The 68,905-nt window shown below is 53.4% G+C and overlaps 1 protein-coding gene and 3 long non-coding RNA genes across 5 annotated transcripts; all 4 read left to right on the plus strand.

Moving 5' to 3' along the window:
- The first annotated feature begins 13,393 nt into the window (after nt 1-13,393).
- On the plus strand, nt 13,394-22,565 carry LOC137452914 (uncharacterized). The gene is made up of 5 exons (XM_068161728.1): nt 13,394-13,426; nt 16,144-16,232; nt 17,564-18,891; nt 19,249-19,344; nt 20,101-22,565. The coding sequence occupies exons 1-5, from the start codon at nt 13,394-13,396 to the stop codon at nt 20,166-20,168; spliced, it is 1,614 nt and encodes a 537-aa protein (XP_068017829.1). The 3' UTR covers nt 20,169-22,565.
- Nucleotides 22,566-37,257: 14,692 nt separating this feature from the next.
- On the plus strand, nt 37,258-38,054 carry LOC137453042 (uncharacterized). Its single transcript, XR_010990229.1, has 2 exons — nt 37,258-37,355; nt 37,764-38,054. It is a non-coding gene; the product is annotated as an uncharacterized lncRNA (long non-coding RNA).
- A 306-nt stretch (nt 38,055-38,360) lies between these two features.
- On the plus strand, nt 38,361-41,122 carry LOC137453044 (uncharacterized). Of its 2 annotated transcripts, XR_010990232.1 has the most exons (4): nt 38,361-38,481; nt 39,041-39,298; nt 39,402-39,526; nt 39,803-41,122. It is a non-coding gene; the product is annotated as an uncharacterized lncRNA (long non-coding RNA). The 2 variants fall into 2 exon arrangements; XR_010990231.1 differs by having other exon boundaries at nt 39,402-41,122.
- Nucleotides 41,123-56,523: 15,401 nt separating this feature from the next.
- LOC137452906 (uncharacterized) lies at nt 56,524-58,496 on the plus strand. The gene is made up of 3 exons (XR_010990199.1): nt 56,524-56,702; nt 56,827-56,983; nt 58,347-58,496. It is a non-coding gene; the product is annotated as an uncharacterized lncRNA (long non-coding RNA).
- The last annotated feature ends 10,409 nt before the right edge of the window (nt 58,497-68,905 follow it).

Consider the following 68,905-nt stretch of genomic DNA (forward strand, 5'->3'; position numbering starts at 1 on the left):
GGGTTTGGAGCACAGGCCTGTGAGGAGAGGCTGAGGGAGCTGGGGTTGCTTAGCCTGGAGAAGAGGAGGCTCAGGGGAGACCTTCTTGCTTTCTACGACTCCCTGAAGGGAGGTTGTAGCCAGGTGGGGGTTGGTCTCTTCTTCCAGGCAAGCAGCACCAGAACAAGAGGACACAGTCTCAAGCTGTGCCAGGGGAGGTTTAGGCTAGAGGTTAGGAAGAGGTTCTGCACAGAGAGAGTGATTGCCCATTGGAATGGGCTGCCCAGGGAGGTGGTGGAGTCACCATCTTTGGAGGTGTTCAGGAGGAGACTGGATAGGGTGCTTGGTTGCATGGTTTAGTTGATTAGGTGGTGTTGGATGATAGCTTGGACACGATGATCTTGAAGGTCTCTTCCAACCTGGTCCATTCCATCCCATTCCAATCAACTAAACCATGGCACTGAGTGCCTCATCCAGTCTCTTTCTAAACACTCCCAGTGATGGTGACTCCACCACCTCCCTGGGCAGCACATTCCAAAGGCCAATCTCTCTTTCAACCTGCTCTATTCTATTCTATGAAGACCTTCTTCCTAACATCCTGGTTTCATTGGTGAGAGCAACAGACTTGGTTGCTGCCACCCGCTGCTAAGGGGTCTGAGTGGCCCCCAAATGGGGTTTGGAGGCAGGTAAAGGTTTCTTTTGGCGTGTGAAGGGGTTTTGTGGGCATCTAGAAGGGGTGTGGAGCCCCCTGAAAGGGTCTGGGATAGTGTCAGGGGGTTCTGGGCTGGTCTACCAGCGGGTCTGGGGACATTAGAAGCGTCTGGGGGTACCTAAAATGGAGCTGGGCGTATGAGATGGGGGGTTTGGGTGCCTCCAAAGGGGTTTTGTGGGCATCTAAGTTGGGGAATCTGTGGGGGTCCTGAAGGAGTTGGGGGGTTCTCGTCAAGCTATGAGCAGACACACAGAGAGATGTTAACGGACTTTCTTTGATCATTCCAGGTCTGGTGTGCTGGGACTGGCAGGATCTTCCTGAGCTGTCCACGTACAGTTTCTGTCGACACTCTTCAGCTCGTACATCCGGTTTGCTGACAGAGGGTGTGGGGTTTGTGGGGCCCGGCAGCGAGAGCTTTCCAAAGAGGAGCTCTTCAGGGCAGCTCCAAGGTTAGGTTTGGATTCTCCTGGAGTCGCACACAGAACGACTCTCACGATTCCAGTGGTCTAATTTCATAGCTGCATTTTCATCTCTCTGCCTAGGTGACAGGACGACCTCACTAATGAAGAGAGATAGCCTGAGCTCTGCAGGAACCTTGAAGCCAAGCAGCCAGTGCCTTCTGTGAGTACAAGCTGTCCTTGCTCAACGTGGAAGTAGTTGAGAGCTGAAGCCAGACCACACCATAATTCCCTCAGCTTCCTCTTCTGCAGATTAAACAGTCCCAGTTCCCTCAGCCACTCCTCATAAGACTTGTTATCCAGACCCCTCACCAGCTTTGTGGCCCTTCTCTGGACTCACTCTCTCACAAGGGGTGTCCTGGGGAACACCACTTGTGCCCGGCCGGCCACCGGCTGGGTTTAACTCTGTTCCCCACCGCTCTTGGGGCCTGGCCATCCATCCTGTTCTGCTGTCCAGCAGTCCCTTTGAAAAAAAATCCAACTGAAAAAAGAAGTAGCAGAGAAGGAAAGCTGAAGCTGCAAAGACTGCAGTCCCCTCAGTTCTGGTTGTAGCCAGGTGGGGGTTGGTCTCTTCTCCCAGGCAAGCAGCACCAGAGCAAGAGGACACAGTCTCAAGCTGTGCCAGGGGAGGTTTAGGCTGGATGTTAGGAAGAAGGTCTTCATAGAATAGAATAGAGCAGGTTGAAAGAGAGATTGGCCTTTGGAATGTGCTGCTCAGTGAGGTGGTGCCCAGGGAGTCACCATCACTGGAAGTGTTTAGAAAGAGACTGGATGAGGCACTCAGTGCCATGGTTTAGTTGATTAGATGGTGTTGGAATGGAATGGTATGGAATGGAACGGAATAGAAAAGAATAGACCAGACCGAGTTGGAAGAGACCTTCAAGATCATCGTGTCCAACCTATCATCCAACACCACCTAATCAACTAAACCATGCAACCAAGCACCCTATCCAGTCTCCTCCTGAACACCTCCAAAGATGGTGACTCCACCACCTCCCTGGGCAGCCCATTCCAATGGGCCATCACTCTCTCTGTGCAGAACCTCTTCCTAACCTCTAGCCTAAACCTCCCCTGGTGCAGCCTGAGACTGTGTCCTCTTGCTGGGCCCGGTGATGATCAAAGTTCTTTTCCAACCTGCTTACTCCTGTTTGGGTTTATTCTCCTGTATGAATTGTCAGTTCAAAGCACTCGAGAGAAATGATGTGATGGCTGTGCTGCAAAGCATCAGACTGGGGACCGAAAGACAACCTCCTGTGGATCGATGTACCGGGATATTCCAGGAACCTCTGTGCTGCCATAGACCTGGACTTAAACTCATTCCAGATGCCGCGGTGTGTTCCACATGACAATCGCACTCGGCACGTGAAGAGTGGCCAAGAGACTTCCCTTGTTTCCTTTGTGGAAGGCTTTTGTTTGTCCCCCGGCCCCGGGGGCCGTGTTCCTCTCGGGCAGGCTGCGGACGAGGCTGCCCTCGGCAGCAGGCGTGCCGCAAGCGGAGCGGCGAAGCTGTGTTCCTGGCAGTTCTCTCTCCGCCTGGATCAGGACAAAGGTACCGGCTGACAAGGACTTGCACTGACACAGGGTCAGAGAGCTGAGAGCACCAAAGGGTTTAATTGGTGAGAGCAACAGACTTGGTTGCTGCCACCCGCTGCTAAGGGGTCTGAGTGGGCCCCAAATGGGGTTTGGAGGCAGGTAAAGGTTTCTTTTGGCGTGTGAAGGGGTTTTGTGGGCATCTAGAAGGGGTGTGGAGCCCCCTGAAAGGGTCTGGGATAGTGTCAGGGGGTTCTGGGCTGGTCCACCAGTGGGTCTGGGGACATTAGAAGCGTCTGGGGGTACCTAAAACGGAGCTGGGCGTATCAGATGGGGGGTTTGGGTGCCTCCAAAGGGGTTTTGTGGGCATCTAAGTTGGGGAATCTGTGGGGGTCCTGAAGGAGTTGGGGGGTTCTCAGTGAGGTTTTGGAGTCTCTATGGAGTGCCTGCAGTCTCCTGGAGTGCCTGTGCTTGAAACCCCCCAGAGGCCGCGCAGAGTGGTGCTCACAGTAGCTCTGCAAGCCTGCCATGGGCTCAGGAGGCTGTGCAGCGGTTAAACCTTTTCTTTTGCTCAAGCACAATCTTTCTGAATTCTTTTCTTGGATTTTTTTTTTCCCAGGGTGATGTGAAACTGTCTGATTTTGGGCTAAGCACAGCTGTTCAGAAGTCTCAGAGACCTGAGCTCTACAGGAACCTTGAACCCAAGCAGCCAGTGCCTTCTGTGAGTACAAGCTGTCCTTGTTCAACGTGGAACTAGTTGAGAGCTGAAGCCAGACCACACCATAATTCCCTTAGCTTCCTCTTCTGCAGATTAAACAGTCCCAGTTCCTTCAGCCACTCCTCATAAGACTTGTTATCCAGACCCCTCACCAGCTTTGTGGCCCTTCTCTGGACTCACTCTCTCACAAGGGGTGTCCTGGGGAACACCACTTGTGCCCGGCCGGCCACCGGCTGGGTTTAACTCTGTTCCCCACCGCTCTTGGGGCCCGGCCATCCATCCTGTTCTGCTGTCCAGCAGTCCCTTTGAAAAAAAATCCATCTGAAAAAAGAAGTAGCAGAGAAGGAAAGCTGAAGCTGCAAAGACTGCAGTCCCCTCAGTTCTTGTGGTACCCTCTGTGAGATCCTAAGCCACCTGAACTGAGCCGGTCAGGCAGCCAAGCTAGTGCAGCAGTGTCTTCTGGAGAGTTGATAGGAGCCAGTTCTATGGGGTTTGTTGAAGTGAGTGGCCAGTCGTTCTACATGAACAATTGTCTTAGTGCTAGCAAGTAGGAGGCTCTGAAGTGTGGTACTTTGAAAGCTCCATTCATACTTGCCCTTCAGGAGGAGCCAGCTCTTTCATTGAAGGATCTTCCTGAGGTGTCCAAGTACAATTTCTGTTGACACTTTTCAGCTCTTACATCCAGGTTGCTGACAGAGGATGTTGGGTTTGTGGGCCCTGGCAGCGACAGTTTTCCAAAGAGGAGCTCTAAGGCCAGCTGCAAGGTTAGGTTTGGATTCTCCAGGGGTGCCTGTGCTTGAAAGCCCCCCAGAGGCCGTGCAGAGTGGTGCTCGCAGTAGCTCTGTGCAAGTCTGCCATGGGCTCAGGAGGCCAGTATCTAGAGAGAGGGAGAGGGAAGGACAGAGACACTTCTAAGACAGTTTTAAAGAAATAATTATGAGAAGAGGCAAATTAATTCTGGGGACTCATGTGATATATCTGTTTAAGAGAAAAAAAAATGAAGGAGGTTTCTGACCATAACCAGGCTGACAAAGCACAGTAATGTGGTTTCCTATGGGATTCAACTCCTCCTGCATTGCACAGGACACTTCAACAGCTGTCCTGACAAGCTCTAAGTAATGAACTTAATCCACCCTGTGCAAGCAATGGGGCAAAAGATTACAAAATCCATGTATGCAATTGAGATGTGTTACGTTGGGACGCCCAGGATACACCTCATCAAGCTCTCCTAGTGTTTAGACGCAAGATGGAAGAAGGAAGGGGGAAGACAGAGCAGAAGGTCTATTTAAATATGAAACTCCTAGGCTGAAAGAAAAGAAAAACATTTTAAAGACCACTCAGTGAGACTCTGTCACCAGCATAGCTAATCACAGAATCACTGAGTGTTAGGGGTTGGAAGGGACCCCAAAATAGCATCCGGTCCAACCCCTGTGCCAGTGCAGGATCACCTGGGGCAGGTTTTGAATGTCTCCAGAGACTCCACTAACTCTCTGGGCAGCCTGCTCATGGGCTCTGGCACACACAGTGAAAAGGTTTTCCCTTCTGTTCCTGTGGAACTTCCTCCTTTTATTCGTCGGACACAGCGAAGCCGCTGGGTCGTGTTGCTGCGGCAAGGTGACCCACCCTGTAGTTCAGGGCCTGGGTCTGTGCCTTCATGGCAGCCTGTTCCCTTGGCACCCTGTCAGCTTAACAGCCCTGTACTCGGGGTCTGTGTGACGAGTTGTGGAGCCCTCCATTCCCCCTTCTGTCCCCAGCAGCAGCCCAAGGTCCCTGTAAGCAGGGCTGGGGAGGCTGCTTTAGGCAGCTAACAGGAACCAACCTTGCCTGGCCCTTAGGGGGCTGAGGTCAGTCCCTGGGCTCCTGAAGAGGTGGTGTTGCGCTGCTGCCAGGAGGGCCGGCCCGTAGGTGGGGCACGGGCCAGAGCCTGTGGCTCTCTGTGGGGCTTTTTGGGAGTGCTGCTGAGGCCTCACTCTGTCCTGTTGGCATCCTTTGTCAGGGTAGCCAGATCCTAGGCCTGATGTCTATCGTTAGCTCAATCGCAGAATTTCCTCGTCTGCTGTTCCTGTCCGTAAATTTTTGCCAGTGCTTCTGTAATAAAAAGGTTTTTATTTCTCCTGTAACTTGCAAGCTGGTGACCTCCTTAGGAGCACCACTGTGTTGTTCACAAAGTTCTTTGCTGTTGCAAAGCTGGGAGAAGTGTGAGGTTCAGCTGATGAAGTTTCTCTCTTTTAGAAGTGTCTGCTCAGCTGTCCTCTTCCTGGATCTCGGAGCTTTGTCTCTCCCTGTTTGCGGTGCCCCGACAAGGACTTGTGCCGACACATCCTCGGGAAGCTGAAACCACCAAAGGGTTTAATGGGTTTGAGACAAAATTCACCCAACTCATTCTGCGGTGGTGTACGGGAAAGAGTCGGTAGGGGAAGCCGCAGGACAGCCTGCAGCAAAGCTCAGGACTTGTTCCCTCGCCTCTTCCTTCTGCGCGTGTCCTCGTCGGCCGCCTGTAAGCGAGACGCTTCGCCAGCTGGCTTGTTTGAATTCAGTAAAGTTATGGCATGGAAGTTATCTGGTAGGAGTCGTTGCTAAACAGATGTAGTTGAAGCTTTGTATCTTCCGTTCTCTCTACTAGTTATTCTAATCTTGCCCTGTTGGTTTAGCCCATCAGTTTTCATGTTCTCTTCATCTATTAGTAGCAGAAGAAAGGGCCCCTTGATTCCAGTATTTCTTGCTGTAGTTCAGAGGTAGAGTTGGCTTTCCCTCTGACCTTTTATACTTTTACTTTGTGTTAAGTGGAACCCAAAACTGAATAGGATACTTTGTGTAAAGCTTGAGCAGCCCTTAACTTTCGAATTATTATACTGCATGCACTACTGCTTTGCAACATTCACAGGACTGTGGTGGTGTCAGATAGTTCACTTGCATTTAGCTCCTCAGGGGCCAGGCCTTCCTTTGGGCTGATAGTCTTGGCCAAAGCTGCAATGTTCAGTCCTTGCTGTGAAAGGCAGGAGGTGCTGGCTGGGCAGTTTGCTTTATTTTGTGCCTTTTTGGGGGCGAATCAAAGGGAGTGGGGGGATTGTGGGTGGGCTGGTTCTGCCACGTGGGGCAGGGGGCTGCTGCAGCAGAGGAGCAGGTGAGCGAGGGCTGGGGGCCCCCCCCCTAAAGTGCTGAAAATTCTCCGAGGGGACCACACTATCTTTAAAAGTGTAAGTACTGGGGTGAGGCGAGGCGGAGGCAAACCTCTGGTTTGCAGCTGGAGAGGGAGGGCTTGGAGTGACTGGTGCGTAAGAAAGCTTTGGAAACGACCCCTGTCTGCCCTCTCTGCTTCTAAAAGGCTTTTAGCATTGGAAAATAAAACCCACGTCGGGGCCCGGCTGCTGCCCACGCCCAGGGAGGTGCTCAGTGCTGCCACCCGGTGTGTAACGGCCGGCAGTGCAGCCGTGCCGTGGCGTGTGTCGCCCCGGGGGAGCTCAATGCTGCCACCCGGTGTGTACTGGCCGGCAGTGCAGCCGTGCCGCGGCGTGTGCCGCCCCGGGGGAGCTAATTTCTGCAGCCTAACTGCGCTGAGTGCTCGAAAATTCTTAGGGGGAGAGCGGAGAGCTTGACTCGAGCGTCGCTATGGATCCGGCGCCTGCGCCCTAGCCCGGATCTGCTTCCCAGTCGCTTCCAGTTCTCTGCCAGTCCTTTGGTGGGGGGAAACTGTTGGGACCGGGAGGGCACCGGGAGGAGGCCATTACTGTGTAGTTTGGTAATACCGACGGCTGCAGCTGGTGCTGAGCTAAACAGAATGATCACAGAAGGCTTTTGCTCTGAAGCCAGAGCTGCCTGCTGGCGGAACGAACGTGTTTCTGACAGCTCTTGGAGGAACATTTCTGTACAGGTGTTCCCCAGGGCTCCTCAGCTGCTCAGAACTCAACGTGTTGTCTTGGAGGGGAATAAAACCCAATGGAAAGCTGAGAGTGAGGTGACAACGCAGGCACCGCCCCCCCCGGCGTGGCACCGCCCCCCTCCAGCGTGTCACCGCCTCCCCCAGCGTGGCACCGCCCCCCCCAGCGTGTCACCGCCCCTCCCAGTGTGTCACCGCCCCCCTCCAGCGTGTCACCGCCCCCCTCCAGCGTGTCACCGCCCCCCCTCCAGCGTGTCACCGCCCCCCCAGCGTGTCACCGCCCCCCTCCAGCGTGTCACCGCCCCACTCCAGCGTGTCACCACCCCCCCTCCAGCGTGTCACCGCCCCCCTCCAGCGTGTCACCGCCCCCCTCCAGCGTGTCACCGCCCCCCTCCAGCGTGGCACCGCCCCCCCAGCGTGGCACCGCCCCCCCAGCGTGGCACCGCCCCCGCCCAGCGTGTCACCGCCCCCCCTCCAGCGTGTCACAGCCCCCCAGCCTGAACCCCACCCCCCAGCATGGCACCGCCCTCAACAACATGGCGCCAGATGCTTTCAGGGTTGTGGCTGGTAGAGGTTGCAGTTCTTCTGCTGTGTCCCAGGTCAGTGCCAGTCTCTGCTGCTTTGTGGGACTTCTCTATAGCAGCCGCTGGAGGTGCGCGGGGCTTGGGGGGGTGGCCACCGGCGGGGCAGCGCGGGGCTTTTGGGGGGGGGGGGGGGGGGGGGGGGTGTCCGGGCTTGACCGGTGGGGCTCTGCGGGGGTGGCGGCTGCTGCCTCAACCGTACCCAGAGGCCCCGTGGGAGCTCAATGCTGCCACCCTGTGTGTAATGGCCGGCAGTGCAGCCGTGCCGCGGCGTATAGCGCCCCGTGGGAGCTCAGTGCTCAACCCTGTGTGTAATGGCCGCAGTGCAGCCGTGCCGCGGCGTGTGCCGCCCCGTGGGAGCTAATTTCTGCAGCCTAACTGCGCCGAATGCTCGAAAATTCTTAAGGGAAGAGCGGAGAGCGGAGAGCTTGACTCGAGTGTCGCTATGGATCCGGCGCCTGCGCCCTAGCCCGGCTCTGCTCGCGCCAGGGGGGCAGCGTCCCGGTGGTCGCTATGGATCCGGCGCCTGCGCCCTAGCCCGGCTCTGCTGGCGCCAGAGGGGCAGCGTCCCGGTGGTCGCTATGGATCCGGCGCCTGCGCCCTAGCCCGGCTCTGCTCGCGCCAGGGGGGCAGCGTCCCGGTGGTCGCTATGGATACGGCGCCTGCGCCGCAGCGGGTCCGGTCCCGCGCACGCGCCCTCCTCGCGGGCTGCCCCCCGCTTTTCTGGCCGGGGGGGCGGGCGCCGCGCTGAGCAGCTTTGGAGCCGGAGCGGTCGCGGAGAGCCCTGATTCGGCGCCTGATGCCGTTCTGTGCCCCAGGGTGCCTGCGAACCGCCGTCCTTTGGCGGGGCAAGGGGTCCTGGCGCATTCGGGGAGCTCGCAGTGCGGTTTCCGGTGTCGCTGCCGGCCCGGGACTCCCAGGTGTGTTCCTTCCGGCGTCTGAAGGTGGTCTGGGGCCATCGGCAGGGCTTTTGGGGGTGACGGAGGAGGTCTGGGGACACCTAAAATGGTCTGGGGATATGTAAAGTTTAGTGGGGCCATCTGAAAGGGTCAAGGGTCGTGGAGAGGCAGCTGGGCACCTCCGTCGGACCCTTTGGGAGGTCTCTGCAGGCTCCCGTGGGAGCTGGGGGTGTCTCGGGGTGGGTTTTGGTTTGGGTTTGTGCTGCAAACAGCGTTGATAATGACTTAGAGAAAGACACACAAGAGACTCAGTAAGTCTCTTGTATCGTGCTTCTATTCTGGCGCCTGACACAGGTAGGATCATTTCAAAAGAGCTGTGTGTCTTCAGAGAGGTTTGGGCAAACTTTTATACAAAAAGTTATCTGTCTATAATGACAGAGGTCCAGATGCTTCCTATCTATACAAAGCTTATCTATCTAAAAGAGCAGAAGCACACATATCATGCAGGTGTCCTTTATCGTATACAAAAGAGCATCTTGTCCAAGACTAACAGAAGTGAATCACTGACAAATCCTGTTATTCCTTCTCTATCCAAAGGCTGTCTGCCAACCCCTCTCCCCCTCCCTGCGTTCCAGCATTTCAGCTAACAAGCAGAAAATTCTTATCAACTCTGTGGTTCTGTTAATGAGACTTTTCTGTTCGTCAATTCCCCCCTTTCTCACAGCCGACAGTATATTCCTATACTATATCTTCTTAAGTCAAACTTTGGACCCAGGCTTTCTGAGCTATCTTTCCCATGCTGACACTTGTGGAAATTACTCTCAGATGTAGTCACCCAGTCTGATGGCCCCCAAGTCCAATTCAATGAGGCTTCCCCAAATAAAGGGGTCCTCATTTGGCCTCGAGGAAGTTCAGTGCATATCCAACAGTTAGAGAGATTAGTTTGCAAAGCCAATTCTTGCCTAACGTGTAAGTACATATTGCCTTCCCATCCCTCAATTTCCTTGCTGTGCTGCAAAGATTTTGAGAGGAATTTCTAGGTATTAACTACAGCCAGGGCAATCCTTCAAGTGCCCTAGGAATGCAGTGAAAACCTTTTGGGAATTGTTCCTGCTCTGTTACTCCTCAAGCTATGAGGAGCTCTTCAGGGCAGCTCCAAGGTTAGGTTTGGATTCTCCTGGAGTCGCACACAGAACGAGTCTCACGATTCCAGTGGTCTAATTTCATAGCTGCATTTTCTTCTCTCTGCCTAGGTGACAGGACGACCTCACTAATGAAGAGAGATGGCCTGAGCTCTGCAGGAACCTTGAACCCAAGCAGCCAGTGCCTTCTGTGAGTACAAGCTGTCCTTGTTCAACGTGGAACTAGTTGAGAGCTGAAGCCAGACCATACCTTAATTCCCTCAGCTTCCTCTTCTGCAGATTAAACAGTCCCAGTTCCTTCAGCCACTCCTCGTAAGGCTTGTTATCCAGACCCCTCACCAGCTTTGTGGCCCTTCTCTGGACTCACTCTCTCACAAGGGGTGTCCTGGGGAACACAACTTGTGCCCGGCCGGCCACCGGCTGGGTTTAACTCTGTTCCCCACCGCTCTTGGGGCCTGGCCATCCATCCTGTTCTGCTGTCCAGCAGTCCCTTTGAAAAAAAATCCATCTGAAAAAAGAAGTAGCAGAGAAGGAAAGCTGAAGCTGCAAAGATTGCAATCCCCTCAGTTCTGGTTGTAGCCGGGTGGGGGTTGGTCTCTTCTCCCAGGCAAGCAGCACCAGAGCAAGAGGGCACAGTCTCAAGCTGTGCCAGGGGAGGTTTAGGCTGAATGTTAGGAAGAGGTTTACAGCTTGGCCAAAGACTCTTCTGATCCCTGTCTTCTGGTCGTGACCAGCAGCGTGCACGGGTGGCCAAGAAGGCCACTGGCAACCTGGCCAATATCAGGATCAGAGTGGCCAGCAGGAGCAGGGAGGTCATTCTGCCCCTGCACTTGGCACTGGTTAGGGCACACCTTGAGTCCCGTGTCCAGTTCTGGGCCCCTCCGCTTAAGCAAGACGTTGAGTTGCTGGAAGGTGTCCGGAGAAGGGCAACAAAGCTGGGGAGGGGTTTGGAGCACAGGCCTGTGAGGAGAGGCTGAGGGAGCTGGGGTTGCTTAGCCTGGAGAAGAGGAGGCTCAGGGGAGACCTTCTTGCTTTCTACGACTCCCTGAAGGGAGGTTGTAGCCAGGTGGGGGTTGGTCTCTTCTTCCAGGCAAGCAGCACCAGAACAAGAGGACACAGTCTCAAGCTGTGCCAGGGGAGGTTTAGGCTAGAGGTTAGGAAGAGGTTCTGCACAGAGAGAGTGATTGCCCATTGGAATGGGCTGCCCAGGGAGGTGGTGGAGTCACCATCTTTGGAGGTGTTCAGGAGGAGACTGGATAGGGTGCTTGGTTGCATGGTTTAGTTGATTAGGTGGTGTTGGATGATAGCTTGGACACGATGATCTTGAAGGTCTCTTCCAACCTGGTCCGGTCCATTCCATTCCAATCAACTAAACCACGGCATTGAGTGCCTCATCCAGTCTCTTTCTAAACACTCCCAGTGATGGCGACTCCACCACCTCCCTGGGCAGCACATTCCAAAGGCCAATCTCTCTTTCAACCTGCTCTATTCTATTCTATGAAGACCTTCTTCCTAACATCCAGGTTTAATTGGTGAGAGCAACAGACTTGGTTGCTGCCACCCGCTGCTAAGGGGTCTGAGTGGCCCCCAAATGGGGTTTGGAGGCAGGTAGAGGTTTCTTTTGGCAGGTGAAGGGGTTTTGTGGGCATCTAGAAGGGGTGTGGAGCCCCCTGAAAGGGTCTGGGATAGTGTCAGGGGGTTCTGGGCTGGTCCACCAGCGGGTCTGGGGACATTAGAAGCGTCTGGGGGTACCTAAAACGGAGCTGGGCGTATCAGATGGGGGGTTTGGGTGCCTCCAAAGGGGTTTTGTGGGCATCTAAGTTGGGGAATCTGGGGGGGTCCTGAAGGAGTTGGGGGGTTCTCCTCAAACTATGAGCCGACACACAGACAGTTGTTAACGGACTTTATTTGATCATTCCAGGTCTGGTGTGCTGGGACTGGCAGGATCTTCCTGAGCTGTCCACGTACAGTTTCTGTCGACACTCTTCAGCTCATACATCCGGTTTGCTGACAGAGGGTGTGGGGTTTGTGGGGCCCGGCAGCGAGAGCTTTCCAAAGAGGAGCTCTTCAGGGCAGCTCCAAGGTTAGGTTTGGATTCTCCTGGAGTCGCACACAGAACGACTCTCACGATTCCAGTGGTCTAATTTCATAGCTGCATTTTCATCTCTCTGCCTAGGTGACAGGACGACCTCACTAATGAAGAGAGATAGCCTGAGCTCTGCAGGAACCTTGAAGCCAAGCAGCCAGTGCCTTCTGTGAGTACAAGCTGTCCTTGCTCAACGTGGAAGTAGTTGAGAGCTGAAGCCAGACCACACCATAATTCCCTCAGCTTCCTCTTCTGCAGATTAAACAGTCCCAGTTCCCTCAGCCACTCCTCATAAGACTTGTTATCCAGACCCCTCACCAGCTTTGTGGCCCTTCTCTGGACTCACTCTCTCACAAGGGGTGTCCTGGGGAACACCACTTGTGCCCGGCCGGCCACCGGCTGGGTTTAACTCTGTTCCCCACCGCTCTTGGGGCCCGGCCATCCATCCTGTTCTGCTGTCCAGCAGTCCCTTTGAAAAAAATCCATCTGAAAAAGAAAGTAGCAGAGAAGGAAAGTTGAAGCTGCAAAGATTGCAGTCCCCTCAGTTCTTGTGGTACCCGCTGTGAGATCCTAAGCCACCTGAACTGAGCCGGTCAGTCAGCCAAGCTAGTGCAGCAGTGTCTTCTGGAGAGTTGATAGGAGCCAGTTCTGTGGGGTTTGTTGAAGTGAGTGGCCAGTCGTTCTACATGAACAATTGTCTTAGTGCTAGCAAGTAGGAGGCTCTGAAGTGTGGTACTTTGAAAGCTCCATTCATACTTGCCCTTCAGGAGGAGCCAGCTCTTTCATTGAAGGATCTTCCTGAGGTGTCCAAGTACAATTTCTGTTGACACTTTTCAGCTCTTACATCCAGGTTGCTGACAGAGGATGTTGGGTTTGTGGGCCCTGGCAGCGACAGTTTTCCAAAGAGGAGCTCTAAGGCCAGCTGCAAGGTTAGGTTTGGATTCTCCAGGGGTGCCTGTGCTTGAAAGCCCCCCAGAGGCCGTGCAGAGTGGTGCTCGCAGTAGCTCTGTGCAAGTCTGCCATGGGCTCAGGAGGCCAGTATCTAGAGAGAGGGAGAGGGAAGGACAGAGACACTTCTAAGACAGTTTTAAAGAAATAATTATGAGAAGAGGCAAATTAATTCTGGGGACTCATGTGATATGTCTGTTTAAGAGAAAAAAAAATGAAGGAGGTTTCTGACCATAACCAGGCTGACAAAGCACAGTAATGTGGTTTCCTATGGGATTCAACTCCTCCTGCATTGCATAGGGCACTTCAACAGCTGTCCTGACAAGCTCTAAGTAATGAACTTAATCCACCCTGTGCAAGCAATGGGGCAAAAGGTTACAAAATCCATGTATGCAATTGAGACGTGTTACATTGGGATGCCCAGGATACACCTCATCAAGCTCTCCTAGTGTTTAGACGCAAGATGGAAGAAGGAAGGGGGAAGACAGAGCAGAAGGTCTATTTAAATATGAAACTCCTAGGCTGAAAGAAAAGAAAAACATTTTAAAGACCACTCAGTGAGACTCTGTCACCAGCATAGCTAATCACAGAATCACTGAGTGTTAGGGGTTGGAAGGGACCCCAAAATAGCATCCGGTCCAACCCCTGTGCCAGTGCAGGATCACCTGGGGCAGGTTTTGAATGTCTCCAGAGACTCCACTAACTCTCTGGGCAGCCTGCTCATGGGCTCTGGCACACACAGTGAAAAGGTTTTCCCTTCTGTTCCTGTGGAACTTCCTCCTTTTATTCGTCGGACACAGCGAAGCCGCTGGGTCGTGTTGCTGCGGCAAGGTGACCCACCCTGTAGTTCAGGGCCTGGGTCTGTGCCTTCATGGCAGCCTGTTCCCTTGGCACCCTGTCAGCTTAACAGCCCTGTACTCGGGGTCTGTGTGACGAGTTGTGGAGCCCTCCATCCCCCTTCTGTCCCCAGCAGCAGCCCAAGGTCCCTGTAAGCAGGGCTGGGGAGGCTGCTTTAGGCAGCTAACAGGAACCAACCTTGCCTGGCCCTTAGGGGGCTGAGGTCAGTCCCTGGGCTCCTGAAGAGGTGGTGTTGCGCTGCTGCCAGGAGGGCCGGCCCGTAGGTGGGGCACGGGCCAGAGCCTGTGGCTCTCTGTGGGGCTTTTTGGGAGTGCTGCTGAGGCCTCACTCTGTCCTGTTGGCATCCTTTGTCAGGGTAGCCAGATCCTAGGCCTGATGTCTATCATTAGCTCAATTGCAGAATTTCCTCGTCTGCTGTTCCTGTCCGTAAATTTTTGCCAGTGCTTCTGTAATAAAAAGGTTTTTATTTCTCCTGTAACTTGCAAGCTGGTGACCTCCTTAGGAGCACCACTGTGTTGTTCACAAAGTTCTTTGCTGTTGCAAAGCTGGGAGAAGTGTGAGGTTCAGCTGATGAAGTTTCTCTCTTTAGAAGTGTCTGCTCAGCCATCCTCTTCCTGGATCTCGGAGCTTTGTCTCTCCCTGTTTGCGGTGCCCCGACAAGGACTTGTGCCGACACATCCTCGGGAAGCTGAAACCACCAAAGGGTTTAATGGGTGAGAGCAAAGCTCAGCTGTGTGCTGAAGCTGCAAACCTTGCCCAGAAGGCTGTCCCTGGCTCGGGGTGATAAAAAGAACAGGAGCGTAGCCGCTCGGCTGTCTTTCCTTCTGTGATGCCACAGGGGGGTGGGCGAGGATACAGCAGAGGAGCAGTGAGGGAGGGGTGAGGGCAGCCTCCCACAAAGGCTGCTTGCAGACCTGAAATGCCAAATGTTTGAAATGCCAGGACGTTCTTGGAGGGGAGGGAAAGCCCCGGGAAAGTGTAAGAGTGAGTGTGAGGTGTTCCAGCCGAGGAACAGCGGTGCTGCTTATTGAGAGATTGCAGAAGGGCAGTGATTTGTGTGCAGAAAGGCCTTGACGTGACCCCCCTCTGTTCTGTAGAAAGGCTTCTAGAGGAGAAAAGCACATCCTGAGCAGAGCCACGGGGGGGTGTGGGGTGTGGTTTGAAACAGAAATAGCAACTGTCTCTCAATTAAAACAGTGGATTGTCTTTCATGTGTGTGTGTGGTGTGCTGTTTTTTCATTGAATGGAAAAAGCTCTGCAGGGAGACCAGCTGATCTGCTCCCGAGGCACAGCAGCACCGGACCTGCTGAGCGTTGGGGGCCTGTTAAGGAGGGTCTGCTGTCATCTGAAGTGGGCTTGGGGGTATGAAAGGGGAATTTGGGGGCATGTGAAGGGTTCTGGGAGCATCTAGAGGTGTCTGGGGACCTCTGGAGGGGCTCCTGGGTCATGTCTGGAGGGTCACGGAGGAGTGGGGGGGTCTGTGCCTCAGTGTGGTTTCGGGGTCTCTGTGTCAGGTCCCCACAGCGTGTGGGTTGCTGTGTGGCATTGCTGGAGTCTCGGTGTCCCTAGCGCCCCTGACTCTTCTGCTCACTGCTCCCACCTTGTGGGCACGGCCAGGTACTGCTTGCTGTCGCCTGCTGCCAAGGGTGTGAGTGGCCTCTGAAGGGAGGCGCAGAGAGGTATTCTGGGGCGTCTAGAGGGGCTTTGTGGGCATCGAGAGGTGTCTGGCGGCCTCTGGAGGGTCTCCGGGGGGGTCTCTGGAGGGTCCTGAAGCAGCTGAGGGGGCGGGGAGTGGTGGTGTTGTGTTAGAGGTCTCTGGGGGGTTCCAGGGTTTGGGGTCCCGCAGGATTGGGGTGGTCTCACTCCGGTATTGGGTGTCCTGCAGTCCCAGGACCCCCCAGCCACATCTCCCCCGGCATCTCAAGGCGAGCTGCGAGCACCTCAAGGGCCTTAGAGGGTGAGAAAGGAGGTCTGGGGGCATGTAGACGGAAGTGAGGGCATCAAGACGGCACCGCTCTCCCCGTGACAGCGCCTGCCCTTCCCAAGATGGCGTCGCCCTCTCCGTGACAGCGCCTGCCCTTCCCAAGATGGCGCCGCCCTCGCCTTCTCGGCTCCGACCTAGCCAGCGTAACTATCGTCCCCTCTGCTTTCTCCGCTCCGCATCAGCTCAGTGTAGACTCTGCTGCTCTCTGGAGTTGTTTTGTCCCTGCTGCAGGACTCTGCCACGGGTCTGGGGGTGGGCAGCAGCGAGGGGGGGGGCAAGAAAGACCAGCAGCGAGGGGGGGTGGGTGTCGATTTGCCGCGGTCGGGAGCAGTCTGCTCCCAGTTCACGAGCTGTTCTCCTGTCTCTCCCAGCTCTTGCAGGCTGACCCCAATGCCCCCAGACTCGCCCAGCGATCCCAGGGTGAACCCCGCAGCACCCAGATTCGCCCAGCGATCGTCACGTGATTAGGGGCCACGCAAAGGAGGGGCGGGGAGCAGAGAAAGCGGCGGCGGCGCTGTGAGGGGATAGGAAAGGGAAAGGGTGGGAAGGGAGCTAGAGGGGAGGGGGAGCGGGGAAGACCGCGCAGGTTACGTCACTGGAGGCGGGGCTTGAGGAAGGCAATAGGATGGCTATGGGGGGCGGGGCTGGAGGACTGGAGGCGGGGCTAGAGGGCGGCAATAGAATGGCTAAGGGAGGGGGCGGGAACGAGAGGGCATCTGCGTCACAAGGGGGCGGGGTTTGAGTGAAATAGGATGGCTATGGAGGGGGCGGGGAAAGGGCTGAGGGAGGTTGCAGGAGGTGGGACTGGAGGACTGGAGGCGGGGCTGGAGGGCGACAATTGGATGGCTATAGGAGGGGGCGGGGCTGGAGGAGGGCAGCAGGATGGCTATGGGGGGGGCGGGGAATAGCGCAGACTATGTCACGGGGGGCGTGGCCTGAGCAGCTGGGGCAGAGAGGCGATGGCTGCTGATTACGTCAGAGCAAGGGGGCGGAGCGCCCAGGTGGGAGGGGGGAGGAGGGCACCAGGGCTGCCCCGCCCGGTGACGTCAGAGAGTGGAGTGGGGCCGGCTGCGCCACGTGGGCCACGGGGAGCGCAGGAAAGGGATAACGGGAGGGGAGAGGAGGAGGAGGGGAGGGAGGGAGAGGCTGGGGGGGGTCATTAGTGGCCACCGTAGCTCATTAGTGGCCACCCAAGCTCGATACTGGTCCAGACTCGTCCAGACTGGTCCAAACCGGTCCAGACCGGTCCAAGCCAGTCCAGACCGGTCCAAACCGGTCCAAGCCAGTCCAGACCGGTCCAGACCAGTCCAGACCGGTCCAAGCCGGTCCAGACCAGTCCAAACCGGTCCAAAGCGGTCCAAGCCGGTCCAGACCGGTCCAAGCCGGTCCAAGCCGGTCCAGACCGGTCCAGACCGGTCCAAACCGGTCCAAGCCGGTCCAGACTGGTCCAGACCGGTCCAAACCGGTCCAAACCGGTCCAGACCGGTCCAAGCTGGTCCAGACCGGTCCAAGCCGGTCCAGACCGGTCCAAACCGGTCCAAGCCGGTCCAGACCGGTCCAAACCGGTCCAGACTGGTCCAGACCGGTCCAAACCGGTCCAAACCGGTCCAGACCGGTCCAAACCGGTCCAAGCCGGTCCAGACCGGTCCAAGCCGGTCCAAGCCGGTCCAAACCGGTCCAAGCCGGTCCAAGCCAGTCCAGACCGGTCCAGACCGGTCCAAGCCGGTCCAGACCGGTCCAAACCGGTCCAAGCCGGTCCGGACCGGTCAAAACCGCTTGAAACTGGTCCAGACTGGTCCAAACCGGTCCAAAACACTCCAGACTGGTCCAAACCGGTCCAAACCAGTCTACACTGGTCCAAACTGATCCATACTGTTCCAAACTGGTCCAAAACGGTCCAGACCGGTGCAGACTGGTCCAAACTGGTCCAGACTGGTCCAAACTGGTCCAAACCAGTCCAGACTGGTCCAAACCGGTCCAGACTGGTCTAGCCCTGGCTCCATACTGGTACATACTGGTCCCCCCTCTCTTCCTCTCCCCTCCCTTCCCCTTCCTTATTCCTTTCCCGCCCTCCCCTCCCCTTTTGCCGCCCACCCCTAACCCCTTTCCCGCCTTTGCGCTTTCCCCTCCCTCCTATTGGCCGCACCGCGCCAGAAGCTCCCTCCCCCTTTTAGCTTGGTGGGGGGAGGGGGCATGGCCAGCCACCCGCCTCCACTTCACTCCCTCCCTCCCTTATTTGGGGGGGGGCGTGGCCAGCCCCCCACCTCGCTTCTTCACTGCCCTCCCTTTGTGGGTGTGGCCAGCCGCCCTCCTCCGTTTCACTCTCCCTCCCTTATTTGGGAGGGGGCGTGGCCAGCCAGTCCCATCGCAGTGCACTCCCAGTCCTTCCCATTCTCTCCCAGTTCCCTCCCATTCCCATTCCACTACACCCAGTTCCTCCCTGTCCTTTCCCACTCCCTTTCCATTACCCTTCCAGTGCCCTCCTAGTCCCTTCACTGTTCCCTACCAATTCCCTCCCAGTTTCCTCCCACTCCCTCCCAGTCCCCTCCAATTTCACTCAGGTCCTCCCAGTTCCCTCCAAGTCCCCTTCCAGTTTGACCCAGGCCCTTCCCAGTTCCTTCCCAGTCCCCTCCCATCCCTCCCATTCCCTACCACTGCCCTCCCTGTCAATCCCAGTCCACCCAAGACCCTAACAGTCCATCCCAGTCCCTTTCATTCCCTTCCCAGTTCACTCAGTCCCATCCCAATCCCCTCCCTGTCCCTTCCCTGTCCCTTCCCAATCCCCTTACTGTCCCATCCCACTCCATCCCAGTTCCTGCCAGTCCCTCCCAGTCCATTCCCACTATGTCCCCTCCCTGTCCCTCCAAGTCCCCTACCATACTGTCCCACTCCCTTCCCAGTCCCCTCCCAGTCCCTCCCTGTTTATTCCTGTCCCTCCCAGTACCTCCCAATCCCTTCTAATCCTATCCCAGTATGGGAGGAGACCAGTAGGGACCAGGAGGCACTGGGAGACATACCTGGACCAGCTGGAGGCATTGCTGGAGCCCTGGGAGACAACTGGAAGCAGCAGGAACTCAACTGGGAGCACTGGGAACAACTGGGAGAGCACTGTGAGCACTGTGAGTATCTCCACATAACCCCCAGTGCCCCCCTCAGCCCCTCCAGACCTCCCCAAAGTCTTTCCAGAGTCTCTGAGTTCTTCCCAGTGCCATTCAGAGCCCTTCCCAGTACCTCCCAGTTGACCCTTAGAATTTTCCCAGTGCCCCCTCACTCTCCCCCAGTAACCCTCCCTGCCCCAGATCCTTCCACAGCCTCCCAGTGCCCCCCCAACTCCCTTCCAGAGACCTTCCACAGCCTCCCAGTCCTTCCCAGTACTGTCCTGAGACCCTCCCAGTGCCTCCCAGTCCTTTCCCAGTCTGGGAGGAAGCTGGCAGGGGCTGAGAGGCACTGGGAAGGACTGGAAGCCATACCTGCAGCACCTGGAGTCAGTTCTGGAGCCCTGGGAGACAACTGGAAGCAGCAGGAACTCAACTGGGAGCACTGGGAGGAACTGGGAGAGCACTGGGAGCACTGTGAGTATCTCCTCATGACCCCCAGTGCCCCCGAGCTCCTCCAGACCCCCTCCAGAGTCATTCCACAGTCTCTGAGTTCTTCCCAGTGCCATTCAGAGCCCTTCCCAGTACCTCCCAGTTAACCCTTATAGTTCTCCAGCGCCCCCTCACTCCCCCCAGTAACCCTCCCCGCCCAGATCTTTTCACAGCCTCCCAGTACCTCCCAGTGCCCCCCCAGAGCCCTTAACAGCCTCCCTGTCCTTCACAGTACTGTCCTGAGCCCTTTCCAATTCCCTCCCTGATCCATCCCACTCTATCCCAGTCCCTTCCAACTCTTTTCCCTTCCCATTCCCTTCTTAGTTCCCTCCCAATCCCCTCCCACTGGCTCCCCACTCCCCTCCCAGTCCCGTCACAGTGCACTCCCAGTCCTTCCCAGTCTCTCCCAGTTCCCTCCCATTCCCATCCCAGTACACCCAGTTCCTCCCTGTCCTTCCCCACTCCCATCCCAGTCTCTTCCCAGTGCCCCCCTAGTCCATCCCAGCCCCTCCCAGTTCCTCCCATTCCATCCCAGTCCCTTCACAGTCCCCAACCAGTCCCTTCCCCATCCCTTTCCAGTCCCCTCCCAGTTCTACCTGCACTACCTGGCAAGAGCCCTGGTGGACAATTGGAAGCAGTAGCATCCCCACTGGGAGACAACTGGGAAACAACTGGGAGCACTGGGAGCGTGACCCAGGAATTCCCAGTACCCCCCTCAGCCCCCCCATTTCCCTCCCACAGCCCTTTACAGCCTCCCAGTCCATCCCATTTTCTCCTACACCTTTCCCAGTCTGGGAGGAGACTGGTAGGGGCTGGAAGTTTCTGGGAGAGTCTGGGAGCCATACCTGCAGCACCTGGAGTCAGACCTGGAGCCCTGGGAGACAACTGGAAGCAGCAGGAACCCAACTGGGACAAAAGTGGGAGACAGCTGTGAAAGTCCCCTCCCAGTCCCTGCCAGTCCCTCCCAGTCCATTCCCACTATGTCCCCTCCCTGTCCCTCCACGTCCCCTCCCACACTGTCCCACTCCCTTCCAGTCCCTCCCTGTTTATTCCTGTCCCTCCCAGTACCTCCCAATCCCTTCTAGTCCTATCCCAGTATGGGAGGAGACCAGTAGGGACCAGGAGGCACTGGGAGACATGCCTGAACCAGCTGGAGGCATTGCTGGAGCCCTGGGACACAACTGGAAGCAGCGGGAACCCAACTGGGAGCACTAGGGGTCCCTGGGAGGAACTGGGAGACAACTGGGAGAGCACTGGGAGTATCTCCCCATGACCCCCAGTGCCCCCCTGAGCCCCTCCAGACTGCCCCAAAGTCTTTCCACAGTCTGAGTTCTTCCCAGTGCCATTCAGAGCCCTTCCCAGTACCTCCCAGTTAACCCTTAGACTTCCCCAGTGCCCCCTCACTCCCCCCACAGTAACCCTCCCCTCCCAGAGTCCTTTCACAGCCTCCCAGTACTCCCCACTACCTCCCAGTACCTTCCAATAACCCCCAGTGCCCCCCTGAGCCCTCCCAGTTCCACCGAGGAAGTCCTTCCACAGCCTCCCAGTGACCCTCTGTACCCCACTGAGCATCCCCAATTCCCCCCCAGAGTCCTTCCACAGTCTCCCAGTCCTTCCCACTACTGTCCTGAGCCCCTCCCAGTGCCTCCCAGTCCTTTCCCAGTCTGGGAGGAGGCTGGCAGGGGCTGAGAGGCACTGGGAGGGACTGGGAGGGACTGGGAGCCATACCTGCAGCACCTGGAGTCAGTTCTGGAGCCCTGGGATACAACTGGAAGGATCAGGAACCTAACTGGGAGCACTGGGAGGAACTGGGAGACAACTGGGAGAGCACTGGGAGCACTGTGAGTATCTCCCCATAACCCCCAGTGACCCCTTCACCCCCTGCAGACTGCCCCAAAGTCTCTCCACAGTCTCTGAGTTTTTCCCAGTGCCATTCAGAGCCCTTCCCAGTACCTCCCAGTTAACCCTTATAGTTCTCCAGTGCCCCCTCACTCCCCCCCAGTAACTCTCCACCCCCAGAGTCCTTCCACAGCCTCCCAGTACCTTCTAGTACTTCCCAGTAACCCCCAGTTCCTCCTAGTACCTCCCAGTCTCACATAATCAACCAGGTTTGAAGAGACCTCAGATCTCATCAATTCCCTCCTATGTCTGCATCCCTATCCCCTCCTCACAATTAAACCATGGCTCCAGGTGCCACATCCAGTTCTTTTTTGGAACACCTCCAGGGATGGGGACTCCACCACCTCCCTGGGCAGCACATTCCAATGGCCAGTTCCTCTTTCTGGGATGAACTTTGTCCTCACCTCTAGCTTAAACCTTCCCTGGCACAGCCTGAGACTGTGTCCTCTTGTTCTGGTACTGGGTGCCTGGGTGAACAGACCAAACCCTACCTGGCTACAATCTGCCCTCAGGTAGTTGTAGAGAGCAAGAAGGTCTCCCCTGAGCCTCCTCTTCTCCAGGCTAAGCAACCCCAGCTCCCTCAGCCTTGCCTCACAGGGCTATGCTCCAGACCCCTCCCCAGCTTTGTTGCCCTTCTCTGGACACCTTCCAGCATCTCAACATCTTTCCTAAACTGAGGGGCCCAGGAACTGGACCCAGAACTCAAGGTGTGGCCTGACCAGTGCTGAGCACAGGGCAGAATGACCTCCCTGCTCCTGCTGGCCACACTGTTCCTGATGCAGGCCAGGATGTATTTGGCCTTCTTGGCCACCTGGGCACACTGCTGGCTCATGTTCAGCTGGTGTCAACCAGCACCCTCAGGTCCCTTTCTGCCTGGTTCCTCTCCAGCTAGTCTGACCCCAGCCTGTAGCAATGCCTGGGGTTGTTGTGGTAATGTGTAGAACCTGGCACTTGGATGTGTTCAATATCATGCCCTTGGACTCTGCCTGGAGGAAAGCAGAAAGTATGTATGGAAGGTTTCAGGACAGGAAAGAACAACAGGCTGCTGACGACGGAAGAATGGTCTGATGATAAAGAAGAGCTGACTGCAGTAAACAGCCTGAAGCGCGAGACAGAAGGACGCTCGCCTCCGTGCTGGAGAAGCTCAACCTGATATGGGATGAAGATAATAATGGAGAGCTGCATATCAAAGGAGAAAACTCAATTAGCAGCAGTGGTGCAAGAATGCCAGGGAATTGCTTAGCCTGCTTGATTTTTCCTACATACACTGCTTGTTCTGTACCACTAAACAATTCCTGCTTCACCAACCAGGGAGTCCATGCATGCTTTCCAAACTCTGCCCATCTGTCCAGCCTGTCAGGGTCCCTCTGCTGAGCTCTCCTACCTTCCAGCAGATCAACTCCTGCCCCCAGCTTGGTGTCATCTGCAAAGTTATTGATGATGGACTCGATCCCCTCATCCAGATCATCAATAAAGATATTGAACAGGATGGGACCCAGCACTGATCCCTGGGGGACACCACTAGTGCCCGGCTGCCAGCTGCATGTGGCACCATTCACCACCACTCTCTGGGCCCAGGACTCCAGCCAGTTCCTAACCCAGCACAGAGTGCTCCTGTCCAGGATGTGGGCTGTCAGCTCAGCCAGGTGGTTGTTGTGGCAGACAGTGTCAAAGGCCTTGCTGAAGTCCGGGCAGACTACATCCACAGCCTTCCCCACACCTACCAGGCAGTCACCTGGGCATAGAAGGAGATCAGGTTGGTGAGGCAGGACCTGCCCCTCCCACCAAATCTTTGCTGGCTGGGCCTGAGCCCTTGCCCGTCCTGCAGGTTTGCTGTGATTGCCCCCAGGATGATCTGCTCCATAGTCTTGCCAGGCACTGAGGTCAGGCTTACAGGCCTGGAGTTCCCAGGTTCTTCCCTCCAGCCGTTCTCGTGAATGGCATCACACTGGCAGCTTCCAGCCACCTGGGACCTCTGTGGTCATGCAGGACTGGTGGCAAATGTTGGACAGTGGCTTGGAGCTCATCTGCCAGAGCTCTCTGCCCTGGGATGGATCCCATCTGGTGCCATAGACTTGTGAGGGTCCCAGTGGTATCCCAGTCCCTCCCAATTCTTTCCCAGTCCTTCTCAGTCACCCCTAGTCCTTCCAACTTCCATCCCAGTTCCTCCCGTTTCCTTCCCATTCCCTCCCATTCCCTTTGGAATTCCTCACAGTCCCTCCCATTCCTCTCCCGGTCCTTCCCAATCTCCTTCCAGTCCCTTCCCAGTCTCTCCCAGTCCCTTCTCAGTCCTGTCCCCATCCCCATCCCTCCCAATCCTCTCCCAGTCTCCTCCCAGTCCCATCCCAGTCACTCCCAGTCCCCTCCCAGTCTCTCCTAGTCCTTTCCCAGTTCCTCTCAATCCCTCCCAGTCTCCTTCTCATCTTGCAGCGTGGCAGATTTCCCGGAGTGGGAAAGCAGAGCCGCGCTCTCTTTGGTCAGTACAGTTTAGGTGGGAAGTGCTTCCACTGGCTCCATTGGTCCAGATCACCCCAGTTTGGGCTCTGTTTACTTTGGGGCCATTTGGGCCCATTTAGGGTCCTCTTTGGGACTTTTTTTCCCAGTTGTTCCCAGTCCCTTCCAGTTCCTTCGGAGCTCTCTCACAGTTCTCCCCAGTGCCTCCCACTTGAGCCTCCACTACCTCTTAGTCTCTACCAGTTTCCTCCCAGTTTTCTTTCAGTCTCTGACAGTTTCCTCCTCCTTCCCTCCCAGATTCCACCTCGTGCCCTCCCAGTCACTCCCAGTTTCTTCCCAGTCGCTTCCAGTTCTCTGCCAGTCCTTTGGTGGGAGGAAACTGTTGGGACCGGGAGGGCACCGGGAGGAGGCCATTACTGTGTAGTTTGGTAATACCGACGGCTGCAGCTGGTGCTGAGCTAAACAGAATGATCACAGAAGGCTTTTGCTCTGAAGCCAGAGCTGCCTGCTGGCGGAACGAACGTTTTTCTGACAGCTCTTGGAGGAACATTTCTGTACAGGTGTTCCCCAGGGCTCCTCAGCTGCTCAGAACTCAACGTGTTGTCTTGGAGGGGAATAAAACCCATGGAAAGCTGAGCGTGAGGTGACAAAGCAGGCGCCGCCTCCCCCAGCGCGGCGCCGCCTCCCCCAGCGCGGCGCCGCCTCCCCCAGCGCGGCGCCGCCTCCCCCAGCGCGGCGCCGCCTCCCCCAGCGCGGCGCCGCCTCCCCCAGCGCGGCGCCGCCTCCCCCAGCGCGGCGCCGCCTCCCCCAGCGCGGCGCCGCCTCCCCCAGCGCGGCGCCGCCTCCCCCAGCGCGGCGCCGCCTCCCCCAGCGCGGCGCCGCCTCCCCCAGCGCGGCGCCGCCTCCCCCAGCGCGGCGCCGCCTCCCCCAGCGCGGCGCCGCCTCCCCCAGCGCGGCGCCGCCTCCCCCAGCGCGGCGCCGCCTCCCCCAGCGCGGCGCCGCCTCCCCCAGCGCGGCGCCGCCTCCCCCAGCGCGGCGCCGCCTCCCCCAGCGCGGCGCCGCCTCCCCCAGCGCGGCGCCGCCTCCCCCAGCGCGGCGCCGCCTCCCCCAGCGCGGCGCCGCCTCCCCCAGCGCGGCGCCGCCTCCCCCAGCGCGGCGCCGCCTCCCCCAGCGCGGCGCCGCCTCCCCCAGCGCGGCGCCGCCTCCCCCAGCGCGGCGCCGCCTCCCCCAGCGCGGCGCCGCCTCCCCCAGCGCGGCGCCGCCTCCCCCAGCGCGGCGCCGCCTCCCCCAGCGCGGCGCCGCCTCCCCCAGCGCGGCGCCGCCTCCCCCAGCGCGGCGCCGCCTCCCCCAGCGCGGCGCCGCCTCCCCCAGCGCGGCGCCGCCTCCCCCAGCGCGGCGCCGCCTCCCCCAGCGCGGCGCCGCCTCCCCCAGCGCGGCGCCGCCTCCCCCAGCGCGGCGCCGCCTCCCCCAGCGCGGCGCCGCCTCCCCCAGCGCGGCGCCGCCTCCCCCAGCGCGGCGCCGCCTCCCCCAGCGCGGCGCCGCCTCCCCCAGCGCGGCGCCGCCTCCCCCAGCGCGGCGCCGCCTCCCCCAGCGCGGCGCCGCCTCCCCCAGCGCGATAAAAAGCGGGGCAGCCCCTCAGCTGTCTCTCTTTCCTTCCATGATACCACATGGGGGTGGGTCATGATGCAGGAGAGGAGCAGGTGAGTGAGGGGCGGGGGATGCTGCCCAAAAAAGCTGCCTGAATGCTCTCAGAGGGGATGAAAACCATGAAAAAAATGTGTTAGTGTGAGGTATTCCAGCAGAGAAAAAGCTGTGCTCTTAATCGAGAGATTGCAGAACAGTAGTAATGTGGATGCAAAAAGGCTTTGAAATTACTCTTATTTGCAAACTAAAAAACCCCACAAGACACACAAAAGAAACATCACTGGTTTTATTTTTAGTTTCTTAATTTGAATGGGAAGTCAAGGGGAATATAGAGGCATGTGGGGACCAATGGAAGGTCTCCTGTGGGTATTTTAGTCGGATGGTTAGGGTTAGTTGTGGTGGTGGGGGGAAAGCTTTGCAGTAGTGGCCTTTGTGGCGGGGGTCCAAATAACCCTAAATATCCAACTAATCATTTGGGAGACTCTCCAGAGGCCCTCCTGATTCCTCTATGTGCCCCCAAATTCCCCTTTGATACCCCCAGGTGCACCTTAGGTGCCAACCGATCCCCTTAAGAGGGGTGGCAACACTGACCAGTTAGGGGCTTCTCTTGCCCCTGTGTGTGGGGAGCAGCTGAGTGCGGCCCTCTTTGAAGGTTTTTCCATTTGTATTGAAAACTTAAGAAACAAAAAGAAAAAAACCCCAAAGAAACAAAGAAGGGCAACCCCCCCTCCCATGACAGACAAAAAGGAAGGTCTACTGTTTTTATGTGATACATGTTGTATTTATGCTTTGAAACCCTGTTTTGCTCTCCCTAGAATTTGCTTTTACATTCCAGAAGCTCTCCTGTTTAAGTGGATGTAGAAGAATAGTATTATGTGGGAAGATGTTTTGGGATAGCTTTGGAAGACTATGGGGAAGATTTGCCTTTGCTCGAGTCAGAGAAAGCTATGTTTTGCCTTTGACTCTGAGAGTAATGTAAACACTTTGGAACCGAAGGAGAGAAACTGGGCAGAGTTTGGTTGGACGTGTTAAAATAGTTTTGTTGTTACGACCTACTGTATGCCTTAATTACACGTACGCCAGTAGAAAATGCCCAATTGAGATGTGCCAAGTGTGCCTTCTGATTAGACTATATAACTTTGCTGTATAATGTAATAAATGTCTTCAGCTGCTTACATCTGGTCCAGAAAGCACTGCTCGAAGTAATTAAAACATCAATACTACACCAAATGGTCACCCCGGACAGAGGTAAGTGACTGGGGAAACTGAGGGTCGGTGCCTCCTGTTGATGAGCACGTATGGGTAATCAAAGAACAAAAGAAGATAACTTGATACTCAGAGTCATTTACTTACATCTTGGAGGGAAAAAAAAGGGCAACAATGTAGAATGAAAAGACATGGGTGCGGGGAGGGATGGCGGCAACAAAAGTAAACAAAATTGTTACATCTTCCCTTACAACACAGGGACTAATTAAAGATTCTTTAGATCAATTAGCAGAGCACTATAAAGCTGTTACAATAGTAATGCCATTTCACCAGAACAAAGCTCTTCTTTGACATCTACGCCCCCCAGCCCCTCTCCCCCACCATGGCCACTAAGCTCACCTGCACCCCTGAAGCTGCAGTCACTGGCACCTGGCCAATAGCAACAGCAGCTCACTCCCCCCCTGCTGCTGGACACCCCCCCACTAACTCTTAAAAGTTTTTTCCATGTGTTTTAATTGTGGACAGAAGGGACACTTTAGGCAAAAAGCATGACTTGGGAGAAGATGACTGTCCTAGAAGCCTGTAAGAAACACTGATTGCCAGATACTTTTGTGTACTTTAGGAACTGCTGCTGTAAGTTGTATGCACTGACATCCAGCAATATGGAGTGAGAAGAGACAGTGGCATCTGCTACAAGCACCTCGAGTTTTAGGCTCAAAAACATCAATGTAGCTCAAAATTGCTGCTATTACCTCCTATGGAAGTCTCCATGCCTTCAGGGAATCCTACATTTGACCTGGAGGCTGCCTGGAAGGGCAGCTGGTGTGAATTCGGTGGCTTCCTCCCCACCCCCCTTTTGCCCCCCCCTCTTTGTCCTTATGGTGCCTTTGCTAGCCGGCCGCCTCCCCCCCCCCCCCCCTTTCTCCCCCCCGTTCTGATAACCTCTCTAGTCTGTGAAAGTTGTGTTCTGATTTAAAGCAACAATGATTATTTCATTATTTCTGATTGTGATATGTTTTAGAGATTTATTTTTGTTTTTAATAGTTGTTTTACCTGTAAGCATAATGAATAGTAAGTATTTAGTATTTATAAGTATTAAGTAATTAGTGATTGTACTAAGGTACTAAGGTGTTAGGATAAGAGTTTGATATAGGGATATTATAGAATGAGATTTTTGTTTCTTTGTATTCAAAATCGTTTTAAGAGAAGCATTATATATATTAAAAAAAAAAAAGATGCATATTTTATAACAGGTTGGATGTGTTAAAATAGTTTTATTGCAACCTATTGTATGCCTTAATTACACGTATGCCAGCAGAAAATGCCCATTTGAGATGTGCCACGTGTGCCTTCTGATTAGACTATATGACTTTGCTGTATAATGTAATAAATGTCTTCAGCTGCTTACATCTGGCCCAGAAAGCACTGCTCGAAGTAAAACCTCTATACTACAGTGTTAATTGGTAAGAAGGGAGGCTTTGAAATGGGGTATGTACAGTGTGTATCTATCATATGCAAAGAGTGGCTTTTTAAAACGTATCGATTTTGTTGTCGATTGGTTGTTTTTTATGTGAATGGAAAACCCTCTGAACAGAGGCTGGCTGAGCCTGATAGGAAAAATTAACCGTTCTGTATAAAATAAGAATTAACATGGGAAAAGATTAACCTTTTATATAACCTTCGGCGGCTCGGCTGGGCTCGGCTCCCTTCGGCGGCTCGGCTGGGCTCGGCTCCCTTCGGCTCCTCGGCTGGGCTCGGCTCCCTTCGGCTCCTCGGCTCGGCTCGGCTCCCTTCGGCTCCTCGGCTCGGCTCGGCTCCCTTCGGCTCCTCGGCTCGGCTCGGCTCCCTTCGGCTCCTCGGCTCGGCTCGGCTCCCTTCGGCTCCTCGGCTCGGCTCGGCTCCCTTCGGCTCCTCGGCTCGGCTCGGCTCCCTTCGGCTCCTCGGCTCGGCTCGGCTCCTCGGCTCGGCTCGGCTCCCTTCGGCTCCTCGGCTCGGCTCGGCTCCCTTCGGCTCCTCGGCTCGGCTCCCTTCGGCTCCTCGGCTCGGCTCGGCTCCCTTCGGCTCCTCGGCTCGGCTCGGCTCCCTTCGGCTCCTCGGCTCGGCTCGGCTCCCTTCGGCTCCTCGGCTCGGCTCGGCTCCCTTCGGCTCCTCGGCTCGGCTCGGCTCCCTTCGGCTCCTCGGCTCGGCTCGGCTCGGCTCCCTTCGGCGCCTGCCCTTCCCAAGATGGCGCCGCCCTCCCCGTGACGGCGCCTGCCCTTCCCAAGATGGCGCCGCCCTCCCCGTGACGGCGCCTGCCCTTCCCAAGATGGCGCCGCCCTCCCCGTGACGGCGCCTGCCCTTCCCAAGATGGCGCCGCCCTCGCCCCCTCGGCTCTGACCTAGCCAGCGTAACCCTCGTCCCCTCTGCTTTCTCCGCTCCGCATCATCTCAGTGTAGACTCTGCTGCTCTCTGGAGTTGTTTTGTCCCTGCTGCAGGACTCTGCCACGGGTCAGGGGGTGGGCAGCAGCGAAGGGGGGGTGGGGGTGGGTGTCGATTTGCCGCGGTCGGGAGCAGTCTGCTCCCAGTTCACGAGCTGTTCTCCTGTCTCTCCCAGCTCTTGCAGGCTGACCCCAATGCCCCCAGACTCGCCCAGCGATCCCAGGGTGAACCCAGCGCCTCCCAGTCTCTGCCAGTGCTCCCGGGAACTGCAAAATCCCTCTCCAGTCCTCCCAGGAACGCAGTGAGTGACCTCCTGTCCCACGCGGTGCTGCCAGTAAAACCTCTCCGATCCTATTCTCGGTGACCTCGCAGCAACAACAGTGCTCCCAGGAACTCCAAGATCTCCCTCAAGGGCTCCCAGTACTGCAATGTGTTCTCCCAGTCCCCCCCAGTATTTCCCAGTCCCTTCCCAGTTTGTCCCTGTCCCTCCCAGCTTGTCCCAGTCTGTAACAATCGCTTTGCTATCCCTACCAAGTCCCTTCCCTCACTGTCCCAGTCCATTCCCAGTTTCATTCCCAGTCCTTTCCCACTGCATCCCAGTCCCTTCGCAGTACTCTCCCATTCCCAGCCAAGTCCCTTCCCAGTTCCCTTCCAGTCCCTCCCAATTTCTCCCACTACCTCCCAATTCTTCTTAGTCCCTTGCCAGTCCCCTCCAGGTCCTTTCCAGTCCATCCCATTCCCACCCAGTCCCTTCTCCGTCCTATCCCAGTCCATCCCACTCCATCCCGGGCCCTCCCAGTCCCTTCCCATTCCCTTCCCATTCCCTTCCCAGTTCCCTCCCATTCCGTCCCAGTCCTTCCCAGTCTCTCCCCCCCCCATTCCTGTCCATCCCAGCCCCTCCCATTCCCTCCCCGTCCCCTCCCAGTCCGCCCAGTGCCCTCCCAGTCATTCCCAGTTCCTCCCATTCCCTCTCAGTCCCCTCCTGGTCCATTCCCAGTGCCCTCCCAGTCCCTCCCAGTGCCCTCCCATTTCACTCGGGTCCTCCCACTTCCGTCCAAGTCCGCTCCCAGTGTGTCCCAGTCCCTTCCCACTCCCCTCTTTGTCCATTCCTTGTTACTTCCCAGTTCCCTTCCAGTCCCCTCCCAGTTTGTCCCAGTCCCCTCCCTGTCCATTCCTTGTCCCTTCCCAGTTCCCTTCCTGTCCCTTCCCAGTTTGTCCCAGTCGCTTCCCAGTTCCCTCCAAGTCCCCTCCCAGTTAGTTCCAGGCCCTTCCCAGTCCCTTCAAAGTTCATCCCAGTGCCTACTCAGTTCCATCCCAGTCCATCCCACTCCACCCAGACTCTCCCACTCCCCTCCCAGTCCCTTTGCATTACCCTTCTAGTTCCCCCACACTTCCCTCCCAGTCCCTTCCCAGTTTGTCCCTGTCCCTTCCCAATCCCTTCCCTGCCCCTTCCCTGTCCCTTCCCAGTTCCCTCCCAGTCCCCTCTCAGTCCACCCATTTCCTCCCAGTCCCTTTCCAGTCCCTTCCCAGGCCCTCCAAGTTTCCTCCCACTCCCTCCCGGTCCCCTCCCAGTCCTTCCAAGTGCGCTTCCAGGTCCTCCAAGTCCCCTCCCACTTAGTTTCAGGCCCTTCCCAGTCCCTTCTCAGTTCCCTTCCCACTGCCCTCCCTGTCCCTTCCCACTGCCCTCCCTGTCCCTTCCCACTGCCCTCCCTGTCCCTTCCCACTGCCCTCCCTGTCCCTTCCCACTGCCCTCCCTGTCCCTTCCCACTGCCCTCCCTGTCCCTTCCCACTGCCCTCCCTGTCCCTTCCCACTGCCCTCCCTGTCCCTACCTTGTCGTCCTCCATGTTGCTTCCTTGTTTCTTTCTTGTCACCTCCTTGTCGCCTCCGTGTTGCTTCCTTGTCCCTTCTTTGTCCCTTCCCAGTCCCCTCCCAGTCCACCCAGTTCCTCCCAGTCCCTTTCCAGTCCCTTCCCAGGCCCTCCAAGTTTCCTCCCACTCCATCCCAGCCCCTCCCATTCCTTCCTGGTCATTCACAGTGCCCTCCCAGGTCCTCCCAGTTCCCTCCAAGTCCCCTCCCAGTTAGTTCCAGGCCCTTCCCAGTCCCTTCTCAGTTTGTCCCAGTCCCTTCTCAGGTCCCTCCCAATCCCCTCCCAGTCCCTTCCCACTGCCCTTCCTTGTGCATTCCCAGTTCCCTCCCAGTTTGTCCCAGGACCTACCCAGTCCCTTCTCAGTCCCTCCCAGGCCCTTTCCAGTTCCTTCCCAGGCCCTCCCATTCCCTCCCAGTTCCCTCCAAGTCCCCTCCCACTTAGTTCCAGGCCCTTCCCAGTCCCTTCCCAGTTTGACCCAGTCCATCCCAGTCCACCCATTCCCTCCCATTCTCCCCCACTCCCTTCCCAGTCCCTTTCCAATACCCTCTCACTCCCCTCCCGCTCCCTTTCCATTAGCCTTCCAGTGCCCTCCCAGTCGCCTCCCAGTTTGTCCCAGTCCCTTTCCTGGCCCTCCCATTTTCCTACCAGTCCCTCCCATTCCCTCCCGGTCCCCTCCCAGTCCACCCAGTTCCTCCCAGGCCCCTCCCAGTCTCTTCCCATTCCCTTTCCAGTGGTCACCCAGTCTTTCCCAGTGCCCTCCCATTTCACTCAGGTCCTCCCACTTCCCTCCAAGTCCGCTCCCAGTGTGTCCCAGTCCCTTCCCACTCCCCTCCCAGTCCCTTCCCACTCTCATCCCTGTCCATTCCTTGTTACTTCCCAGTTCCCTTCCAGTCCCCTCCCAGTTTTTCCCAGTCCCCTCCCAGTCCACCCAGTTCCTCCCAGGCCCTTTCCCGTCCCTTCCCAGTCCCTCCCGTTCCCTCCCATTCCCTCTCAGGTCTTCCCAGTTCCCTTCCCACTCCCCTCCCAGTTTGTCCCAGTCCCCTCCCAGTTCACCCATTTCCTCCCAGTCCCTTTCCAGTCCCTTCCCAGGCCCTCCAAGTTTCCTCCCACTCCCTCCTGGTCCCCTCCCAGTCCTTCCAAGTGCCCTCCCAGGTCCTCCAAGTCCCCTCCCACTTAGTTCCAGGCCCTTCCCAGTTTGTCCCAGTCCCTTCTCACTCCCCTCCCAGTCCCTTCTCACTCCCCTCCCAGTCCCTTCTCACTCCCCTCCCAGTCCCTTCTCACTCCCCTCCTTGTCCCCTCCTTGTCCCCTCCTTGTCCCTTCCTTTTCCCTTCCCAGTTCCATCCCAGTCCCCTCCCAGTTTGTCCCAGGCCCTTTCCAGTCCCTTCCCAGGCCCTCCAAGTTTCCTCCCACTCCCTCCCGGTCCCCTCCCAGTCCTTCCAAGTGCCCTCCCAGGTCCTCCAAGTCCCCTCCCACTTCGTTCCAGGCCCTTCCTAGTTTGTCCCTGTCCCTTCTCAGTACCCTCCTTGTCCTCCCACTCCCTTCCCAGTCCCCTCCTTGTCCCCTCCTTCTACCCTTCTTGTCCCTTCCATGTCCCTTCCTTTTCCCTTCCCAGTTCCATCCCAGTCCCCTCCAGTTTGTCCCAGTCCCTTTCCAGTCCCTTCCCAGGCACTCCCAGTTTCCTCCCACTCCCTCCCGGTGCCCTCCCAGTCCTTCCAAGTGCCCTCCCAGGTCCTCCAAGTCCCCTCCCACTTAGTTCCAGGCCCGTCCCATTCCCTTCTCAGTTCCCTCCCACTCCCTCTCACTCCCCTCCCTGTCCCTTCCTTTTCCCGTCCCTGTCCCTTCCCACTCCCCTCCCTGTCCCTTCCTGGGTCCTCCCAGTTCCCTCCAAGTCCCCTCCCAATTTGTCCCAGGCCCTTCCCAGTCCCGTCCCAGTCCCTTCCTGTCCCTTCCCAGTCCCTTCCTGTCCCTTCCCAGTCCCTTTGCACTGCCCTCCTTTTCCCTTCCCAGTTCCCTCCCAGTCCCCTCCCAGTTTGTGCCAATCTCTTCCCACTCCCCTTCCTTGTCCTTTCCCAGGCCCTCCCAGTTCCCTCCCACTCCATCCCAGTTCCACCCATTCCCTCCCGATCCCCTCCCAGTCCGCCCAGTCCTTCCCAGTGCCCTCCCATTCCCTCCCAGTCCACTCCCAGTTCCCTCCAAGTCCCCTCCCAGTTTCTCCCAGGCTTTTTCCAGACCCTTCCCAGTACCCTCCCAGTCCTTTCCATTCCCTCCTGGTCCACCCAGTCCCTCAAACTCCCTGCACTGTCCCTTCTCAGTCCCTTCCAACTCTTTTCCCTGTCCCTTTTACATTCCCATCCCAGTGCCTAAGCAGTCCCCTCCCAGTCCCCCCCCCAGTCCCTTCCCAGTTTGTCCCAGTGCCCTCCCTGTCCCTTCCCAGTCCCTTCCTGTCCCTTCACTGTCACTTCCCAGTCCCTTCACAGTTCATCCAGTTCCCAACCAGTCCCCTCCCAGTTTGTCCCAGTCCATTCCCATTCCCCTCATAGTTCCCTCCCCATCCTTCCCAGTTCCTCCCATTCCCTCTCAGTCCCCTCCCATTTCACTCAGGTCCTCCCAGTGCCATTGCCAGTCCCCTCCCAGTTTGTCCCGGTGCCCTCCCTGTTCCTTCCCACTCCCTTCACACTCCCTACCCATTCCATTCCCAGTCCCTTCCAACTTTTTCCCCTTCCCATTCCCTTCTTAGTTCCCTCCCATTTCCCTCCCACTGGCTCCCCACTCCCCTCCCAGTCACTTGCCACTCCCCTCCCAGTCCCGTCGCACTGCATTCCCAGTCCTTCCCAGTCTCTCCCAGTTCCCTCCCAGTCCCATCCCAGTACACCCAGTTCCTCCCTGTCCTTTCCCACTCCCATCCTAGTCTCTTCTCAGTGCCCCCCCAGTCCAATCCAGCCCCTCCCAGTCCATCCCAGTTCCTCCCATTCCATCCCAGTCCCTTCCATGTCCCCTACTAGTCCCTTCCTAGTTTTCCCCAGTCCTTCCCAATCCCCTCCCATTCAACCCATTTCCTCCCAATCCTTTCTCAGTCCCTTGCCAGTCCCTGCCAGTTCCTCCCCAGTCCCTCCCAGTCCTGCCCAGTGGCCCTCCCACTCCCCTCCCAGTCCTCTTCAAGTCCCTTCACAGTCCCCAACCAGTCCCTTCCCCATCCCTTTCCAGTTCCCTCCCAGTCATACATGCACTACCTGGCAAGAGCCCTGATGGACAATTGGAAGCAGTAGCATCCCCACTGGGAACACTGGGAGACAACTGGGAAACAACTGGGAGCACTGGGAGCATGACCCAGGAATTCCCAGTACCCCCCTCAGCCCCCCATTTCCCTCCACAGCCCTTTACAGCCTCCCAGTCCATTCCCACTATGTCCCCTCCCACACTGTCCCACTCCCTTCCCAGTCCCCTCCCAGTCCCTCCCTGTTTATTTCTGTCCCTCCCAGTACCTCCCAATCCCTTCTAGTCCTATCCCAGTATGGGAGGAGACCAGTAGGGACCAGGAGGCACTGGGAGACATACCTGGACCAGCTGGAGGCATTGCTGGAGCCCTGGGACACAACTGGAAGCAGCAGAAACCCAACTGGGAGCACTAGGGGTCCCTGGGAGGAACTGGGAGACAACTGGGAGAATCTCCCCATGACCCCCAGTGCCCCCCTGAGCCCCTCCAGACCGCCCCAAAGTCTTTCCACAGTCTCTGAGTTCTTCCCAGTGCCATGTAGAGCCCTTCCCAGTACCTCCCAGTTAACCCTTAGACTTCCCCAGTGCCCCCTCACTCCCCCCCGTAACCCTCCCTACCCCAGATCCTTCCACAGCCTCCCAGTGCCCCCCCAATTCCCCTCCAGAGCTGTTAACAGCCTCCCAGTCCTTCCCACTATTGTCCTGAGCCCTTTCCAGTACCCTCCCAGTCGTTTTCCAATTCCCTCCCTGATCCATCCCACTCTATCCCAGTCCCTTACCAATCCCCTCCCTGTCCCTTCCCAGTCCCTTCCAACTCTTTTCCTTTCCCATTCCCTTCTTAGTTCCCTCCCAATCCCCTCCCACTGGCTCCCCACTCCCCTCCCAGTCCCGTCGCAGTGCACTCCCAGTCCTTCCCAGTCTCTCCCAGTTCCCTCCCATTCCCATTCCACTACACCCAGTTGCTCCCTGTCCTTTCCCACTCCCATCCCAGTCTCTTCCCAGTGCCCCCTTAGTCCATCCCAGCCCCTCCCAGTCCATCCCAGTTCCTCCCATTCCATCCCAGTCCCTTCACAGTCCCCAACCAGTGCCTTCCCCATCCCTTTCCAGTCCCCTCCCAGTCATACCTGCACTACCTGGCAAGAGCCCTGGTGGACAATTGGAAGCAGTAGCATCCCCACTGGGAGACAACTGGGAGCACTGGGAGCATGACCCAGGAATTCCCAGTACCCCCCCTCAGCCCCCCATTTCCCTCCCACAGCCCTTTACAGCCTCCCAGTCCATTCCCACTATGTCCCCTCCCTGTCCCTCCAAGTCCCCTCCCACACTGTCCCACTCCCTTCCCAGTCCCCTCCCAGTCCCTCCCTGTTTATTCCTGTCCCTCCCAGTACCTCCCAATCCCTTCTAGTCCTATCCCAGTATGGGAGGAGACCAGTAGGGACCAGGAGGCACTGGGAGACATGCCTGGACCAGCTGGAGGCATTGCTGGAGCCCTGGGACACAACTGGAAGCAGCGGGAACCCAACTGGGAGCACTAGGGGTCCCTGGGAGGAACTGGGAGACAACTGGGAGAGCACTGGGAGTATCTCCCCATGACCCCCAGTGCCCCCCTGAGCCCCTCCAGACCGCCCCAAAGTCTTTCCACAGTCTCTGAGTTCTTCCCAGTGCCATGTAGAGCCCTTCCCAGTACCTCCCAGTTAACCCTTAGAATTTTCCCAGTGTCCCCTTAGTCTCCCCCCCATAACCTTCCCCCCACCAGAGGTCTTCCACAGCCTCCCAGTACCTTCCAGTACTGTCCTGAACCCCTCCCAGTGCTTCCCAGTCCTTTCCCAGTCTGGGAGGAAGCTGGTAGGGGCTGAGAGGCACTGGGAGGGACTGGGAGCCATACCTGCAGCAGCTGGAGTCACAGTATCACAGTATCACAGTATCACCCAGGTTGGAAAGGACCTCGAGGATCATCGAGTCCAACCTGACACCGCAGACCCCATGACTAGACCATGGCACCAAGTGCCACGTCCAATCTCCCCTTGAACGCCTCCAGGGTCGATGACTCAACCACCTCCCTGGGTAACCCATTCCAATGCCGAATGACTCGCTCGGTGAAGAACTTCCTCCTCACCTCGAGTCTGAACCTCCCCTGGCGCAGCTTGAGACTGTGTCCCCTTGTTCTGGTGCTGGTTGCCTGGGAGAAGAGGCCAACTCCCTCCTGGCTACAACCACCCTTCAGGTAGTTGTAGAGGGCAATAAGGTCACCCCTGAGCCTCCTCTTCTCCAGGCTAAACAATCCCAGCTCCCTCAGCCTCTCCTCATAGGGCTTGTGTTCAAGGCCTCTCACCAGCCTTGTTGCCCTTCTCTGGACACGCTCAAGTGTCTCAATGTCCTTCTTAAACTGAGGAGCCCAGAACTGGACACAGTACTCAAGGTGCGGCCTAACCAGAGCAGAGTACAGGGGCACTATGACCTCCCTGCTCCTGCTGGCCACACTATTCCTAATGCAGGCCAGAATGCTATTGGCCCTCCTGGCCACCTGAGCACACTGCTGGCTCATATTCAGGTGGCTGTCGATCAGCACACCCAGGTCCCTCTCTGTCTGGGAGCTCTCCAGCCACTCCGACCCCAGCCTATAGCTCTGCATGGGATTGCCATAGCCAAAGTGCAGCACTCGGCACTTGGACTTGTTGAAAGCCATCCCATTGGACTCTGCCCATCTTTCCAGTCGGTCGAGGTCCCTCTGCAGAGCCTTTCTACCCTCTAATTGACTAACATCTGCCCCTAACTTTGTGTCATCTGCAAACTTGCTGATGACTGACTCTACCCCTTCATCCAGATCATCAACGAATATGTTGAAGAGGACAGGGCCCAGCACTGATCCCTGGGGGACACCACTGGTGACTGGCCTCCAGCTGGATGCGGCACCGTTCACGACCACTCTCTGGGCCCGGCCCTCCAGCCAGTTCCTAACCCAGCACAGAGTGTAGTGGTCCAATCCACAGGCTGACAGCTTAGTCAGCAGTTTGCTGTGGGGGACGGTGTCAAAGGCCTTGCTGAAGTCTAGGTAGACCACATCCACAGGCCTCCCCACATCCACCAGGCGGGTCACCTGATCATAGAAAGAGATCAGGTTGGAGAGGCAGGATCTGCCCTTCCTGAATCCATGTTGGCTGGACCTGAGCCCTTGGCCATCCTTCAGGTGCGCCGTTATTGCTGCCAGTTCTGGAGCCCTGGGAGACAACTGGAAGCAGCAGGAACCCAACTGGGAGCAACTGGGAGACAACTGGGAGAGCAGTGGGAGCACTGTGAGTATCTCCTCATAACCCCAAGTGCCCCCCTCAGCCCCTCCACACTGCCCCAGAGTCTTTCCACAGTCTCTGAGTTCTTCCCAGTGCCATTCAGAGCCCTTCCCTGTACCTCCCAGTTAACCCTTAGAATTTTCCCAGTGCCTCCTCACTCCCCCCCAGTAACCCTCCCCCCCAGAGTCCTTCCACAGCCTCCCAGTACCTCCCAGTACTGTCCTGAGCCCCTCCCAGCCCTTTGCCACTCCCTTACTGCTCCCTTTCCAGCCTGGTTCCTATCCAGCTAGTCTGACCCCAGCATGTAGCAATGCCTGGGGTTGTTGTGGTAATGTGTAGAACCTGGCACTTGCATGTGTTCAATATCATGCCCTTGGACTCTGCCTGAAGGAAAACAGAAAGTATGTATGGAAGGTTTCAGGACAGGAAAGAACAACAGGCTGCTGACGACGGAAGAACAGTCTGATGATAAAGAAGAGCTGACTGCAGTAAACAGCCTGAAGCGTGAGACAGAAGGACGCTCGCCTCCGTGCTGGAGAAGCTCAACCTGCTATGGGATGAAGATAATAATGGAGAGCTGCATATCAAAGGAGAAAACTCAATTAGCAGCAGTGGTGCAAGAATGCCAAGGAATTGCTTAGCCTGCTTGATTTTTCCCACATACACTGCTTGTTCTGTACCACTAAACAATTCCTGCTTCACCAACCAGGGAGTCCGTGCATGCTTTCCAAACTCTGCCCATCTGTCCAGCCTGTCAGGGTCTGGAGCTGCGCGGGGCTTGGGGGGGTGGCTGCCGGCGGGGCTGCACGAGGCTTTGGGGGCTGGCTGCGGCGGCGGCGGCCGGCGGGGCAGCGCGGGGCTTTGGGGGAGCGGCGGCTGCTGCCTCAACTGTACCCAGAGATACCTGTAACTCTGTGCTTCTAGTGCATGCAATAATGACGGAAGTGTGGAGCTGTAAGTGATAACAGAATTGGCCCTTTATCTCTTTTTCTTTTCTAGTACACCCAGTGTTTCCCCACTCCTGTTAGGAGTCTTGTCTGCAGGACTCTTGCTGTTCTCCACATGTGGGGTGTGTGTGTATGTCTACATCAGGAGCAGTCTATACGTTGTGCTTTGGAGAACAAGACCACAAGTAAGTCTGCTTTGTGTTGCACTCATGAGGAATGAGCTGCCCTGGGAGGTGATGGAGTCACCATCACTGCAAGTGTTTAAAGTAAGACTGGATGAGGCACTGAGTACCATGGTTTGGTTGACTAGATGGTGGTGGGTGATAGGTTGGACTCAGTGTTCTGGAAGGTCTTTTCCAACCTGGTTAAGTCTGTATTCTATTCTGCTTTCCCGATTGCTCCCAGCATGGCCCCTGTGTTCTCCCTCTTCTTCCCAGTAACTCCAAAATCCTTTTCTAGTGCTCCCAGTGCCTTCCCAAGTCTCCCAGTGGGGCCCCAGATCTTCCCTCAGTGGGGAAGTGTTCTCCCAGCATGCCAAACTCTCTTCTTGGTGCTCCAAGTACCACCAGATGCTGACTGTGTGTTTTGGGACAGCATCAGTTCACAGCTCTGTGAGTTAAATGAACGCTGAAGGGAGAACAAATGATTTTGTAGTATTTTTATTGGATGCATGCTAACCTCCTCACAGCTTTACAATGTGAGTAACTGAGATCTGGTCTTTGCTTTTTGCTTTATTCTTTACAGATTGACTCTTTGCTTTCCACTTCATTAACCGAGCAAGCAAGACGTGCAGCAGCGACACGGTCGGCACAAGGGCTACGGCTGCTGCGACGGTACAGCCTCGCCCTGCCAGCCTAGCAGGGGATCTCCTGCTTGGCTTGTGTGGGCTCCAGGTAGGGTTTGATCTGTCAGTCAGGAAGGAAAGGCTGAAAAAGAAACTGCTCAGTCCACGCTTTTACCGAGGAGCTGAAACTTCTTCCAGTGTAGACTCCAACCGAGCAGGTAGGTAAGCAAGCAGAAGTCCTCTGATGGGTATAATGGGAGTGGCAAAGAGACTTCCCTTGTTTCCAGTGTGGACAACCTCTTGTTTGTCCCCTGACCCCAGGAGCTTCTCACAGGGGCTGTGTTCCTCACTAACAGCAAGGCTGCGCTCGGCCCTTGGGGATGCTGCAACCGTAGCAGAGAAGTTGTGCTCCTGGCAGTTCTCTCTCCACCTGGATCAGGATGAAGGTGCAGGCCATTGCTCTGCAGCTAGGCACCGCTGGGAGCTGCAGCTGGTGCCCAGATCAAAGACAGCTTTGTCTCTATGGCCAGTGCTTCTCTGCAGAGAAACCAAGATTTCTCTGTAGGTGTTGCCCAGGGTTCCTCATCTGCTCAGAATGCCCAGCTCCAGTGCCAGGCTGATGTCCCCTCACAGCCGTCACTCTGTCGGTGCTTGCCTAGAAGTGCCAGAAATGTTCCTGGAACTATTGGAGAAAAGGAAGCTTTGTCTGTCTCTGTTTGCAGTGCCCTGAGAAGGACTTGTACAGACACAGGCTCAGAAAGCTGAAACAAAACAATGAGAGCAACAGATGGAAGAGATTGCTTGATTGCCAGCAAGAAATGCACCAACTGCAAGGTGACTATGGGGTAGTAAATCCCAGAAGGTGTGACATGCTTGGAGATGCAGACCTGCGCAGCAGCTGTCACAGAGAAGAGGAGCGCAGCAAAAACTCAGCTGTGTGCTGAAGGTGCAAATCCCACTGAGAAGGGCATCCGTGGGTTAGGGTGATAAAAAGCGGGGCAGCCCCTCAGCTGTCTCTCTTTCCTTCCATGATACCACATGGGGGTGGGTGCTGATGCAGGAGAGGAGCAGGTGAGTGAGGGGCGGGGGATGCTGCCCAAAAAAGCTGCCTGAATGCTCTCAGAGGGGATGAAAACCCATGAAAAAAATGTTAGTCTGAGGTATTCCAGCAGAGAAAAAGCTGTGCTCTTAATCGAGAGATTGCAGAACAGTAGTAATGTGGATGCAAAAAGGCTTTGAAATTACTCTTATTTGCAAACTAAAAAACCCCACAAGACACACAAAAGAAACATCACTGGTTTTATTTTTAGTTTCTTAATTTGAATGGGAAGTCAAGGGGAATATAGAGGCATGTGGGGACCAATGGAAGGTCTCCTGTGGGTATTTTAGTCGGATGGTTAGGGTTAGTTGTGGTGGTGGGGGGAAAGCTTTGCAGTAGTGGCCTTTGTGGCGGGGGTCCAAATAACCCTAAATATCCAACTAATCCTTTGGGAGACTCTCCAGAGGCCCTCCTGATCCCTCTATGTGCCCCCAAATTCCCCTTTGATACCCCCAGGTGCACCTTAGGTGCCAACCGATCCCCTTAAGAGGGGTGGCAACACTGACCAGTTAGGGGCTTCTCTTGCCCCTGTGTGTGGGGAGCAGCTGAGTGCGGCCCTCTTTGAAGGTTTTTCCATTTGTATTGAAAACTAAGAAACAAAAAGAAAAAAAACCCAAAGAAACAAAGAAGTGCAACCCCCCCTCCCGTGACAGACAAAAAGGAAGGTCTACTGTTTTTATGTGATACACATGTTATATTTATGCTTTGAAACCCTGTTTTGCTCTCCCTAGAATTTGCTTTTACATTCCAGAAGCTCTCCTGTTTAAGTGGATGTAGAAGAATAGTATGATGTGGGAAGGTGTTTTGGGATAGCTTTGGAAGACTATGGGGAAGATTTGCCTTTGCTCGAGTCAGAGAAAGCTATGTTTTGCCTTTGACTCTGAGAGTAATGTAAACACGTTGGAACCGAAGGAGAGAAACTGGGCAGAGTTTGGTTGGACGTGTTAAAATAGTTTTGTTGTTACAACCTACTGTATGCCTTAATTACACGTATGCCAGCAGAAAATGCCCAATTGAGATGTGCCACATGTGCCTTCTGATTAGACTATATAAATTTGCCGTATAATGTAATAAATGTCTTCAGCTGCTTACATCTGGCCCAGAAAGCACTGCTCAAAGTAAGTAAAACATCTATACTACAGTGTTAATTTGTAAGAAAGGAGGCTTTGAAATGGGGTACGTGGGGTTCTCAAATATATAAATGTGCAGCGTGTATCTATAATATGCAAAGAGTGGCTTTTTAAAACGTATCGATTTTGTTGTTGATTGTTTCTTATGTGAACGGAAAACCCTCTGAACGGAGGCTGGCTGAGCCTGATAAGAAAAATTAACCTTTTTGTATAAAATAAGAATTAACATGGGAAAAGATTAACCTTTTATATGAAATAAGAATGGTAAACTGTGAGCATCAAAGGAGCAAAATAACAACAGGGGATAGTTAAGTGACTGATTTTAAAAAAAAGATGAAAAACATACGCAGTAACCCACAGAAAACACAAAAAAAGGCAATAGATTTCTGGCACTGAAACGCTACCACTTCCTGTATTATAGAAATAACCTGAGCATGTGAAGTTGTTTGGCACATGGCTTCAGGAGAGATCCCACGTCTGTCCAGCACTGTAATAAAGCATGTAAAACTCCAACTTATTTGAGTTGTGGAGTTTGTCTTTTTCCACAGATCATTTTCTTGCCACCGCAGCGGGACCTGCCGAGGAACGGGATCTCTCCGGGTGCCCCCTCCGAGGCTTCTCGGGCAGAGCTCCTTAAACTCTCTCAGGTCAGCGCAGGAACGGACAAGGGCCACCAGGCAGAAAAACGTATGCTTTGAAGGGAAAGGGGCAATGCATAAGCTGTAACGGGACCCCTTACACGGGAGAGGCAAATTGCTGTCCAAGGTAAAAGAGCTCTTGGGTCGGAACCAGGGAGTTCCAAAAGTAGTATAAGCATTGTTTCTGTTATTCTTTTATTACAGGTACTGCTTAACTTGAAGTATTACAGATGTTAAGCGTATGGGGTCGGCAGATCCTCTAAGAACTTAAAGTATTGTAGACATTGTCCGTGGGGAAGCAGGGATAGTTCCCTAAGGAACTTAATGTTAGAAACCTTGTTTAGAGCGTGTGGCTGAGTGTGCACGATCGAGACACAGAAGGAAAAAAAAACCAAAAAACTATGAAGCGAGAGGGAGTCTCAATCCATCCAACTCCATAGCTCTCCTGTTCAAGTAGATGTAGAAGAATAGTATTAATTTGTATGAAAGGAGGCTTTGAAATGAGCTACATGGGGTTCTGAAATATATAAGTATACAGTGTGCTTCCGTAATACAGAGTGGATTTTCTTTTGTGTGTATAATAGGGCTTTTTGCTTATTTTCTATGCTGAAAAGGTGGTACCGTGTTGCATTATACAAAATGGAAGCTGGGGCCAAGCGTATGGGAACAGGGGGATCCCCTGAGAACTTAAGGTATCGTAGCGTTATCTGCGTGGAACCAGGGGAAGTTCCTAAAAGACCTTAAAATGTTAGAAATGTAGTTTGTGTGGAGCGTGCAGCTGAGCGTGGGCACGGTTGAGATGTAGAAAAAAATCTCCAAAGCGAGTTGGAGTCCTGACATGCAGTTCTGTGATAAGCATGGCCAGAGACACACGAAGTGAAAATTTTAAATGTGAGCGTGGCCAGTAATTGTACGTTTAGGACCTTTCAGCAAAGTGAGAGCATTTTCTTTCCCTGAAAGGATGGTGGCTCTGCAAGCCTGGCTACTTCAGACTGAGCCCAGTGGGACTCAGCTCCCCTCGGTGGTGCCTGGCTCTGCTGAGGATGGCTCTTTGCTCAGCTTTTTTCTGGCTTCCTTGGGCTCTCCTCCAGGTAAGTGTCAACCTCCTCTGCTCTCTGGGGCTCTTCTGTATCAGCCTGGAACATGTGAAATGCCTGCATGTTCTTGGAGGGGATTAAAACCCCTAAGCGGCCAGCTAACCCTGACCCTCCTCCAACTCCATAGCTGTCCTGTTTAATGAGGTGTAGAAATACAGAATTAGTCTCAAAAGAGGCTTTGAAATGAGCTACATGGGGTTCTGTGTTACGTAAACTTGCAGTGTATATCTATAATACACAAAGAATGGATTTTCCTTTGTGTGTGTTCTAGGATTTTTAAATATTCATTGGCTTGGTTGTTTGCGGTTTTTTTTTTTGTTTGTGTGTGTTTTTTGGTTTTTTTTTTTTTTTTTTCCTAATTTGAATGAAAAACCTTCTGAACAGAGGCCGGCTGAGGCGCTTCCCATGCACAGCAGCATGAGATAGCCCCCTAACTGGTCAGTGTTGCCACCTCTCCTAAGGGGGTCTGTGTGCATCTGTGGTGGGTGTGGGGCTACCCAAAGGGAATTTAGGGGCGTGTGGATGCCAATGGAGGGTCTCCAGTGGGTATTCTAGTGGGATGGTTAGGGCTAGTTGTGGTTGGCTGGTGGCAGGCGCTGTAGTAGTTGCTGTTTTTCTGGCGGTTGTCGTGGTTGGCTGGCGGCAGGCACCATTGCGGTGGTTGTGGTTGGCTGGTGGCAGGTGCCATAGTATTTGTTGTTGTTGTGGTGGTTGTCGTGGTTGTGGTTGGCTGGTGGCAGGCACCGTAGTAGTAGTAGCTGTTCTGGTTGTTGTGGTTGGCTGTCGGCAAGTAACCCTAAAGGTCCGACTAAAAGATTCTCTTGGAGCCTTCTGGAGGCTCCCCACATCCCTCCATATGGCCCCAAATTCTCCAGTGATACCCTAAGACCCACCTCAGTTGCCATCAGAACCCCTTAAAAGGCGTGTTAACAGCCCACTTAGGGGCCTCTGTTGCCCTTGTGTATGGGGGAAGGAGTTTTGCTAAGCTCTGTTCAGAGGGCTTTCCATTCAAATTAAAAACAAAGAACAAATAATTCCACAACAAATAAAACAAGAAATAATAAAGACAGATGTCCCTTGATACACACAAAGGAAGGTCCCCTGTTTTTAATTGATACACCTTTTGTAGGTATGTTCTCAACATTTGTTTTGCTCTACTTTAGAATTTGCTTCTGCATTCCAGAAGCATTTGCATCTAATAGAGGAGGTCCAGTGGGGATGACTTCAAAACCTTTTCAAATAGCAATTAATACCATTATTGTCTATCAATATAAAGGGGAGAGATTTTCAGTTCGATTTTTAGTCTTGGGGTGAGTTGCCTCAGCGCTCTGAGAGACGCGAGAGGCGGCTCGGCTCCCCTCGGCAGAAAAGAGGAATAAGGGTAAAGCGTGTGGGATCGGGGGATCCCGTAACAACGTAATGTATTGTACGATTGTCTGTGGGGAAGCAGGGGAAGTTGCTAAAAGAACCTAAAAGTGAAACTTGTGAATGGGAGCGTGGCCACTATTTGTGTGTTTAGGACCGGTCATTGTTGTTTTATTTGGTTTTGGTGTGCGTTTGGAGGGGAAAAGGGTTTCTATTTAAAAACTAAGAAACAGACGACATGCGGCGGCTCAGGTGTGGGACGTCACGAGATGAAACGATGACCTGAAATGAAAGGGTGTGGGGCTCTCTGAACTGAAAAGAGGTGAAATGCTGCAATGGTGACCTGAAATGAAATGGTGTGGGGCTCTCTGAAATGATGAAGTGCTGCAATGCTGATGTGAAATGAAATGGTGTGGGGCTCTGTGAAATGAAATGATGAAACGATGTCCTGAAATGAAACGGTGGGCTTTCTGAAATGAAATGCTGCAATGCTGAAGTGAAATGAAATGGTGTGGGGCTCTGTGAAATGAAATGCTGAAATACTGCAGTGCTGACCTGAAATGAAAGGGTGTGGGGCCCTGTGAAATGAAATGATGAAACGATGACCTGAAATGAAACGGTGGGCTCTCTGAAATGAAATGGTGCAATGCTGACCTGAAAGGAAACGGTGTGGGGCTCTCTGAAATGAAAAGAGGTGAAATGCTGCAATGGTGACCTGAAATGAAATGGTGTGGGGCTCTCTGAAATGATGAAGCGCTGCAGTGCTGATGTGAAATGAAATGATGAAACGATGTCCTGAAATGAAACGGTGGGCTCTCTGAAATGAAATGCTGCAATGCTGACGTGAAATGAAATGGTGTGGGGCTCTGTGAAATGAAATGCTGCAATGCTGTCCTGAAATGAAATGGTGTGGGGCTCTCTGAACTGAAAAGAGGTGAAATGCTGCAATGGTGACCTGAAGTGAAATGGTGTGGGGCCCTGTGAAATGAAATGATGAAACGATGACCTGAAATGAAACGGTGGGCTCTCTGAAATGAAATGGTGCAATGCTGAAGTGAAATGAAATGGTGTGGGGCTCTCTGCAATGATGAAGCGCTGCAATGCTGATGTGAAATGAAATGGTGTGGGGCTCTGTGAAATGAAATGATGAAACGATGTCCTGAAATGAAACGGTGGGCTCTCTGAAATGAAATGCTGCAATGCTGACGTGAAATGAAATGGTGTGGGGCTCTGTGAAATGAAATGCTGCAATGCTGAAGTGAAATGAAATGGTGTGGGGCTCTGTGAAATGAAATGCTGAAATACTGCAATGCTGACCTGAAATGAAAGGGTGTGGGGCTCTCTGAAATGATGAAGCACTGCAATGCTGATGTGAAATGAAATGGTGCGGGGCCCTCTGAAGTGAAATGGTGCGGGGCCCTCTGAAGTGAAATGGTGCGGGGCCCTCTGAAGTGAAATGGTGCGGGGCTCGGCTCGGCTCCTCGGCTGGGCTCGGCTCGGCTCCTCGGCTGGGCTCGGCTCGGCTCGGCTCCTCGGCTGGGCTCAGCTCCTCGGCTCGGCTCCTCGGCTCGGCTGCTCGGCTCCTCGGCTTGGCTCGGCGGCTCGGCTCCTCGGCGCTATCTCAGATGCCATCAGAACCCCTTGAAAGGTATTGTGGCAGCCCAGTTAGGGGCTTCTCCTGCCTTCGTGCATGGGGAAGCAGCTTTGCTGGGCTCTGTTCAGAGGGCTTTGCGTTCAAAATAAAAACAAAAGAGCAAGTAAGTCCACGACAAATTAAAAAAAAAAAATGACAAATGCCTTCCTGATTACACACAAGGGAAGGTCCCTGGTTTTTAATTCATACACCTTTTATAGGTATGTCTGCAATATCCGTTTTGTTCTACTTAGAATGTGCTTCTACAACTCTAGAAGTTTTTGCATCTAATGGAAGAGATCCAGTGGGGGTGATTTCAAAGCCTTTTGTCATAGCAATTAATACCATTCTTGACTATCTATAAAGAGAGGGCTTTTTTTTTTCACTTTGATTTTTTGTCTTAGAGGGCAGCGTGTCTCGGTTCCCTGTGGCGGCTCATACGGTGCGCTCTGTGAAACAGTGGTGCGCTCTGTGAAACAGTGGTGCGCTCTGTGAAACAGTGGTGCGCTCTGTGAAACAGTGGTGCGCTCTGTGAAACAGTGGTGCGCTCTGTGAAATGGATCCCTTGAGATCTTAATGAATTGTAGGATGGTTTGTGTGGAATCAGGGGAAGTTCCTCAGAGTACTTTAAATGTTTGACACTGATGTTATGAGCGTGCGGGGAGCGTGTGCAAGACCGAGACGTAGAAAATAGCTACGAAGCGAGCAGGAGTACCGATCTGCGGTTCCACGTCTTCGTGAGGAGCGTGGCCAGAGACGGACGAAGCGAAAGTTGTCAACGGGTGTGTGGCTAATAATTGTATGTGTAGGACCGGTCAGTAAAGAGAGACATTTTTCTTTCCCTAGAAGGATGGTGGCTCCATCAAGCCTGGCTGCTTTAGACCGGGCTCGGTGGGGCTCAGCTCCTCTTGGTGGTGCCAGGCTCTGCCAAGGTTGGCTCTTTGCTCAGCTTTTTTGATGTCCTTGGGTTCCCCTCCAGGTAAGTCCAAGCCTCTGCTGCTCTCTGGGGTTCTTCTGTATCAACCTGGAATGTTTGAAATGCCTGCATGGTCTTGGAGGGGATTAAGACCCCTAGGAGGCCAGCTCACCCTGACCCCTCTCCTCCAACTCCCTAGCTCTCTTGTTTAACGAGGTGTAGAAGTGTGGTATTCATGTGTCTGAAAAGAGGCTTTGAAATGAGCTACACGGGGTTCTGGAATACGTAAGCTTACAGCGCGTCCGTGTCATACACAAGGAGTGCTTTTTCCTTTGCGTGTGTTGTAGGGTTATTAAATATTTACTGATTTGGGCGTGTCTGTTTTTCTTTCTTTTATTAGACTGGAAAGCCTTCCGAACAGAAGCTGTCTGAGCTCCTTCCCATGCACAGCGGTAACAAACTGTGTTGCTGCCGAACGCTGTAAACTCACTGTGCTGCTGCCGAACTCTGAAAACTCACTGTGCTGCTGCCGAACTCTGTAAACAAACAAACTGTGCTGCTGCCGAACTCTGTAAACTATCAAACTGTGCGGCTGCCGAACTCTGTAAACTATCAAACTGTGCGGCTGCCGAACTCTGTAAACTAACAAACTGTGCGGCTGCCGAACTCTGTAAACTAACAAACTGTGCGGCTGCCGAACTCTGTAAACTAACAAACTGTGCGGCTGCTGAACTCTGTAAACTAACAAACTGTGTGGCTGCTGAACTCTGTAAACTAACTGTGTGGCTGCTGAACTCTGTAAGCTATCAAACTGTGCGGCTGCTGAACTCTGTAAGCTATCAAGCTGTGCGGCTGCTGAACTCTGTGTCCCTTAAGGACGTAATGAATTGTAGGATGGCTTGTGTGGAGGCAGGGGAGGTTCCTCCTATGTTTGACACCCTGTTGATGTTTGAGTGTGTGGGTGAGAGCGGGCACGGCAGAGACGTAGGAAATACCTACGAAGCGAGCAGGAGTCCCGATCTGCGGTTCCACGTCTTTGCGAGGAGCGTGGCCAGAGACGGACGAAGCGAAAGTTGTCAACGGGCGTGTGGCTAGTAATTGTATGTGTAGGACCGGTCAGTAAAGAGAGAGCATTTTCTTTCCCTAGAAGGATGTCGGCTCCGTCAAGCCCGGCTACTTTAGACTGGGCTCGGCCGGGCTCAGTTCCCCTCGGCGGCTCCGTTGAGGTCGGCTCTCTGCTCGGCTTTTTGGATGTCCTTGGGTTCCCCTCCAGGTAAGTCCAAGCCTCTTCTGCTCTCTGGGGTTCTTCTGTATCAACCTAGAAGGTTTGAAATGCCTGTATGTTCTTGGAGGGGATTATGACCCCTAGTAGGCCAGCTAACCCTGACCCCTCTCCTCCAACTCCACGGCCCTCTTGTTTAAGAGGTGTGGAAGTGTGGTATTCATCTGCCCGAAAAGGGGCTTCGAAACGAGCTCCACGGGGTTGCGGAATACGTAAGCTTGCAGCGTGTCTGTCTAATATGCAAGGAACGCTTTTTCCTTTGCGTGCGTTGTAGGGTTTTTAAGTATTCACTGACTTGGGCGTGTCTGGTTTTCTGCCTTTTATTAGAATGGAAAGCCTTCTGAACAGAAGCTGGCTAAGCTCCTTCCCACGCTCAGCGGTAACAAACCGTGTTGCCGCCGACCTCTGTAAACTGAAAGCGTTGCCGCCGAACTCTGTAAGCGGACTGTGCTGCCGCCGAACTCTGTAAGCGGACTGTGCTGCCGCCGAACTCTGTAAGCGGACTGTGCTGCCGCCGAACTCTGTAAGCGGACTGTGCTGCCGCCGAACTCTGTAAGTCTACTGTGTTGCCGCCGAACTCTGTAAGTCTACTGTGTTGCCGCCGAACTCTGTAAGTCTACTGTGTTGCCGCCGAACTCTGTAAGCTGAAAGTGTTGCCGTTGAACTCTGTAAGCTGAAAGTGTTGCTGTTGAACTCTGTAAGCGGACTGTGTTGCCGCCAAACTCTGTAAGTGGACTGTGTGGCAGTTGAACTCTGTAAACTGACAGTGTCGCCGCTGAACTCTGTAAACGGTCTGTGTTGCTGCTGAAACCTGTAAACTCATGGTGTTGCTGTTGAACCCTGTGATCTGACAGTGTTGCCGATGAACCTTGTAAACTGACAGTGTTGGTCCTAAACCCTGTGTCCCTTAGGGACGTAATGAATTGTGGGATGGCTTGTGTGGAAGCAGGGGAGGTTCCTCCTATGTTTGACACCCTGTTGATGCTTTGAGCGTGCGGGTGAGAGCGGGCACGACTGAGACGTAGAAAATAGCTAAGAAGCGAGCGGGAGTCCCGATCTGTGGTTCCACATCTTCGCGAGGAGCGTGGCCAGAGACGGACGAAGCGAAAGTTGTCAACGGGCGTGTGGCTAGTAATTGTATGTGTAGGACCGGTCAGGAAAGAGAGACAATTTTCTTTCCCTAGAAGGATGGTGGCTCCGTCAAGCCTGGCTACTTTAGACCGGGCTCGGTGGGGCTTGGTGGTGCCAAGCTCTGCCAAGGTTGGCTCTTTGCTCAGCTTTTTTGATGTCCTTGGGTTCCCCTCCAGGTAAGTCCATGCCTCTGCTGCTCTCTGGGGTTCTTCTGTATCAACCTGGAATGTTTGAAATGCCTGCATGGTCTTGGAGGGGATTAAGACCCCTAGGAGGCCAGCTCACCCTGACCCCTCTCCTCCAACTCCCTAGCTCTCTTGTTTAACGAGGTGTAGAAGTGTGGTATTCATGTGTCTGAAAAGAGGCTTTGAAATGAGCTACACGGGGTTCTGGAATACGTAAGCTTACAGCGCGTCCGTGTCATACACAAGGAGTGCTTTTTCCTTTGCGTGTGTTGTAGGGTTATTAAATATTTACTGATTTGGGCGTGTCTGTTTTTCTTTCTTTTATTAGACTGGAAAGCCTTCCGAACAGAAGCTGTCTGAGCTCCTTCCCATGCACAGCGGTAACAAACTGTGTTGCTGCCGAACGCTGTAAACTCACTGTGGGGCTGCCAAACGCTGTAAGCTAACAAACTGTGGGGCTGCTGAACGCTGTAAGCTAACAAACTGCGGGGCTGCCGAACGCTGTGTCCCTTAGGGATGTAATGAATTGTAGGATGGCTTGTGTGGAGGCAGGGGAGGTTCCTCCTATGTTTGACACCCTGTTGATGTTTGAGCGTGTGGGTGAGAGCAGGCACGGCAGAGACGTAGAAAGTAGCTACGAAGCGAGTGGGAGTCCCGATCTGCAGTTCCACGTCTTCGCGAGGAGCGTGGCCAGAGACGGACGAAGCAAAAGTTGTGAATGGGTGTGTGGCTAGTAATTGTATGTGTAGGACTGGTCAGTAAAGAGAGATCATTTTCTTTCCCTAGACGGATGTCGGCTCCGTCTAGCCCGGCTACTTTAGACTGGGCTCGGCCGGGCTCAGTTCCCCTCGGCGGCTCCGTTGAGGTCGGCTCTCTGCTCGGCTTTTTGGATGTCCTTGGGTTCCCCTCCAGGTAAGTCCAAGCCTCTTCTGCTCTCTGGGGTTCTTCTGTATCAACCTAGAAGGTTTGAAATGCCTGTATGTTCTTGGAGGGGATTATGACCCCTAGTAGGCCAGCTAACCCTGACCCCTCTCCTCCAACTCCACGGCCCTCTTGTTTAAGAGGTGTGGAAGTGTGGTATTCATCTGCCCGAAAAGGGGCTTCGAAACGAGCTCCACGGGGTTGCGGAATACGTAAGCTTGCAGCGTGTCTGTCTAATATGCAAGGAACGCTTTTTCCTTTGTGTGCGTTGTAGGGTTTTTAAGTATTCACTGACTTGGGCGTGTCTGGTTTTCTGCCTTTTATTAGAATGGAAAGCCTTCTGAACAGAAGCTGGCTAAGCTCCTTCCCACGCTCAGCGGTAACAAACCGTGTTGCCGCCGACCTCTGTAAACTGAAAGCGTTGCCGCCGAACTCTGTAAGCGGACTGTGCTGCCGCCGAACTCTGTAAGCGGACTGTGTTGCCGCCGAACTCTGTAAGTCTACTGTGTTGCCGCCGAACTCTGTAAGTCTACTGTGTTGCCGCCGAACTCTGTAAGTCTACTGTGTTGCCGCCGAACTCTGTAAGCTGAAAGTGTTGCTGTTGAACTCTGTAAGCGGACTGTGTTGCCGCCGAACTCTGTAAGTGGACTGTGTGGCAGTTGAACTCTGTAAACTGACAGTGTCGCCGCTGAACTCTGTAAACGGTCTGTGTTGCTGCTGAAACCTGTAAACTCATGGTGTTGCTGTTGAACCCTGTGATCTGACAGTGTTGCCGATGAACCTTGTAAACTGACAGTGTTGGTCCTAAACCCTGTGTCCCTTAGGGACATAATGAATTGTGGGATGGCTTGTGTGGAAGCAGGGGAGGTTCCTCCTATGTTTGACACCCTGTTGATGCTTTGAGCGTGCGGGTGAGAGCGGGCACGACTGAGACGTAGAAAATAGCTACGAAGCGAGCGGGAGTCCCGATCTGTGGTTCCACATCTTCGCGAGGAGCGTGGCCAGAGACGGACGAAGCGAAAGTTGTCAACGGGCGTGTGGCTAGTAATTGTATGTGTAGGACCGGTCAGGAAAGAGAGACAATTTTCTTTCCCTAGAAGGATGGTGGCTCCGTCAAGCCTGGCTACTTTAGACCGGGCTCGGTGGGGCTTGGTGGTGCCAAGCTCTGCCAAGGTTGGCTCTTTGCTCAGCTTTTTTGATGTCCTTGGGTTCCCCTCCAGGTAAGTCCATGCCTCTGCTGCTCTCTGGGGTTCTTCTGTATCAACCTGGAATGTTTGAAATGCCTGCATGGTCTTGGAGGGGATTAAGACCCCTAGGAGGCCAGCTCACCCTGACCCCTCTCCTCCAACTCCCTAGCTCTCTTGTTTAACGAGGTGTAGAAGTGTGGTATTCATGTGTCTGAAAAGAGGCTTTGAAATGAGCTACACGGGGTTCTGGAATACGTAAGCTTACAGCGCGTCCGTGTCATACACAAGGAGTGCTTTTTCCTTTGCGTGTGTTGTAGGGTTATTAAATATTTACTGATTTGGGCGTGTCTGTTTTTCTTTCTTTTATTAGACTGGAAAGCCTTCCGAACAGAAGCTGTCTGAGCTCCTTCCCATGCACAGCGGTAACAAACTGTGTTGCTGCCGAACGCTGTAAACTCACTGTGGGGCTGCCAAACGCTGTAAGCTAACAAACTGTGGGGCTGCTGAACGCTGTAAGCTAACAAACTGCGGGGCTGCCGAACGCTGTGTCCCTTAGGGATGTAATGAATTGTAGGATGGCTTGTGTGGAGGCAGGGGAGGTTCCTCCTATGTTTGACACCCTGTTGATGTTTGAGCGTGTGGGTGAGAGCAGGCACGGCAGAGACGTAGAAAGTAGCTACGAAGCGAGTGGGAGTCCCGATCTGCAGTTCCACGTCTTCGCGAGGAGCGTGGCCAGAGACGGACGAAGCAAAAGTTGTGAATGGGTGTGTGGCTAGTAATTGTATGTGTAGGACTGGTCAGTAAAGAGAGATCATTTTCTTTCCCTAGACGGATGTCGGCTCCGTCTAGCCCGGCTACTTTAGACTGGGCTCGGCCGGGCTCAGTTCCCCTCGGCGGCTCCGTTGAGGTCGGCTCTCTGCTCGGCTTTTTGGATGTCCTTGGGTTCCCCTCCAGGTAAGTCCAAGCCTCTTCTGCTCTCTGGGGTTCTTCTGTATCAACCTAGAAGGTTTGAAATGCCTGTATGTTCTTGGAGGGGATTATGACCCCTAGTAGGCCAGCTCACCCTGACCCCTCTCCTCCAACTCCCTAGCTCTCTTGTTTAACGAGGTGTAGAAGTGTGGTATTCATGTGTCTGAAAAGAGGCTTTGAAATGAGCTACACGGGGTTCTGGAATACGTAAGCTTACAGCGCGTCCGTGTCATACACAAGGAGTGCTTTTTCCTTTGCGTGTGTTGTAGGGTTATTAAATATTTACTGATTTGGGCGTGTCTGTTTTTCTTTCTTTTATTAGACTGGAAAGCCTTCCGAACAGAAGCTGTCTGAGCTCCTTCCCATGCACAGCGGTAACAAACAGTGTTGCTGCCGAACGCTGTAAACTCACTGTGGGGCTGCCGAACGCTGTAAGCTAACAAACTGCAGGGCTGCCGAACTCTGTGTCCCTTAGGGATGTAATGAATTGTAGGATGGCTTGTGTGGAGGCAGGGGAGGTTCCTCCTATGTTTGACACCCTGTTGATATTTGAGCGTGTGGGTGAGAGCAGGCACGGCAGAGACGTAGAAAGTAGCTACGAAGCGAGCGGGAGTCCCGATATGCGGTTCCACGTCTTTGCGAGGAGCGTGGCCAGAGATGGACGAAGCGAAAGTTGTCAATGGGAGCGTGTGCAAGACTGAGACATAGAAAATAGCTACGAAGTGAGCGGGAGTCCCGATCTGCAGTTCCACGTCTTCGTGAGGAGCGTGGCCAGAGACGGACGAAGCGAAAGTTGTGAATGGGTGTGTGGCTAGTAATTGTATGTGTAGGACTGGTCAGTAAAGAGAGAGCATTTTCTTTCCCTAGAAGGATGTCGGCTCCGTCAAGCCCGGCTACTTTAGACTGGGCTCGGCCGGGCTCAGTTCCCCTCGGCGGCTCCGTTGAGGTCGGCTCTCTGCTCGGCTTTTTGGATGTCCTTGGGTTCCCCTCCAGGTAAGTCTAAGCCTCTTCTGCTCTCTGGGGTTCTTCTGTATCAACCTAGAAGGTTTGAAATGCCTGTATGTTCTTGGAGGGGATTATGACCTCTAGTAGGCCAGCTAACCCTGACCCCTCTCCTCCAACTCCACGGCCCTCTTGTTTAAGAGGTGTGGAAGTGTGGTATTCATCTGCCCGAAAAGGGGCTTCGAAACGAGCTCCACGGGGTTGCGGAATACGTAAGCTTGCAGCGTGTCTGTCTAATATGCAAGGAACGCTTTTTCCTTTGCATGCGTTGTAGGGTTATTAAGTATTCACTGACTTGGGCGTCTCTGGTTTTCTGTCTTTTATTAGAATGGAAAGCCATCTGAACAGAAGCTGGCTAAGCTCCTTCCCACGCTCAGCGGTAACAAACCGTGTTGCCGCCGAACTCTGTAAACTGAAAGCGTTGCCGCCGAACTCTGTAAACTGAAAGCGTTGCCGCCGAACTCTGTAAACTGAAAGCGTTGCTGCCGAACTCTGTAAGTCTACTGTGTTGCCGCTGAACTCTGTAAACTGAAAGCGTTGCCGCTGAACTCTGTAAGCGGACTGTGCTGCCGCCGAACTCTGTAAGTCTACTGTGTTGCCGCTGAACTCTGTAAGCTGAAAGTGTTGCTGCCGAACTCTGTAAGCGGACAGTGTTGCTGTTGAACTCTGTAAGCGGACTGTGTTGCCGCCAAACTCTGTAAGTGGACTGTGTCGCCGGTGAACTCTGTAAACTGACAGTGTCGCCGCTGAACTCTGTAAACTGACAGTGTCGCCGCTGAACTGTGTAAACAGACTGTGTTGCCGTTGTACTCTGTAAAGTGAAAGTGTTGCCGCTGAACTCTGTAAACGGTCTGTGTTGCTGCTGAAACCTGTAAACTCATGGTGTTGCTGTTGAACCCTGTGAACTGACAGTGTTGCCGCTGAACCTTGTAAACTGACTGTGTTGGTCCTAAACCCTGTGTCCCTTAGGGACGTAATGAATTGTAGGATGGCTTGTGTGGAGGCAGGGGAGGTTCCTCCTATGTTTGACACTTTGTTGATGCTTTGAGCGTGCGAGTGAGAGCGGGCACGACTGAGACGTAGAAAATAGCTACGAAGCGAGCGGGAGTCCCGATCTGCGGTTCCACGTCTTCGCAAGGAGCGTGGCCAGAGACGGACGAAGCGAAAGATGTCAGTGGGAGCGTGTGCAAGACTGAGACGTAGATAATACCTACGAAGCGAGCGGGAGTCCCGATCTGCGGTTCCACGTCTTCTTGAGGAGCGTGGCCAGAGACGGACGAAGCGAAAGGTGTCAATGGGAGCACGGCCAGTCACGGAATCTGCAGCATTAGTGCTTGTTGCACGTCATTGTGGTTTGGTGTAGGAGGCGTATATGGTTTCTAGTACTAATAAACTAAGAAACAAAAGCAGGGCAAGGAAGTAGCAACATCCTTCTGAAAACAAATGAAGGAAGGTCCCCTGCCTAAGGGAAGAACATGGCATATTTCTAAACTGTGTGTTGTAGTATGTGCAATTTGTTTTTACATGCTAGAAGCCTTTGCAGGTAAGTGAGGAGAAGGACAGGGGTGCTAGCTAAAGCTTTCTAAATGCCCAGTAATAGCATTTGTGAGTATGGAGGTAGGGAGGAGAGATTATTCAGGTGGAGATTAGGGCAAGGGGCGGATGGGCAAAGGGGCGGATGGGCAACTTAGGGTCCGGGTGAGGATTGCGTTTGGGGTCGGGTTTTAACGATAGTGTGGTGGTCAGGGGGTTTAGGGTTTGCGTCGTGGACAGCACCAGGGTGAGGGTGCAGGGGCCGGCAGACGTAGGGTTAGGGGGTTGGGGTTAGGGGGTTAGGGTTAGGGGTGGTGGCAAAGGGGGTGGCAAAGAGACTTCCCTTGTTTCCAGTGTGGAAAACCCCTTGTTTGTCCCCTGACCCCAGAAGCTTCTCACAGGGGCTGTGTTCCTCACTAACAGCAAGGCTGCGCTCGGCCCCTGGGGATGCTGCAACCGGAGCAGAGAAGCTGTGTTCCTGGCAGTTCTCTCTCCACCTGGATCAGGATGAAGGTGCAGGCCATTGCTCTGCAGCTAGGCACTGCTGAGAGCTGCAGCTGGTACCCAGATCAAAGACAGCTTTGTCTCTAAGGCCAGTGCTGCCGTGCCGCGGCGTGTGCCGCCCCGGGGGAGCTAATTTCTGCAGCCTAACTGCGCTGAATGCTCGAAAATTCTTAGGGGAAGAGCGGTGAGCGGAGAGCTTGACTCGAGCGTCGCTATGGATCCAGCGCCTGCGCCCTAGCCCGGCTCTGCTCGCGCCAGGGGGGCAGCGTCCCGGTGGTCGCTATGGATACGGCACCTGCACCCTAGCCCGGCTCTGCTCGCGCCAGGGGGGCAGCATCCCGGTGGTCGCTATGGATACGGCGCCTGCGCCGCAGCGGGTCTGGTCCCGCGCACGCGCCCTCCTCGCGGGCTGCGCCCCGCTTTTCTGGCTGGGGGGTCGGGCGCCGCGCAGAGCAGCTTTGGAGCCGGACCGGTCGCGGAGAGCCCTGATTCGGCGCCTGATGCCGTTCTGTGCCCCAGGGTGCCTGCGAACCGCCGTCCTTTGGCGGGGCAAGGGGTCCTGGCGCATTCGGGGAGCTTGCAGTGCGGTTTCTGGTGTCGCTGCCGGCCCGGGACTCCCAGGTGTGTTCCTTCCGGCGTCTGAAGGTGGTCTGGGGCCATCGGCAGGGCTTTTGGGGGTGACGGAGGAGGTCTGGGGGCACCTAAAAGGGTCTGGGGATATGTAAAGTTCTGGTGGGGCCATCTGAAAGGATCAAGGGTCGTGGAGAGGCAGCTGGGCACCTCCGACGGACCCTTTGGGAGGTCTCTGCAGGCTCCCGTGGGAGCTGGGGGTGTCTCGGGGTGGGTTTGGGTTTGTGCTGCAAACAGCGTTGATAATGCAGGGACGTTTTAATTCCCACTGAGCGCATTGCATATTCAGCAAGGATTTTCTAATTTAGCAAGGCTATGTCACATGCTCAGCCAGAAGACTGGAGGGCAGGTTGGCCGGTGGACTACTCTCCAGGACTGGATTGACCTCACTCAGCTGATGGTGAGCAATAGCCTTAATTTCCATTCCTTATCCTCCTTAGGACTTCTGCTATTGTTATTATTGCTCTTATTATTGGTATTACTATTATTCCTACCCCTGAGTTTTCTCACTTTCCCCCTTCCAGTTGTCTTCCCCCCACATCCTGCTGTGTGATGCTTGTTTGCTAGCTGGCGAGTGCCCTCAGGGCTGTGCCGGACACAGAGCCTGCTTGTGTCATCTGCCTTAGGCACACTCATGTGAATCCAGCATTCAGAGAGGCGCTGCCTGTTGGAAAGATAAAGGTGAGCCAATTCAGTCCTAGCAATGTGATGTCTGCAGGTAGCCAGCAGCTTGGCATGTTCTCCTGAACTCAGAGCCAGACAGCAGGATGTCTCATCTAGGCTCAGAAACTCAGGTGCTAAGAGTGACCTGTGGTAAAAGCTGTGAACAATTGAATTGACATGTCAGTAGGGTTTGGACACAGGGTCGTGGAAGTCTCAGTGGGACAGACGCTCCAGTTTCGGAAGCCTGTATTTCATGTTGCAAGGAGGTCGTTCTACAGCTGAACACAGCTGTGTGTGTACAGCCGTGAAGTGCAAACCAAATGATTTCCTGAGCTCATCTGAATCCCAGAGCTCATGAAATTCAGGCCTGCCTTCCTGTAGTGTTGGATCTCTCAAGGGGAAAAGTGAAGAGGAGGAGAACTCTTTAGCTTTCTCTCTCTTTTCTTTCCCTCGATACACTTTGTCTTGCTTGGCTTTGAATCACAACTGTGACGTTCGGTTAGGTGGTGAATGTGTACTAGGTGGTACGACACCAAAAGAAGGAAAAAAGAACAGGAATAATTTGCGTTATAGATGACTCCAGGTAAAAGTTTTTGGTAACAGTTTTATTGGCACTAAAAGATCATAAAAAGGGAATAAAGTGCAATAAAAGGCAAGCAAAGCAGCGCGCTGGGCTTGAGAGGGGACAAAACTCCACCTCCATAGCAGCCTTACAATAGTTTTCTTCATCTTCTATAGTTACATCATCTACATAAGCAAACTTATGCTAAACAGAAGGCAGGCATGTGATAATGAGTCTTAGAGTAGGCGGTCAAATCCCTTCTCCCCACATTTGGGTGGTAAGGGTCAATGTATCCATTTTCTCACGTGCGCAATTTTGCAGGCTTCTTATCTGAAGAAAACAAATTCCTAGGTCTGAATGTTTATCTTTAAGATAAGCTCCGCCTCAGCCGTGATGTCTCCAACTAACCAGACAGTATCCTTGCAAGTCTGCAAGATATGTTTCTTTCCCTTTGCTCTCAAAACAGGCCTCACAAGATCCTGACCCTTAATCCCAGGGCACTCTAAGTCTTATAATTTTAAACATAGATCACCAGTATATTCATCACAATTTGTCATAAAAACCCCACAATTCCTGTAGGATTTCAAGTTCCTGCTTGATAATATAAAGCAGTCTGTGTTTTGTTGGTTGTTTTAGTTTCCTTGCTGTGCTGCAAAGATTTTGATAGGAATTTCTAGGTATTAACTACAGCCAGGGCAATCCTTCAAGTGCCCTAGGAATGCAGTGAAAACCTTTTGAGAATTGTTCCTGCTCTGTTACTCCTCAAGCTATGAGCAGACACACAGACAGTTGTTAACAGACTTTCTTTGATCATTCCAGGTCTGGTGTGCTGGGACTGGCAGGATTTTCCTGAGCTGTCCACGTACAGTTTCTGTTGACACTCTTCAGCTCGTACATCCGGTTTGCTGACAGAGGGTGTGGGGTTTGTGGGGCCCGGCAGCGAGAGTTTTCCAAAGAGGAGCTCTTAAGGGCAGCTCCAAGGTTAGGTTTGGATTCTCCTGGAGTTGCACACAGAACGAGTCTCACGATTCCAGTGGTCTAATTTTATAGCTGCATTTTCTTCTCTCTGCCTAGGTGAGAGAATGACCTCACTAAAGAAGAGAGATAGCCTGAGCTCTACAGGAACCTTGAACCCAAGCAGCCAGTGCCTTCTGTGAGTACAAGCTGTTCTTGTTCAACGTGGAACTAGTTGAGAGCTGAAGCCAGACCACACCTTAATTCCCTCAGCTTCCTCTTCTGCAGATTAAACAGTCCCAGTTCCTTCAGCCACTCCTCATAAGACTTGTTATCCAGACCCTTCACCAGCTTTGTGGCCCTTCTCTGGGGACACTCTCTCACCTCTGTGTGCTGGGGAACACCACTTCTGCCGGGCCAGCCACCAGCTGGGTTTAACTCTGTTCCCCACTGCTCTTGGGGCCCAGCCATCCATCCTGTTCTGCTGTCCAGCAGTCCCTTTGAAAAAAAATCCATCTGAAAAAAGAAGTAGCAGAGAAGGAAAGTTGAAGCTGCAAAGATTGCAGTCCCCTCAGTTGTTGAGGATTGTTTTGAGCAAGAGGGGCCTTGGGTGCCAGGAACGCCTGTGCAATTCAGGCCTTGAAGAATTCTCTGTGATAATATAGTGGCGGAGTAAGAGATGTGAGAAAGTGCTGATTGCTTGGTATGCTGAAGTCCAGCTGCCTCTGAGATGGGAGGCAAGCAAGATAAGGAGGAGGCGAGATCTGGGGAAGAGAGCAATTAGACCGGATAGAAGAATTCCACAGAGTTGTGAAAACAATGATGTAACCTTTTAGAGAGCAACCAATAGTATGTTGCCAAGTGGGCATAATTATAGCAGACTGTATATAAGATGTGTCTGATGCTCAATAAAGTTGGATTCCGCTGATCAAATTGGTCGAATAAGCGGCCCCTTCTTGCGGCACTCAGTTCTTGTGGTACCCTCTGTGAGATCCTAAGCCACCTGAACTGAGCCGGTCAGGCAGCCAAGCTAGTGCAGCAGTGTCTTCTGGAGAGTTGATAGGAGCCAGTTCTGTGGGGTTTGTTGAAGTGAGTGGCCAGTCGTTCTACATGAACAGTTGTCTTAGTGCTAGCAAGTAGGAGGCTCTGAAGTGTGGTACTTTGAGAGCTCCATTCATACTTGCCCTTCAGGAGGAGCCAGCTCTTTCATTGAAGCCAGTGCTTTCACGCCAAAATAAGGGAACTCTTCTTAGTCCACAGAGCACATGGGCAGGGGAAAATGTCTGTAGCTGGTGAGATGGCCTGTGCTACAGTCCATCTTCTTCATCTCCTCCTTACTCCTTCAAGTCTCATTCCCCATTTTCTTTTCAGAGAAACTTGCTAGGGAAAGCGTTAAAGTCCTGCCTTACAGCGACCAGCAGGAAATCTTTTCCACCCCATGATGGGATTGGGATGAAGGTCCCCTGGTCACAGAGGGACATTAGGTTAGTGATGCAACACCTGCTTTTCACACATCTTTTCTGTTAGGCACGAGCACCTGAATGTCCTCTGCGGTCCGTGCGGTGGCCTTCAAGGTGATCTACTCTTATACCCTTCTGTGGCACTCGGGTCAGAAGAGCAGGCTGGCTGTTGCCAAGAGCCTCCTGTCCCCGAGACTGCTTTTTGCTGTCTGAGCAGGTGACTCCATCTATTGGGGAAATGGCATTTCTCACCATTCTGGTGTCACTGGTGGCTGTTGAGGATTAGATCAAAGGCCCGAGCCTTTAGGGCAGGACTGGTGGCAAATGTTGGACAGTGGCTAGGAGCTCATCTGCCAGAGCTCTCTGCCCTGGGATGGATCCCATCTGGTGCCATAGACTTGTGAGGGTCCCAGTGGTATCCCAGTCCCTCCCAGTTCTTTCCCAGTCCTTCTCAGTCACCCCTAGTCCTTCCAATTTCCATCCCAGTTCCTCCCGTTTCCTTCCCATTCCCTCCCATTCCCTTTGGAATTCCTCACAGTCCCTCCCGGTCCTTCCCAATCTCCTTCCAGTCCCTTCCAAGTCTCTCCCAGTCCCTTCTCAGTCCTGTCCCCATCCCCATCCCTCCCAATCCTCTCCCAGTCTCCTCCCAGTCCCATCCCAGTCACTCCCAGTCCCCTCCCAGTCTCTCCTAGTCCTTTCCCAGTTCCTCTCAATCCCTCCCAGTCTCCTTCTCATCTTGCAGCGTGGCAGATTTCCCGGAGTGGGAAAGCAGAGCCGCGCTCCCTTTGGTCAGTACAGTTTAGGTGGGAAGTGCTTCCACTGGCTCCATTGGTCCAGATCACCCCAGTTTGGGCTCTGTTTACTTTGGGGCCATTTGGGCCCATTTAGGATCCTCTTTGGGACTTTTTTCCCAGTTGTTCCCAGTCCCTTCCAGTTCCTTTGGAGCTCTCTCACAGTTCTCCCCAGTGCCTCCCACTTGAGCCTCCACTACCTCTCAGTCTCCACCAGTTTCCTCCCAGTTTTCTTTCAGTCTCTGACAGTTTCCTCCTCCTTCCCTCCCAGATTCCACCTCGTGCCCTCCCAGTCCCTCCCAGTTTCTTCCCAGTTGCTTCCAGTTCTCTGCCAGTCCTTTGGTGGGAGGAAACTGTTGGGACCGGGAGGGCACCGGGAGGAGGCCATTACTGTGTAGTTTGGTAATACTGACGGCTGCAGCTGGTGCTGAGCTAAACAGAATGATCACAGAAGGCTTTTGCTCTGAAGCCAGAGCTGCCTGCTGGCAGAACGAACGTTTTTCTGACAGCTCTTGGAGGAACATTTCTGTAGAGGTGTTCCCCAGGGCTCCTCAGGTGCTCAGAACTCAACGTGTTGTCTTGGCGGGGAATAAAACCCATGGAAAGCTGAGCGTGAGGTGACAATGCAGGCACCGCCCCCCCCAGCGTGGCAGCGCCGCCCTCAACAACATGGCGCCGGATGCTTTAAAACGGCTCAGTGCAGGGTTGTGGCTGGTAGAGGTCGGAGCTCCTCCGCTGTGTCCCAGGTCAGTGCTAGTCTCTGCTACTTTGTGGGGTTTCTCTATAGCAGCCGCTGGAGCTGCGCGGGGCTTTGGGGAGGTGGCGGCCGGCGGGGGGTGTCCGGGTTCGGCTGGCGGGGCTCTGTGGGGGTGGCGGCTGCTGCCTCAACTGTACCCAGAGATACCTGGAACTCTGGGCTGCAGCTGGTGCCCAGATCAAAGACAGCTTTGTCTCTAAGGCCAGTGCTTCTCTGCAGAGGAACCAAGATTTCTCTGCAGGTGTTGCCCAGGGTTCCTCATCTGCTCAGAATGCCCAGCTCCAGTGCCAGGCTGATGTCACCTCACAGCCGTCACTCTGTCGGTGTTTGCCTAGGAATGCCAGAAATCTTCCTGGAACTATTGGAGAAAAGGAAGCTTTGTCTGTCTCTGTTTGCGGTGCCCTGAGAAGGACTTGTACAGACACAGGCTCAGAAAGCTGAAACAAAACAATGAGAGCAACAGATGGAAGAGATGGGTTGATTGCCAGCAAGAAATGCACCAACTGCAAGGTGATTTTGGGGTAGTAAATCCCAGAAGGTGTGACACGCTTGGAGATGCAGACCTGCGCAGCAGCTGTCACAGAGGAGGGAAGCGCAGCAAAAACTCAGCTGTGTGCTGAAGGTGCAAATCCTACCCAGAAGGGTGTCCGTGGGTCAGGGTGATAAAAAGCCCCTCAGCTGTCTCTTTCCTTCCATGATACCATATGGGGGTGGGTGATGATGCAGGAGAGGAGCAGGTGAGTGAGGGGTGGGGGATGCTGCCCAAAAAAGCTGCCTGAATGCTCTCAGAGGGGATGAAAACCCATGAAAAAAATGTTAGTCTGAGGTATTCCAGCAGAGAAAAAGCTGTGCTCTTAATCGAGAGATTGCAGAACAGTAGTAATGTGGATGCAAAAAGGCTTTGAAATGACTCTTATTTGCAAACTAAAAAACCCCACAAGACACACAAAAGAAACATCACTGGTTTTATTTTTAGTTTCTTAATTTGAATGGGAAGTCAAGGGGAATATAGAGGCATGTGGGGACCAATGGAAGGTCTCCTGTGGGTATTTTAGTCGGATGGTTAGGGTTAGTTGTGGTGGTGGGGGGAAAGCTTTGCAGTAGTGGCCTTTGTGGCGGGGGTCCAAATAACCCTAAATATCCAACTAATCCTTTGGGAGACTCTCCAGAGGCCCTCCTGATCCCTCTATGTGCCCCCAAATTCCCCTTTGATACCCCCAGGTGCACCTTAGGTGCCAACCGATCCCCTTAAGAGGGGTGGCAACACTGACCAGTTAGGGGCTTCTCTTGCCCCTGTGTGTGGGGAGCAGCTGAGTGCGGCCCTCTTTGAAGGTTTTTCCATTTGTATTGAAAACTAAGAAACAAAAAGAAAAAAACCCCAAAGAAACAAAGAAGGGCAACCCCCCCTCCCGTGACAGACAAAAAGGAAGGTCTACTGTTTTTATGTGATACATGTTATATTTATGCTTTGAAACCCTGTTTTACTCTCCCTAGAATTTGCTTTTACATTCCAGAAGCTCTCCTGTTTAAGTGGATGTAGAAGAATAGTATGATGTGGGAAGGTGTTTTGGGATAGCTTTGGAAGACTATGGGGAAGATTTGCCTTTGCTCGAGTCAGAGAAAGCTATGTTTTGCCTTTGACTCTGAGAGTAATGTAAACACTTTGGAACCGAAGGAGAGAAACTGGGCAGAGTTTGGTTGGACGTGTTAAAATAGTTTTGTTATTACGACCTACTGTATGCCTTAATTACACGTACGCCAGTAGAAAATGCCCAATTGAGATGTGCCAAGTGTGCCTTCTGATTAGACTATATAACTTTGCTGTATAATGTAATAAATGTCTTCAGCTGCTTACATCTGGCCCAAAAAGCACTGCTCGAAGTAAAACATCGATACTACAACAAATGGTCACCCCGGACAGAGGTAAGCGACAGGGGAAACTGAGGGTCGGTGCCTCCTGTTGAGGAGCACGTATGGGTAATCAAAGAACAAAAGAAGATAACTTGATACTCAGAGTCATTTACTTACATCTTGGAGGGAAAAAAAAAGTAGAATGAAAAGACATGGGAGCAGGGAGGGATGGCATTGTTCAGGGCAGCAACAAAAGTAAACAAAATTGTTACATCTTCCCTTACAACACAGGGACTAATTAAAGATTCGTTAGATCAATTAGCAGAGCATTATAAAGCTGTTAGAATAGTAATGCCATTTCACCAGAACAAAGCTCTTTGACATCTACGCCCCCCAGCCCCCCTCCCCCACCATGGCCACTAAGCTCACCTGCTCCCGTGGAGCTGCAGTCACTGGCACCTGGCCAATAGCAACAGCAGCCCACTCCCCCCCTGCTGCTGGACACCCCCCCACTAACTCTTAAAAGTTTTTCCATGTGTTTTAATTGTTGTGGCCGGTTGATGCTGCCCCCTTAAGAAAGGGAATATGGTGGATGGAAGTTGGTAAACGGAAGGAATAGTCTAAACTAATTTCATTGGAAGAGTGGGAGGAAGCACCTTCTGAACAGGGAGTGAACTGGACATTTCCAGGACTTTTCTATGTCTTGCTTCCGCCTTTCCACGGTGCAGCAGCTCTCTGTCTCTGTGCTGGGCTTTCTGCCAAGGCCTAGGCCTTGAAGTCCAGATACCAGGCCTGTATTAACTCCTTTCCAATTAACACAAACTGCTTCTAACATTTTTTTTTCTCCTCTCTTTTCTCTCTCTTTCTATCCCACTCTGGGAAGGGGGGGGGGAGAAAGGGGAGAGCGGAGGTGGGGAACCCCCTCTCTGCCGAGGGGGGTTACTCTCATTTCTGTGTTACTCTGTTGTATATCTTTGTATATATTGTAGATATTGTAAATTTGTAAACATTCCCCTGCATACCTTACATTGCTTTGTAAATATAGCTCCACTGCTTTGCTAATTCAGCTTGTGAGTTTTTTTTTCCTTTCCCTTCAATTTTTTTTTTCCCTTTTACCTTACAAGGGGGAAGGGAGGAGGCTTCTCGGCCTTACCCTTCCAAACCCACTACATTTTTTTATTGGCGTACCCAACGTGCGGCAGATAATTAGTTTAATTTATTACTTGATTGATTTAGTGTTTTCTAGCTGAATTAGCAAACATGAAGGTATTGTGGTTTGTGGAGCGATTATTCTTTTCAATTTTTGGGGCTCTGGTTTACAGATATTGTTTGGGTTTGATTTTTGGATTACCTGGGCAAATATTTGGTGCGGACAATTTATATGTGGGTTATGTATAGAGTTAAATTATGGTATGGAAAATGTATTAATTTCCTATGGCCAGTGAGATACAGGAATGTTACCTCCACCACTCTCCCAATTGAGATAAAGGGTTTTAAGATTCCACCGGAGGAAAGAGTAAATTTAGGTGATGCCTGGGATCAAAAGGTGATTTATTTCATGTGTATAATTCTGCTGCTGGTGATAACTAATGTGTATTCTCTGTATTCCTGGTGTCGGGAGAGAAAGGTGTCCAGAGCTTGTTTTGTTATTAAAACTAGATCAAAAAGAAAAGGCCGTGGCTCTCGATCAGTCCCAGAGTCATCTAGTGACGAGGACTGTGGAGAATCTGTGTCAGCTAAAAAGAAGGCTAAAAAGTTAATTGGTAAAGCAGCTCTAAATGACTTTGCTGATTCTAGCAAGCAGCCAAGGGCATCGGCTGGTATCAACATGGCACCTACTCCTTCTCCTTCTTCTTCTTCTCCGTCGGCCATTAACGGAGCAACATCACTTCCGCCCACTCCCTCGGTGGGACCGGAAGTCACTGCCCCATCAGCTGATTTATCTCAGGAACTGTCAGCTTCTATTAAGGTGGCTGTAAATTCAAACACAGCTCCAGTTAAGGTGGCTCCTTTAAAGACTAGAGGTGGAAAGGCCAAAGATGGAGAAGAAGAGGAGGAGACTGATCCTGGTGAGGGGCCCTCTACTCTAAAAGATCCTGCTCAGGAGGAAGAGAAGGTTTGTTTTAAAGATCTAGCTAACCTAGTGAGATCAAAGCAGGATAGAGATGAAGTTAGGAAGGCAGCTGGCTGAATGAAACTATGAAACTATGAAAGGTGGTTCTCAGCTTAAAGAGATCCTTAGGAGAATGACAGCAGGATTATATGGACAAAGAATTCAGGGAGATGAGGAACAAGATGATATTACAGACTGTTCATCACCACGGGAGGAATTGCGAAATGTCCGTAAAGATTTCACCAGGGCAGATAAGGAGCCAGTTCTAGCTTGGCTTAGTAGGTGTTATGATACAGGTGCTTCAGCTCTAACAGTTGGAGACAAGTCAGCAGCTCAGTTAGGAACTCTCTCAAGGGACAATGGAATAGATAGACATCTAGGCGAAGCTCTCGGTAAGGTTAATCTGTGGATACGCCTTTTAATGGCGGTTGCCCTGAGATACCCTTCCCGCGATGACCTTCCATGGAACCCTAAACCCTGGACTACCATAGATGAGGGAATTAAGCGCTTGAGAGAATTTGCTGTTAGAGAGCTACTCTATGGTGAACATGAAACTCTGAATCCTGATGACATTCCTGTGGGTATTGGTCTTGCTAAAAAGATCATCAAACTTGCTCCTTCTAATTATACAATCATTCTGGCAAGCAGAATTGTGTCAAGAAGTTATGGTGGAGCTTCTCCTACGGTTGGCCAATTCAGTGATCAAATGAGACAATTGGAGGATAGCATGACACGTGGTTCTTTGGTTTCAGCCATTGAAACTCTGTCTGGAAAAATTGAGAATTGCATGAAGGATCTGAAAGATTCCATATACCAATTGGCACAGAAGGATAATTTCAATTCTTCCTCCAGGTGGATACAAGTTTCATCTGTGAGGAATACACGTCCTCCAAGGAGGTCATTCCAAAACAGGTTATTCCAAAACAGACCACCAAGGCAATCACGTAGAACTATTTGGATAACTCTGCGTGATCAGTTTGGTGAGAACATGAACTGCTGGGATGGCCAACCAACTTCTAATCTGTTCAGGAGACTGAGGGAATTGCAAAGTGGCAGAACCCAAGGTAGCAATACCAGAAGGGTAGCTGTTACTTCCACAGTTCCCCAGAATGACTCTTATGGCTCCAACAGTGGCTCCAGTTATAACATGCAAAGTTATAACCCTGCAAACTATGTGCAATGCACATGTGCGCATGTTCCCCATAACTAGGGGTGCCCTGCCTCCCGCCAGGGGGAGGAGAGGGATAACAGAGATAATAGAATCTATTGGGATGTGTACATCCAGTGGCCTGGCACTTCACAATTTCAGAAGTACAGGGCCTTGGTTGACACAGGAGCTCAGTGCACCATAATACCATCAAATTATCAGGGATCAGAGTCTATAACTATTCTGGGAGTCACTGGTGGATCTCAAGAGTTAAGTAAGGTAGAGGTTAACATAAGTTTAACTGGTAAACAATGGAGGAAGCATACAGTTGTGACCGGACCTGACGCACCTTGTATTTTGGGAATTGATTTTCTGAGAGAAGGGCGTTTCAAAGACCCTAGAGGTTACAAATGGGCTTTTGGAGTAGCTTCTATAGAAATTGATGGACAAAAACTGAAGCTGTCTGCCAGACCTGAACTTTCTGATGAATCTGCAGTTGTGGGACAACATAAGATACAGGACATTAAATTGCCGGTTGCTTCTCAGACTGTGCATCACAGACAATACAGAACCAACCGTGACTCTTTGTTGCCCATTCAGAATCTGATTCGTCAGTTGGAGAGTCAGAAAGTCGTCAGCAAAACTCATTCGCCTTTCAACAGTCCAGTGTGGCCTGTGCGGAAGCAGAATGGAGACTGGTGTCTGACGGTCGACTACCGAGCCCTGAATGAAGTGACACCACCTATGAGTGCAGCAGTACCAGACATGATGGAGCTACAGTATGAGCTGGAATCCAAAGAGGCCAAATGGTATGCTACCATAGACATTGCTAATGCATTTTTCTCTATTCCCATAGCAGAAGAATGCAGGCCTCAGTTTGCTTTCACCTGGAGAGGAATCCAGTACACTTTCAACAGGCTGCCAATGGGCTGGATCCACAGCTCAAGCATCTGTCATGCAGTGATCCACGATGCTCTGGAGAAAGGCGGTGCTCCAGAACACATCCAGTTCATCGATGATATCATCGTCTGGGGTAAAACTGCTGAGGAAGTCTTCGAGAAAGGTAACAAAATCATTGACATTCTTCTGAATGCAGGTTTTGCCATCAAGCGAGACAAGGTGAAAGGACCTACCACAGAGATTCAGTTTCTGGGAGAGCGCTGGCAGGATGGACGTCGACACATTCCAGTGGATGTGGTAAATAGAGTCTCCACCATGGCAAGTCCCACAAACAAGCAAGAGACCCTACGTTTCTTAGGGATAGTGGGATTTTGGAGACTGCACATTCCTGGATACAGTCAGATTGTGAAACCTCTGTATGATGTGACTCGAAAGAGAAACCATTCCCACTGGGGACCTGAACAACAAGCAGCCTTTGACCAGATAAAGCAAGAGGTGATTCAAGCAATGGGTCTGGGACCCGTCCGAGATGGTCCAGACATTAAGAACATTTTGTACACGGCTGCAAGTGACAATGGTCCAACCTGGTGCTTGTGGCAAAAAGCTCCAGGTGAGACACGTGGACGACCTCTTGGTTTCTGGAGTCGAGGTTACAGAGGTTCAGAGGCTAACTATACTCCAACAGAGAAACAAATTTTAGCTGCCTATGAAGGAGTGAAAGCATCTTCTGAAGTGATTGGAACTGAATCACAACTTCTCTTAGCTCCCAGATTACCAGTTTTGAATTGGATGTTCAAAGGCAAAGGCTCCACACCACATCATGCCACAGACTCAACATGGTCTAAGTGGATGGCTCTGATAACACAGAGAGCTCGAATGGGAAATCTTGAAAGACCTGGTCTAGTGGAGGTGATCTCAAGTTGGCCTGAAGGTATCAACTGTGCTAAACCTCCGGAGGAGAAAGTAACTCGTGCTGAGGAAGCTCCTCCTTACAATGACCTCTCTGATGATGAAAAGAAATACGCTTTGTTCACAGACGGTTCCTGTCGTCTTGTTGGAAACAAGCGAAGGTGGAAGTCTGCAGTGTGGAGTCCAACACGCCGAGTTGCAGAAGCGAAAGATGGAGAAGGAGAATCCAGTCAGTTCGCAGAGGTAAAAGCTGTCCAGCTAGCTCTCGACGTAGGTCAACGTGAGAGATGGCCAAAGCTTTATCTCTACACCGACTCATGGATGGTAGCCAATGCTCTATGGGTTTGGCTAAAGAACTGGAAGAAGAGTGGTTGGCAGAGAAAAGGAAAACCCATTTGGGCAGCCGACCTATGGCAGGACATTGCTGATCGAATCGAGAGAATTCCAGTGAAAGTGAGACACATCGATGCTCACATTCCTAAGAGCAAAGCTACTG

Source organism: Melanerpes formicivorus, unplaced genomic scaffold (assembly GCF_026170545.1).
Source record: "Melanerpes formicivorus ecotype bairdi unplaced genomic scaffold, bMelFor1.0.p_v2 SCAF_60, whole genome shotgun sequence".
NCBI lineage: Eukaryota > Metazoa > Chordata > Aves > Piciformes > Picidae > Melanerpes > Melanerpes formicivorus.

Excerpts from the sequence above, each read along its gene's own strand:
- LOC137452914 (XM_068161728.1), top strand. The coding sequence starts at position 13,394 with ATGGAAGAAGGAAGGGGGAAGACAGAGCAGAAG. Across the intron at positions 16,233-17,563 it reads ATTCGCCCAGCGATCGTCAC|ACTGGTCCAAACCGGTCCAA; the intron begins GTGATTAGGGGC and ends AAACTGGTCCAG. Across the intron at positions 18,892-19,248 it reads GGGAGAGCACTGTGAGCACT|CACCTGGAGTCAGTTCTGGA; the intron begins GTGAGTATCTCC and ends CCATACCTGCAG.